Source organism: Staurois parvus, unplaced genomic scaffold (assembly GCF_062004578.1).
Source record: "Staurois parvus isolate SC_StPar_1 unplaced genomic scaffold, SC_StPar_1.0 ptg001490l, whole genome shotgun sequence".
Classification (NCBI taxonomy): domain Eukaryota; kingdom Metazoa; phylum Chordata; class Amphibia; order Anura; family Ranidae; genus Staurois; species Staurois parvus.
Window position 1 is genome coordinate 1,026,485 of NW_028319286.1, and position 60,948 is coordinate 1,087,432.

Here is a 60,948-nt window from a genome sequence, read left to right on the forward strand (position 1 = left end):
ACACCTTGTGACTTCGGGCCCGTTCACACGTTTGACAGGCGTTCGGTGTTTGGGAAGCGTTTTTAATGCTCCCCAAACATGGTTTTGAGGCAGTTGATAGGTGTTTGCCAAGTGTTAAAACCGCACCACAAACGCCTATAATGGAGTTAAATGGTATAAATGCTCCACAACCACCTGCCAGGCGTTTGCAGAGAGGCACCATAGACTTGAATGGGAGGCTTCAACTCCTCCTGACTGGACACGAGGCGTCAGTTTTGCCGCGACGCTAATGCTTCAGTGTGAACAGCACTGTGTGCTGCCATGTGCAGAAATTTCATAGGCGTTTGAGAAGCGTTAAAAACGCTTCCCAAACGCCGGTCTGACGCCTGCTGACAAAGATAGTGTGAACTGAGCCTTACTAAAATGTTACAGGGCGCATACAAACCACAACACATGCACCCACTCCATATGATGTACGCTGCCATTCATTGCGAATGGCAGGACAACACAATGGGGGTTATTTGTAAAATCAGGTGCAGCTCTGCATAGAAACCAATCAGCTTCCAGGTTTTGTCGAAGCTCAATTGAACAAGCTGAAGAAGCTGATTGGCTACCATGTACAGTTGCACCAGATTCTGAGCTTTCCAGTTTTAGTAAATGCACAGTACAGCCCAATGCACAACACATACTGTGCAATGCGGTGCGCTAAGTTTTAAAAAAAAAAAAAAGGGTCGAGGACAGTTTATTATTGTTGTGATGCACAGAAAGCCCATTGAGCAATGCACATCATGTGCAAAAATGTGTGCCATTGCATGTGCAATAACTCCCTGCAACAAAATGCATAACAGCTGATCTCCAGGTTATTTTGACCAGATAAACTATGTCCCGCACTAATAGATGTGCTTGCTGGGTGCGCTATATCAACTGTATGTAGCCTCAGCCAGTGGCATTCCTAGGCAGGTGTGGGGGGGTCTGCGCTGCACCGGGTGACACCTACCGCACGGGGTGACACCGAACCCACTCCACCAAAAGGTAAGTTGTAAAGCAAGCCGACGTACTCCGCAGGACGGATCGGATCTGCGGATTGAGCATAATGGATCGGAGTCCGATCCATTATGCTCCCCAATCCGCAGATCTGATCCATCCTGTGGGGATCGTCGGCTTGCTTTACAACTTACCTTTTCGTGGTGCGGGTCTGGTGTCACCCCATATAGGTTGCATGCCGACGATCCCCGCAGGATGGATGGGATCTGCGGATTGGGGAGGATAATGGATCGGACTCCAATCCATTATGCTCAATCCGCAGTTCCGATCCATCCTGCGGGGATTGTCGGCATGCAACCTATATGGGGTGACACCAGACCTAAACCATGAAAAGGTAAGTTGTAAAGCAAGCTGACGGTCCCCGCAGGATGGTTTGGATCTGTGGATTGAACATAATAGATCGGAGTCTGATCCATTATGCTGCCCTATCCGCAGATCCGATTCATTCTGCGGGGATCGTCAGAGAGGGTGTCACCAAGTATTATCGCACCGGGTGACACCAACCCTAGGGACGCCTCTGGCCTCAGTTACATACAGCAATGTGTCCTGGCAGTGCAACAGGGACTTCTCTCTTAGAACAAAACAGAGTCAGGCTGAGCACCGTTCAGCCATTCATAGGAAGCTTTGTGTTCTATGAATGAATAAAAAGCTTCCTCTGATTGGCTGGGGTGGAAAGGTGGGCAGATGGCCACTCAGAGGAAGCTCTGTATTCCCACTGCAAGAAATCAGCGCTGTATACTGGGAGCATTAAAGTCATATTAAACCCAAGGATATATTATATTACAGCTTACCAAAATGTGGCGCATTAGTTTCTTTTTTTTAGTCTTTTCCCCTCTGTTTTCACCTGGTGATCTGGCCAGTAACACACCTTCAGTATTAGTGAGATACCATTCTGGATGAAGGAGCACAGGGGGCAGAGCAGACAGCAGCATTGTCAGTCTGGAGGGAGGGAAGTGTTAGGTGAACTAGCACTTTTAAGTACACTGAGGCCAAACTCCAGCTCACAGTTCATAAAAAGTTACCGCAAACTGTTTTTATCTTCTGGGATAAAGGTTTTACATTAAAAAGGTGATCATTGTGCATGTCAGTGGTAAACGGTTTGACTCATCCCTGTAAACAGATACATCCAGACAGCTTGTTCTTTTGAAAAAAAGAAGAGGTGCTGGCTGGATCACCAGATTAAAATAGAAGAAATAAAGCCTAAAAAAGAAAGCCAATGCAGCCATCACATCTAAGAAATGATTGGCTGCAATTTAATGAATGTTTGCTTCTGGGTTTATTCTTTATTACAGAGTGCCCAGCAATCGTACCTATTAGTGCATCACAAATTTTGTTTTGGGCCAGCTCTGCCCAAATGAACTGTTTAAAAGTGACAAATATATGATTTATTTATTACAAGTACTTATATAGTGACGTCAATTTACGCAGCGCTTTTACATATATATTGTACATTCACATCAGTGAGATCAGCTTTAAAATGTGAAGGTGGGTGGGGGGGAGATTTGTGTTCAAATATGTTTGACACAGATCAGCCTCACTGGAAAAGAAACTGAAGAAATGTTTCCTCCTGCATGCAGCAGACTGAAGACATATCAGCCCAGGCACCAACTGAAAGTAAAACAATCACAGTGAATACCTTACTCCTGCGCTGGGGATGGACTCAGCAGAGGCCAGAATGACAATGTGAATGTTCTGGAAAATGCACTGCTTGCTGCCCTCAACGGACCGGGGTAGTCCAAAGTCACTAAATGCAAATGAAAAAAAAGAAGAGGGCCTAGTGCAGGGGTGGGCAAACTTTTTGACTTGAGGGCCGCAATGGGTTCATATATTGGACCCGGGGGCCGGACCAAGAGTAGATGAATGATGTGTATGTGTCATCCATAGTAAGTATAGTAATATTCCCCCATAGTAAGCATAGTAATTCATCCCCCCTATAGTAATTCATCCCCCATAGTAATTCATCCCCCATATAGTAATTCATCCCCCATATAGTAATTAATTCCCCATATAGTAATTCATCCCCCATAGTAATTCATCCCCCATATAGTAATTCATCCATCATATAGTAATTCATCCCCCATAGTAATTCATCCCCCCTATAGTAATTCATCCCCCATAGTAATTCATCCCCCATATAGTAATTCATCCCCCATAGTAATTCATCCCCCCTATAGTAATTCATCTCCCCTATAGTAATTCATCCCCCCTATAGTAATTCATCCCCCCTATAGTAATTCATCCCCCATATAGTAATTCATCCCCCATAGTAATTCATCCCCCATATAGTAATTCATCCCCCCTATAGTAATTCATCCCCCCTATAGTAATTCATCCCCCATATAGTAATTCATCCCCCATATTAAGTCCCCAAGTCCCCCCTGTGTCAATTCACTTACCTTTGCTCCGCGCGTTCCTCTCGCCGTGTTCCCGCTTCGTTCCGGTGTAGCATGAAAATGTGTCTCCTATGAGGATCTGTCCCCCTCGACGTATCTGCGCATGTGCCAGTTTCAGGCATTAGCAGCCGATCGGCGATCTCCGGCACATGCGCAGATACGTCGAGGGGGACAGATCCTCACAGGAGACAGATTTTCATGCTGCACCGGTCTTCAGGGTGGACTGTGAGAGGAGCGTAGCGGGAGCCTAGCTCCGCGGGCCGGATTAAAAGGTCCGCCGGGCCGTATACGGCCCGCGGGCCGTAGTTTGCCCATTGCTGGCCTAGTGCATTATCGTTTAAAAATCTTTATTGAAAGAACAAAAAAGTAGGTATACTCACAATGAACTTATAAAACAGGCATATCACAATGAACAAAGGTGACCAATCCATATAGCATCTAAGTCCAACAATGGAACCCTGGATGACCAACTGGCTGACGCGTTTCGAGGACTCAGAATCTTCCTCAGAGCCATACCTACTTTTTTATTCTTTCAATAAATATTTTTAAACGATAATGCACTAGGCCGGTGCGCCCTCTTTTTGTTTTTTCATTTGTATTTACCAACTGAAAGTAAAGCTTAGGAGTGATTTTGCTACATATTGTTACATGTCAGTAATATATTCATGCAAACATGTAAACGTATTGAAAGGGTGACTTTAAATCACTATTTTCTTAAGAGCGACGGATCTATTAAACTGAGGAAGTTATCGAAGATGCCTGCGCTGTGCCCCATACTGAGAGAGGCAGCGTGTACGCTACGGCGGTCTTTAAGCTCACAGCGAGAAGCGTTTATGAACCAGACCATAAAAATATCATCATTTATTCTTCAGCACACCTGAACTGGAAAAGAGAAAGGACAAAGCCTTTGAAATTCAGCTCCGGGACACCGGCCCCTCTGATTTCTACAGCCCAACAATTTCTGCTTTAATGCCCTTCTGGGCACACGTCAGTCACAGCAATTTGTCCATTGGTTCCAACAAAGATGGGTTCATCGATTGAGTCCTTGTGCTCAGCATGTGTGACGTACGGAGATGGGAGTAAAAGAAACGGAACCTGCGATCCATAGGGATTTTCAATTCACGTTATATTAAATAAAATGCTGTGTCGATCTTGAAGGATGGAAAGGTAAATTGCTATGGAAAGATGGCGAACCTACATTACACCGGGAAACGTGAGCAGAAGATAGGTTGCCTGTGCTGTAGTGCATGAAGCTAAGATGTCAGGCCCATCTCTGGAATGGTCTTGTTATGCTGCAGATGAAAAGTCCAAAAGGATTTGTGAACAATTAAAAGGGGGGGGGGTCATTTAAAGCCAAACTCCATGCAGATATAAAATAATTCAGCTCCGTTTTTTAATGCAAACAGTATAGGATTTAGGTATAGGTATAGTACCTGGATTTGACCTGATATCAGCTTGTGTAGCAGCACTCAGTCTGGGTAAGGGAGAAGCAGAACTAAGAACCAATCAGTTGTTCTACAATGAAAATACTAACAGGAGGAAAATGCAGAATAACAGAGATAAGCTCATCAGTTTGCAATTTCTCCTTTCACTGTTCAGTCACAGGCTGGGGTGGTGGGGGGACAAGACCTGTGTGCAGGGGTGTATTTACCACAAGGCATTTGCCTAGGGCACCATTTTTATTTTAGGGGGGCAGCACTGTCCCATGGACAAAGGGACATATGTGGCATGGGGACCAGGTGGGATCCGAGAGAGGCTGTGGATTGTTTGATGGTGTTTGCAGAGCCCGACTGGCGTTCCTAGGGATGGCCAGAGCTGTGAAGGCGAGTGTCTCTCTCTGTCGCTGGGGGGTGGGTGTTAATGAAATGGCAGAATGGCAGGGGTGTTATTGGTCACTCTCAGGCTCTATCCGCAGGAGGGGGGGTCTGGTGTTGGTCGGAGTTATGCTCTCTCCGCCAAGGAGGGGGGGATGTCTGAATTTTGTGTTGCCCATATGTGTGCGCCCCCTAGTCAAAAATGCAAAATCACATATATACACAGTGATTTTGCGCACCAGTGCCGCTCTGTAGCAGTATTTCTGCTATGGGGCGGATGGGAAGTAGTTAAACCAAAATTGTACAACCTGGTATCATACAAGAAACTATTTCGTGCTTGTCCCTTCAAATAATTTTGGATGAAAGCTGTGTACCAACGATCTGATTATCGCACGATTACTTAGAAAGCGGCATTCTTTGTATGATTTTCTGATTGTGTGTACTAGGCTTTAGAAGCTGGGGAAAGGTCGTGCAGCCGATGACCTCTGACTCTGGTGCTCAAGCTAAAGTGGCAGACAAAAAGTAAAAGCAAGCTTGTTTCTACGGCTGGCCATTCACGTGTAGATTTTTGGACGAGAATATTCATGAAAAAAGTTGTACCAAAATTCTTTGAACAATGGATGAATGTCGTTCAAAAATTGTCTCTTGCTTTTAACATTCGACTTTAAAATGAATTTAATTTCTGAACGATAACCACATATACTGGCCGAAAATTTGTTTGAGAAACGTTTTTCATCCTGCCGGCACTATTGTTTGAAAAGAGGTATACTACGGAGTCCCCCTTTAATCGATTTAGGTAGCGGAGTGCAGTATTAGTCAAACATGCTCCTGTCGTAGAATAATAATACATAATTACACAGTGCTAAAACGAAACCTCATCATTTTAATTATGTAGCACAACGCTAACCTCTGCTGGTCAAATTTCATTACTACACCGCACTATGCAACATTATGTTTTATATGGTTTTAAGTTTCACACCAGGAAACCTTTGGTCTGTATTCAGAGACCGAATGAGGAAGTGTTCGTCTTGTGCACTGCAGCCAATCAGATACTTCCTTTCACTCTTCCAAAACAGGAGCCTTAGGCCCCATGTGCACGGAACACTTCTGAACGTGGAAACGGACTGCTGGAAAACGTAGGTTAAAAAACATCTGTTTAGCCACATTTGCATAATGTGTTTGTGCGTTTGCTTTTAGAAGCATTTTTTAAGATAAGCACAGGAGAACCTTCCAAATGCCCAGAATGCACTGAAAAGTGGTAAATTATTAACTATTTCAGACTGTTTCAGAGAAACAGAGAATAGAAGCAGAGACAGCAGTATGTGTAGAGATTAGCTTAGGTGTGAGTTGCTCATTAACATTTCTTTTGTTTCCAAGGGTGGGATAGGTCTTTGGTGGAGGGAGTCATTAAGGACACCTGGCAAGGTCTTCATGAGGAATATGAGGTGTGAATGGTCATTATCATATCTTTTGTTTCCAAGGGTGGGAGAGGTCTGAGGTGTGAATGGTCATTAACATATCTTTTGTTTCCAAGGGTGGGAGAGGTCTGAGGTGTGAATTGATCATTAACATATCTTTTGTTTCCAAAGGTGGGAGAGGTCTGGGGTGTGAATGGTCATTAACATATCTATTGTTTCCAAGGGTGGGAGAGGTCTGAGGTGCGAGTTGGTCATTAACATATCTTTTGTTTCCAAGGGTGGGAGAGGTCTGAGGTGTGAATGGTCATTAACATATCTATTGTTTCCAAGGGTGGGAGAGGTCTGAGGTGTGAATGGTCATTAACATATCTTTTGTTTCCAAGGGTGGGAGAAGTCTCAGGTGTGAATTGGTCATTAACATATCTTTTGTTTCCAAGGGTGGGAGAGGTCTGAGGTGTGAATTGGTCATTCCAATGTGTGTCAAGGTCCATAGGAACATCCTGTGTTCAGTGTTTTGTCCATTTGTACCTTGAAAACACGTACATTTTTCATAATGAAAAAAGGCTCTGGACAGCCTTGATAACTGGAAGAGTAAAAAAAATTTCAAATGTAAACGCTTATAAATGCGATTTGCAGCATTTTGCGTTTGAAACGCTGATAAAATCGACTGCTTTTTTGATTGAAAAGATACTTTTATTGCAGAAGCATCAAAAACAACATGATACGTGTAATCGGGGTACATCTCACCCTGTACTGCGACGCAGCGCACCACATTGCAATACAGTTCCAAGCATACAATAAATACATTCAGAAATAAATACATTCGCTCAGCGGTATGATGCCTGACGTGATGTGCCGAGGATGAATCCCCAGACCACCACGTCATGCATAACGCTGCTTACCCCAAAAACTGTAACATTCTACTACACATTACGTTACCTAACAATACTAGTGCATGCACAAAAACGAAAAAACCGGATATTGCAATCAATCAATAGGCATCAGGTATGTGTGGTAAGGGGGAGGGGGGGGGGGGAAAACCACAGGCCCGAAGCTTTACTGAAAAGACAAAGACACGCAAGGGGGAGTAGGGGGAAGGGGGAAATCTTCAGACGTCCTCTTCCTCCTTAAAGTCCATCAAGGAATAGTCTCTGAGCAGACTGAGGATCAGTCTGCGGCAGTCCTCAATGGACATCCTCTCCCGCTGGTGGATGAGGCGCTTTCTGGCGCACCATAAAGCGTCCTTAAAACAGCACAGCACCCGCCAGGCGCCGTCAATGTCCTCCAGAGAAAAGGTTCCACAGAACAGTCCATTCAACACCCCAAAGTGAGTGATGGCTGTCTGTGGCACAAAGTCCTTGAGTTCAGGTTCCAGGGCCCCCAACAGGGCCTGAGCAAATGAGCACTCCCAGAAAACGTGGTAAGACGTTTCCTCATGGATGATGCAGAAGGGGCAGTGTCTGTATCTGCTCAGGTTCCTGGCATGATAAAATCGACTGCTGAACGCAAGTTTGATGCGTTTAAAAAAAAATGACTGTAAACTCAGCTGCCTGTAAACGACGGTGTACACAGACACAAAGGAAAACATTATGGAGAGTTCAGGGGCTGCTAACAAAAGGGCTGAACAGCTCCTAAATGTCAGTTTATCAGCTGCAGTGTACATGAGCCCTTAAAGGAAACATCTGGACAAAATGATGAAAATTATATGTTTGGGCCTGTGCCAAATTATATTAAGTGTGTATTATATGCAAATAATCAGAGGAACAGAAAAAAACAAAAAAAAACAAAACTGTTCCATGCAATAGAAGAACTTTCCTCTCCTGAGTAGCGAGCCCGATGATCTTTGTCTTCCAGAGCTGCAGCCTGTGAAAAGGCTTCAACATTCCACACTTCTAGTAGAGTCCAATGCCAGATTCCCCTGACACATGCTGTGGTATCTTCCTCTGGCCCTTAGGTCACTACAGGATTCAGCAGTGATGTAGGGTCAGTGGGAGAAACCACAACAAACGGCAGGGGACGCAGGCATTGGACACTTTTGGATGTGTCATATGTTAATGAGTATGCTGGATCCTGCAGCGCTGAAGAATAGTTTAAACTTGTTGCCTGTTGGAGATGTAATTATCTAAAGTCTTTTATCGCCAAAAAAAACCCAAAACATTGTTTTAATTTTTCATTTAGAACGACAATCATGTTTATCAAAAGGTCAAGTGGACTCTGACGGGAGTCACTTTGGGTGGGGGGGCCCATGGAACCCAGCACACTTTGGAGAGGTGGGGAGACCCCTGTCTCAGCTCCCCATATCCCTATTATGTGTAAGTCACCCTGTGTCTCTTAGGGGCACAGGGTGACTAATGTACGCGGAGAATGCGGTTGAGATTACTTCAGATGTGACAGTAATATTTATCAGCTATATGAAGTCTATTTCCTGGTTTCGTTCAAGAGTGGTGTCTGCGGATCTGTATTCGGACAGGGAAGTGGGAGTCAAACGGAAATACCCTAGTGCACTCGGGGTGTGGTTCCGTTACAGCCTCATGTAACAAAAATAAGTCCGAAGTAAAAAGCAGACAAGCAGAACCAGACATCGAAGGCCTTAAATCAGGCGAGGGCTAACACCCGTAGTCCATGAAAGTGCACCTTGTTTATACGGCAGTTACCTGTGTTGTGTGCATGCATCCTATTCATGTCTATGGGGACCCAGCGGACACGGCCATTCACACTAATTTGACAGCCATGAGGGTGAGCGGCCCTGAACGCAGAAAGTCTGCATTTGGGGCTGCTCAGATGCACTGGTACAGCTTTCAAATTGGGACAAGCGACTGTCTGTGAAGTTGCTGGGACCCCATAGACAAGAATGGGTTGCCTGCGAGCACCAGGCAGCTGAAGCTGCATAAACAAGGTGCTCATTCACAAACTGAGTGAGGCCCAACTTGAACAGGAGGAAAGGACATATTACTGAATCCAGTGTGATGTTATGTCCATTTGGGACTAGCAATCCTATTGCTAGCAAACAGCAAGATCACGAAAACGCTACGAAAATGCATATTAACCCCCTAATGTTTATATAATAAACTTTAGCATTGATACATATGATCTGGTTATATTCACAGTTATACTATATATAGAAGGGGAGATATGGAGACACTCTACGCGTTTTGTGCTACCAGATGCTTCTTCCTTAGGAGAATAGCAGAGGCATAGTATGTAATCAATGCCTGAAGCAAACAAACCTCCAGGGGGTGCCAATAGCAAGTGCAGGGGCACATCAAGCAGAGGCCACACAAATCAGGAGCACTATTCCTCCCACTGATACCAATGATGGGGCACTATTCCTCCCACTGATACCAATGATGGGGCACTATTCCTCCCACTGATACCAATGATGGGACACTATTCCTCCCACGGATACCAATGATGGGACACTATTCCTCCCACGGATACCAATGATGGGACACTATTCCTCCCACCGACACCAACGATGGGGCACTATTCCTCCCACCGACACCAACGATGGGGCACTATTCCTCCCACCGACACCAACGATGGGGCACTATTCCTCCCACCGACACCAATGATGGGGCACTATTCCTCCCACTGACACCAATGATGGGGCACTATTCCTCCCACCGACACCAACGATGGGGCACTATTCCTCCCACTGATACCAATGATGGGGCACTATTCCTCCCACTGACACCAATTATGGGGTACTATTCCTCCCACTGACACCAATGATGGGGCACTATTCCTTCCACTGATACCAATGATGGGGCACTATTCCTTCCACTGATACCAATGATGGAGCACTATTCCTCCCACTGACACCAATGATGGGGCACTATTCCTCCCACTGACACCAATGATGGGGCACTATTCCTCCCACTGACACCAATGATGGGACACTATTCCTCCCACTGATACCAATGATGGGACACTATTCCTCCCACTGATACCAATGATGGGACACTATTCCTCCCACTGATACCAATGATGGGGCACTATTCCTCCCACTGATACCAATGATGGGACACTATTACTCCCACTGATACCAATGATGGGACACTATTCCTTCCACTGATACCAATGATGGGGCACTATTCCTCCACTGATACCAATGATGGGACACTATTCCTCCACTGATACCAATGATGGGGCACTATTCCTCCCACTGATACCAATGATGGGGCACTATTCCTCCCACTGATACCAATGATGGGGCACTATTCCTCCACTGATACCAATGATGGGGCACTATTCCTCCCACTGATACCAATGATGGGGCACTATTCCTCCCACTGACACCAATGATGGGACACTATTCCTCCCACTGATACGGCACTATTCCTCCCACTGATACCAATGATGGGGCACTATTCCTCCCACTGATACCTATGATGGGGCACTATTCCTCCCACTGATACCAATGATGGGGCACTATTCCTCCCACTGATACCAATGATGGAGCAATATTCCCCCCACTGATACCAATGATGGGGCACTATTCCTCCCACTGACACCAATGATGGGACACTATTCCTCCCACTGATACGGCACTATTCCTCCCACTGATACCAATGATGGGGCACTATTCCTCCCACTGATACCTATGATGGGGCACTATTCCTCCCACTGATACCTATGATGGGGCACTATTCCTCCCACTGATACCAATGATGGGGCACTATTCCTCCCACTGATACCAATGATGGAGCAATATTCCCCCCACTGATACCAATGATGGGGCACTATTTCTCCCACTGACACGAATGATGGAGCACTATTCCTCCCACTGACACGAATGATGGGGCACTATTTCTCCCACTGATACCAATGATGGGGCACTATTCCTCCCACTGACACCAATGATGGGGCACTATTCCTCCCACTGATACCAATGATGGGGCACTATTCCTCCCACTGATAACAATGTTGGGGCACTATTCCTCCCACTGACACCAATGATGGGGCACTATTCCTCCCACTGACACGAATGATGGGGCACTATTTCTCCCACTGACACGAATGATGGAGCACTATTCCTCCCACTGACACGAATGATGGGGCACTATTTCTCCCACTGATACCAATGATGGGGCACTATTCCTCCCACTGACACCAATGATGGGGCACTATTCCTCCCACTGATACCAATGATGGGGCACTATTCCTCCCACTGATAACAATGTTGGGGCACTATTCCTCCCACTGACACCAATGATGGGGCACTATTCCTCCCACTGACACCAATGATGGGGCACTATTCCTCCCACTGATATCAATTTACATTGCTTCTCCTGGTACATCCCCCATTCCAGAAGAGCTTTTATAAAGTGGGCGTAAAGCAGTTTGAAGCCACTGCTGCTGGGTGCCTGTTGATGTCTGCATCCATGGCTGTGTGAACCTAACAGCTTTCTCATCTGTCATAGGAGAAATATGGAGTCCGTCACTGGTGACTAGTTCTTGAAGGGGCTGTCATCTTAATTCTTCGTTTTACTACTTCAAGAGTCGCTGACCTGGAAGAAACATGCAGTCAGAAACATAGGAACCTCTCATATTCATGCTTGTTCCAGGTCAGTGACTCGCTAATTAGTAAGGCAGAGATAAATGACAGCTCTGGAGATTGCATCTTACAAAACATGTTAGGAATGCCAGATCAGCCGATTCTGACAGGTTCCCTTTAAGGACCATATTTGAACACCGGTGATAGGAGCTAAACATTGGGGTTGCTGTTGGGCTACCAGCCCTCGCCTTACTACGGTTTGCAGCACTGCCATAATATAACACAGCCAACGTCTCTGGCTAAACGCAGTTTGTGTGATTTCACTAGCTTTCTTATAACCTTTGAGACGTGAAAGAGCAGAACGTCTTCAATGACGTCACACTTACCCCCCCAGGGATGAATCGTTCCTGCAGACCTTGCAGAAGAAAATCGTTCTTAACACCATCCCTTCCTAATGCATACAGTGCCCAAAGGGCCAAATGCCTACATGTTTAACAGTGCACCTGCCGCTTACATAACTGGAGGAGGACACATGTTTCTGTTTATGAGATCGCCGGTTATTCATTCTCAGCTAACATGTTATGAAAACAAAAAATGACAGCTCCAGCGCACTGCAGATTTGAAAAGGAATGCAAGCACCGGACTGGCTGTGGAGTAGTAGTGAGAACTAGGTCAGGTCAAACAATCAAGTACCCATAAAAAGAAATATTTTATTTTTTCCCTGCATTTTATTTGTATATTATTTTTTATTTGTAGAAGTTTCCAAAATGAGTACAATGCAGTTCTCTCAGTACGTTGGTCAGGGAATAGAGCCAGCAATAGAGTTTGGCACCCGCTGCTCCCCTTCTTGGACTGCAAGGGTTAACTTCTGCTTAGGTGTAGAGGAATGAGCAGTAATATCTTACTCCTCACTCTGGAAGGCTTCCAACAAGCTGTACGACTAGTCCCTCGAAACCTCCACTCTTCAGCACTCCTGCTGTGGGTCGTACTCGGACGTCATCATGTACAACCCGGCATGTGGAAAGGAAAAGGAGAGCACCAGCTGCTCAGTGAACAGGGAGTAGGGAATAGGGTATTACCACTTAGTGCAGCTGGGCATCAAGTAGTGGGGTCTACTGCAGTGATTGACAGCTTCCAAGAATTGGCCAGGTATGGTTTATACACAATGGGGTTGATTTACTAAAGGTATATAGTCTGTGCACTGCAAGTGTAGTTACTCTAGGTCTGAGGGGAAGGTCTGAAACGAGGGGGGGGGGGAGGTCTGAAACGAGGGGGGGGGGAGGTCTGAAACGAGGGGGGGAAGGTCTGAAACGAGGGGGGGAAGGTCTGAAAACGAGGGGGGGAAGGTCTGAAAACGAGGGGGGGAAGGTCTGAAAACGAGGGGGGGAAGGTCTGAAAACGAGGGGGGGGAGCTCTGAAACAAGGGGGGGGGAGCTCTGAAACAAGGGGGAGCTCTGAAACAAGGGGGAGCTCTGAAACAAGGGGGAGCTCTGAAACAAGGGGGAGCTCTGAAACAAGAGGGAGCTCTGAAACAAGGGGGAGCTCTTCTGATTTCTATCATCCAATCATGTGCAAGCAAAAATACTGTTTTATTTTCCTTGCATATGATTGGGTGTTCTTTGCAAAATAGAGATTTAACTCATTTACTAAGCTCTGGAATAACCACTTGCAGTGCACAGAATATTTGCTTTTAGTAAACCTAGCCCATAGTGTAATAATTTGGGGAGCCCGGGATCACCAGCCAGCAGAGTTGGTAAAAGCAAAGAGTATTCATTTTCCAAAAGATAAATAAAACACCTTACTTCGGTATGGAAAATAAAAAACTTTCGGCTCACTCCCAGCCAAACCCTTAACAGGGTCTGACGTCCCCACATGTAGCAGGTACCCAGTGAAAGCACAGTCTGACAGGGTGTCAATAGCCCACACAACTCCTCTTACAAGCATGTCTTGTTCTACCTCACGGACACCTGCTGACTGCTTCTTGGCCTCTTCAACCCTCTCTCACGGGGGTTAACCCATCCTCTAATAAGGGTTGGAGGCTCTTTCCCACCCAAAATCTCTCTGAGCCCCCAAATTCAGCTTATGCACCCGCAAAAGTGTAACACTGGGAGCAGCAGCTGGGTCCGTGCTGCCACTGCATCCAAATTGACATCTATGGGACTGTCTGCAATGGAAATGCAAGGATCACCTGTGCATCCACACAGGTAACACAGCCCTTACATGGGGCACGGATTCATATGCTCTGTGTGCACGAAGCCTAATAATCCTGGGGAGACTGCAAGTGAGTTTTCCTCTTTTCCTGGAACCCCTCGCCCTGCATGGGTGAGAATTACTGAGAACTCATCAGTCTTACAGTCAGCACAACCCAAACAGCAGTGATATATACCCATCTCTGCTGTCTGGTATAAAAGTTACACTGGACCAACTATGTAACTATGTGTAACATACTGTCTAGAAGTCTTTTTTTAATTTTTCTTCAGGTTTCATTCACACTTGTAGGACTCCAAAATCATGTGACTTTGGAGTGCAACTTTGCATAGGGACAACAAGTCACATCCAATTCACACCTATCCAAAGCTGGACCCACAGTTGCATGTAAAACAAACATTCAGGTATGACTTTCATGCAACTTTTGAGGGGTAACATTGGTCTGATTTTGTGGGCCAAAGACTTCAAAATCGCACATGAACTACTTTGAAGTCGCTGCAACTTTAGGTCACAAATATATGAATGGTTATAACTGGAAAACATTGGGTACAATCTGCCATGCACTATCAAAGTCGCATGACAAGGCGCACGAGTTTGAAAGGAGTCTAACACCCCTAGCAACAACTTCAATGTAGTTCGTACACTACTTTAGTCCGATTTTCATGCAACTTGAGGGCCTTAGGCTTCAATGTTAACCTTCAAAAGATGCATTAAAGTCGTACCTGAACAGGGGCGGACTGACCATTTGGAAACTCGGGCACTGCCCGAGGGCCTGGGGTCAGTAGCGGGCCCCATGAGATGGCCCTGGTACCTTTTTCATAGGCTTTTTTTGAGCTTGGGCAAGGACACAGGGGCCCCATGATCCCCTATTGCCCGGGGGGCCCATGAGTTGTCAGTCCGCCCCTGGACCAGTGCTTTCAATCACTTGACGAATGTCATGCAAAATCATTCAATTTTGGAGTGAATTTTATTTCCAAAACAAAAACCTCATGCTCCTTTTAATTATCTTGCTGCTACGGTTGAAAATGATAAAATCATAAAACAGATCCTCTAAACATCCCCAAAGAAAAGTAAACCTTTCACCCTTGAAAGTACAAATATATAGAAAACCTTTTCTTCAAATCACTTAGTCCCCTTCCTTAAGTACAAAATAACCTAAATAAATTCAGAATAGTCCCCCTCCTAAAAGTGGCAGTGAATTGCTTTTCAGTGGATGTTTGATAGGCAGTTAAGACGTGTTGTCACCTCCTCACTGACCATTTCAACCCTTAAAAACCATCACTGCAGCTATGTACATGGTTGCAGGGCTATTGCAGCATTTAGCTGATGGGGGGTAAAAAATGTGGCTCAAACCCCCTGCGCCCCCCCCCCCCCCCCCCGCAAGCAAAAACTGAGCAGGATATACGCCAGTAGCAAAATTTGACTCCAATGTTTTTTGTTTTAACTTCCTTTCGATTTTCTAGTTAGTGGGGTCAAATCATTTTCAACCGTGTAGAAAACCTTTTCTTCAAATCACTTAGTCCCCTTCCTGAAGTACAAAATAATCTAAATAAATTCAGAATAGTCCACCACAAGTCCACACTATTATTAGGTCTTCAAGCGTTGAAAGATGTCCCATTCATCACTTCAAATCCAAGAAACTTGTGAGTATATATACTAATCCACAATCCAAATACGTGCCACCACTCTGGTAGGGTTAAATACTATTACCCTCTTTCAGCTCAGATAGGCATATCAAATACTCCGGGGTTAAACAGCATTCCCCTTGCGGATAACTCAATCCATTGTTCCCCGATCCTCATAGAGCAAAGAGCAAGATTCAGTGGGGTGTACAAGTAATAAAACAAATTTATTGCTGCTTACATTCAAAGAAACAAATGTCCATCCTGTTCCAGCATAGACATAGCTAAAACCAACAACAAAGATGGCTGCGCTGCTCCTTCCGGTTTTGCGTCTGACGTCACGACCCTGACGCGTTTCGTCACTTCCGACTGTCTCGAGGATTAGTATATATACTCACAAGTTTCTTGGATTTGAAGTGATGAATGGGACATTTTTCAACGCTTGAAGACCTAATAATAGTGTGGACTTGTGGTGGACTATTCTGAATTTATTTAGGTTATTTTGTACTTCAGGAAGGGGACTAAGCGATTTGAAGAAAAGGTTTTCTACACGGTTGAAAATGATTTGACCCCACTAACTAGAAAATCGAAAGGAAGTTAAAACAAAAAACATTGGAGTCAAATTTTGCTACTGGCGTATATCCTGCTCAGTTTTTGGTTGCAGGGGGGGGGGGGGGCGCAGGGGGTTTGAGCCACATTTTTTACCCCCAGCAGCTAAATGCTGCAAGAGCCCTGCAACCATGTACATAGCTGCAGTGATGGTTTTTAAGGGTTGAAATGGTCAGTGAGGAGGTGACAACACGTCTTAACTGCCTATCAAACATCCACTGAAAAGCAATTCACTGCCACTTTTAGGAGGGGGAAGCAAGTGTAAAATGAGCCCTAATGATCGATAGAATGATAGGTAAATGAAGGGGTAAACTGTGGGCAAAGGAATAGACCGCTAGTTACATTGCTGGGATGTTCTTGGCTTGCTGGATAGAGTGAGAAAATCAAAAACTGGTGCCTTTTGATACGCTGTAACAGTATCACTAAGTAAAAAAAAAAAAAAACAGTGCTGCAACATTGTTATTGTTTATTATAGGATTTCCCCTCTATTTACTGTTGGTGACAACCAGAAATGTGGGATTTTTTTCATTTTTATTGATCTATGTGTGAAAAAAATGCACATAAGTGTAATGCAAAGGGGCCTATGGAAGAGGTGGTTTTTTTTGCCATCTGTGTCCCCTTGGGAAGATTTCCCTTCTCTTCCTGCCCTGTAGTTGTCAGTCCGCCCCTGCACAGCAGACATGCAGGACTTTCAGTGTACTTTACAGAAATGTTGTACTGAATAAAAAAAAATGGGCCCACGACTAAACGCACAAACTGCACATCAGGGGCAGACTAACGACTCATGGGGCCCCCAGGCAACAGGGGATCACGGGGCCCGTGTCCTCACCCACACTCAAAAAAGCCTATTAAAGGTACCAGAGGTATCTCATGGGGCCCCCTACTGACCCCGGCCCTCGGGCAGTGCCCGAGTTTCCAAACGGTCAGTTCGCCCCTGCTGAAAGGTGTGAACAGGGGCGGACTGACCATTTGGAAACTCGGGCACTGCCCGGGGGGCCCAGGGTCAGTAGGGGGCCCCATGAGATGCCCCTGGTACCTTTTTCATAGGCTTTTTTGAGTTTGGACAAGGACACAGGGGCCCCATGATCCCCTATTGCCCGGGGGCCCCATGAGTTGTCAGTCCGCGGCTGGGTGTGACCTAATAGAAGTCAGTGGGACCATGGCTTGAAAGAGCACAGTCTTCACTGACTTCACTGACCCTGGGCCCTCGGGCAATGCCCAAAAGGTCAGTCCACCCTTGGTGACTATACACCCCCCCTGCAGCCAAAATGCAGAGGCGCAGGGTGACCACGGCCTTAGCGAAGGCCAGCCTGTGGTCCCTCTCAGAGCCTACACACAAGGCCTCGTGTGTATAAAGACCTCAGCTACGTTTTCATGAATTGTATGGTTGTCACAGGAACATGGACATCTCCTTGAAATCCAAAGAACAAGAAAGGGGCGGGGCAGTGACACAGGGCCTACAAAACCACACCGCCATCCATGTAGCGGCCTCACTGGAGTGTTTGCCATTAAAGTGCATCCTGACATGTAGATAATTCTCCCCCTGGAGTTCACAGAACGTTTCTCTCACTTTAGAGATTTCCTCTCACTTCCAGGTCTGTCCCAAATCAGGAAGTGAAGAAAAATTTCCTCCAAGGCAATACCCTGACTGAGATTTCACCGTACTTGGCAACAGTCATGGAAAACAAATGGTTTCAGACCCATTATGTAACCAAGAAGACATCTGCAGTCTCTTCCATGACGGCTCCCCCCGCCAAGCTCTCCTCTCTCCCGCCATCTGTCACTCTCTCTGCCCTCACTGCGCACCACGTGACCTCCTCCAATCGCCGCCGGCGCGCTTTTAGCGCACGTGACGGGCTCAAGCTCATCCAGCCGGGCCGGTCCCACTACGACACAGGGGGAGGGGGAGTCAAACGCCTCGTTTCACCCAGTTACCCCCAGCGTAGCTTTGCTTTTCCCGTGCCCCGTTACTACGCCCGTTCCCGTCTACCATTACGGCGGGTGTTCTTGAATATGAACTCACTCTTTGGTGTCCCATGTGACTCTCGACCACCCCTACAGAGGGGCTTGGTTCGTTCCGAAAGGCTGTGTTTACACTCGGCCCCTCTGCGGGACGTACCATAAGAATAGGGGAGGACAAATTGGAATTTTAAACCTTTTTTTTAGCTCCTGGTTGATTTACTAGCGGAGCAATAGAAATGTATGAGTGTTCCAATGTTTATAAAACGATAGAGGGTTGGGAATGAGGGTACGTTTGGTGTGTGGGCTGGGATTAAATTCTGTGAAAGTCCTCCTCCCCCCATTTGAGTTTTGCAGTAATGGTACATCCCATTCTATAACTCTCTCTCAGGCTGTCGGGCTGCTCAGTATAGAAAGAACCGGCTGGCCGCTGCTCCATGCTGGGTGGGCGTGTACCCCTCACACCCGGTGATCCCAAGTCGGCCTGCTCCCGCTCCGTCACCCGCCCAGCGATGAGGCCCGGCCATGGAAGCCGCTAAATCCTCCGAGCGGAAGCGGCGCCGGCGGCCCCTGGGAGAGCGCCTCCCCGCCCCCCTCACTGTGAACGGCAGCTGCCGGCCCGGGGAGGCGGAGGAGGCCGGGGTCAAGCAGGTGGAGAAAGACGAGGACGCCGCCCGGCCCCCCGGAGGAGGAGAGGTCTCCCGGCCCCGGTACAGCTTGCTAGCCGAGATCGGACGGGGCACGTACGGTGTGGTCTACGAGGCGGTGGCCCGGAAGAGCGGAGCCCGGGTGGCGGTCAAGAAAATCCGTTGTGACGCCCCGGAGAACGTGGAGCTGGCACTGTCCGAGTTCTGGGCCCTGACCAGCCTCCGCCGCCGGCACCCCAACATCGTCCGCTTCGAGGAGTGCGTCCTCCAGAGGAACGGCCTGGCCCAGAAGATGAGCCACGGCAACAAGAGCAGCCACCTCTACCTCCGCCTGGTGGAGGCCTCCCTCAAGGGTGAGGACCTGGACGGCGACCGCCTGCACCGGGGGGCGGGCTAGCTGGCATGGAGGGGATTCTCGGCTACTACCGGGAAGTTGGGGGCTGTGTGGGCCATGGAGGCTGGGGGCTGTGTGGGCCATGGAGGCTGGGGGCTGTGTGGGCCATGGAGGCTGGGGGCTGTGTGGGCCATGGAGGCTGGGGGCTGTGTGGGCCATGGAGGCTGGGGGCTGTGTGGGCCATGGAGGCTGGGGGCTGTGTGGGCCATGGAGGCTGGGGGGAGTGCGGGCCATGGAGGCTGGCGAGTGCGGGCCATGGCCCTCCCTGGGCAGGGGGAGGCTGGTGACAGAAGTGGACTGACCATTCGAGCACTCGGGCACTGCCCGAGGGCCTGGGGTCAGTAGGGGGCCCCATGGGATGCCACTGGTACCTTTTTCATAGGCTTTTTTGAGTTTGGACAAGGACACAGGGGCCCCATGATCCCCTTTTGCCCGGGGGCCCCATGAGTTGTCAGTCCGCCCCTGGCTGGCGAGTGCAGTTCAAGGCCGTACCTGGGCAGGGGGAGGCTGGTGAGTGCGGGCCACTGCCGTACCTGGGAAGGGGGACTGCTGGCCACGGCCGTCGCTGGGCAGGGGGAGTGCGGGCCACGGCCGTTGCTGGGCTGTGGCAGGCTGGGGAGTGCGGGCCATGGTTGTGCCTGGGCTGGGGAGTGCGGGCCATGGTTGTGCCTGGGCTGGGGAGTGCGGGCCATGGTTGTGCCTGGGCTGGGGAGTGCGGGCCATGGTTGTGCCTGGGCTGGGGAGTGCGGGCCATGGTTGTGCCTGGGCTGGGGAGTGCGGGCCATGGTTGTGCCTGGGCTGGGGAGTGCGGGCCATGGTTGTGCCTGGGCTGGGGAGTGCGGGCCATGGTTGTGCCTGGGCTGGGGAGTGCGGGCCATGGTTGTGCCTGGGCTGGGGAGTGCGGGCCATGGTTGTGCCTGGGCTGGGGAGTGCGGGCCATGGTTGTGCCTGGGCTGGGGAGTGCGGGCCATGGTTGTGCCTGGGCTGGGGAGTGCGGGCCTTAGTTATCTCTGGAGCTGTTGAGGGTCTATACAAGCTCTGATAGGGTGTTGCAGACTTATTACTCTGGATAGGGGTCGCTGGGGTCTGCAGTGTTTGGATACCCCAGGATAAGTATGGTTGAGGATTCAGTTTTGGTTGCCCTGGCATAGCTGTGGCTGGGGACTGCTGGCTTTTGTCACCCAGAATTAGAGGTGGCTGGGCTTTGCTTCTTTTGGTTGAGGTGGCTGCAGACTGGACTTTGGTTGCCCCTAGATAGGGGTGGCTAAGGACTGCATGCTTTGATGATCATGGGTTGGTTAGGTGCTGCAGGCCTTAGTTACGGTTGCGTAGTTGTTGCGGGAACAATTAGGTTTGGTGCTGTATTGTGTACAGGCACTATTAGGGGGTGCTGAGCGTTGCTGGCCTTCGTTACTCTGGGTACAGCAGGAGATTGTTACTCCGGGGACTGTGCTAAGGACTGGTCTCGTCTATGCAAGCTCTGATGGGGTGCTGCAGGTTCTGGTTACGTCTGGGTATGGGTGGCTGGGGACTGCAGGCTTTGGTTACCCAGAGATAGGGGTGGCTGTGGACTGCAGGTTTTGCATACTTTGCGATTTAGGTGGCTGTCGATTTTGGGTCCCCTTAGGATAGGGGTGGATCGGGGCTGCAGGCTTTGATTAGTTTGTGATAGAGGTGGCTGCGTACTGTGGCCTGTTACCCTGGGAATAGGGGTGGAGGCTGTAGGCTTGGGTTACTACTAGATTTGGTGCCTGGGGACTGTAGGCTTTGGTTACTCCTAGATCGGGGTTCTGCAGGTTGGGATTTGGTTACCCCAGGATAGGGGTGGCTGGTGTCTGCAGTCCTTGGTTACCCCAGTATTAGGTTGGATGGGGTTTGTGACTGCAGGCTTTGGCTACCTTTAGATGTGTGGCTGGAGACTCTGGGATTTGGTTACTCCTAGGTAGAGGTGTCTGATGTCTGCAGGCCTTAGTTACTCTGAGGTAATGGTGGTTGGGGTTTGCAGGCCTTGGTTACCCCTAGGTAGTGGTGGTTGGGGTCTGCAGGCCTTGGTTACCCCTAGGTAGTGGTGGTTGGGGTCTGCAGGCTTTGGTTACCCTTAGGTAGTGGTGGTTGGGCTTTGCAGGCCTTGGTTACCCCTAGGTAGTGGTGGTTGGGGTCTGCAGGCTTTGGTTACCCCTAGGTAGTGGTGGTTGGGGTCTGCAGGCCTTGGTTACCCCTAGGTAGTGGTGATTATGGTCTGCAGGCTTTGGTTACCCCTAGGTAGTGGTGGTTGGGGTCTGCAAGCTTTGGTTACCCTTAGGTAGTGGTGGTTGGGGTCTGCAGGCTTTGGTTACCCTTAGGTAGTGGTGGTTGGGGTCTGCAGGCTTTGGTTACCCCTAGGTAGTGGTGGTTGGGGTCTGCAGGCTTTGGTTACCCCTAGGTGGTGGTGGTTGGGGTCTGCAGGCTTTGGTTACCCCTAGGTGGTGGTGGTTGGGGTCTGCAGGCTTTGGTTACCCCTAGGTGGTGGTGGTTGGGGTCTGCAGGCTTTGGTTACCCCTAGGTAGTGGTGGTTGGGGTCTGCAGGCTTTGGTTACCCCTAGGTAGTGGTGGTTGGGGTCTGCAGGCTTTGGTTACCCCTAGGTAGTGGTGGTTGGGGTCTGCAGGCTTTGGTTACCCCTAGGTAGTGGTGGTTGGGGTCTGCAGGCCTTGGTTACCCCTAGGTAGTGGTGGTTGGGGTCTGCAGGCCTTGGTTACACCTAGGTAGTGGTGGTTGGGGTCTGCAGGCCTTGGTTACCCCTAGGTAGTGGTGGTTGGGGTCTGCAGGCCTTGGTTACCCCTAGGTGGTGGTTGGGGTCTGCAGGCCTTGGTTACCCCTAGGTGGTGGTTGGGGTCTGCAGGCCTTGGTTACCCCTAGGTGGTGGTTGGGGTCTGCAGGCCTTGGTTACCCCTAGGTGGTGGTGGTTGGGGTCTGCAGGCCTTGTTTACCCCTAGGTGGTGATTGGGGTCTGCAGGCCTTGGTTACCCCTAGGTGGTGGTTGGGGTCTGCAGGCCTTGGTTACCCCTAGGTGGTGGTTGGGGTCTGCAGGCCTTGGTTACCCCTAGGTAGTGGTGGTTGGGTTCTGCAGGCTTTGGTTACCCCTAGGTAGTGGTGGTTGGGGTCTGCAGGCCTTGGTTACCCCTAGGTAGTGGTGGTTGGGGCCTGCAGGCTTTGGTTACCCTGAGATAGTGTTGGGTTAAGTGTGCTTTGGTTGCCCCAGGATATTGGAATCTGAGCCTAGGCTTTGATGAGATCTGCAGTGTTTGGCCTGGTCAAGTCAGATATGCTCTTGCAGTACACAGGTAATGTTTGTGCTATCAGGAATAGTGTTTTCCAAAACTCCAGAACCAGACTACGCAGTGGATAAGCAGCTTAAATATTTGTTGAGGTTCTTGGATGGGCTACTTTATTTGAAAGGTACCAAGCTGAAGCATTGGTGTACTTGAAGTTACATTGGCTAAGTATTTCTGCATTTCCTGCTCTTGGGAGTATCCAAGGCTTGCAGTGGTTATTCCACAATACACGTCTGCTGATCTGGGATAACAAAGTCTGCAGTACTCGGCCTCATCTAATGGTTTTATAGCTCAATCTTCTAACCTTTGTTGTCCCTGGGGTAAGGTTTGCAGTGGTCAACATGCAACAGAATTGGTATATTCCACAGCTGGATCTCTTGGGTTTCCAAACCTTGGAGTGCTTGGTCTTCCCTAACAGCTTGTATCTTTCAATTTCTCAGCCTAGGCACTGCTTCTGGGTAAGTCTTTCCTGACAAAGCTGGTATATCCCACAATTCCTAAATCTGGTCCTTGCAAGGATTACAAGGCTTGCAGTTCTTGGCCTCCATGGACAGTTGGGATATCCTACAATTCCTGAGCCTAGACACTGCTGCTCGGGTAACAAGGCCTGCAGTCCTCAGCCTGTGCCGGCAGCACCTATATATTCCTGAAGTGGGGCTCTGCTCTCCCAGTGGCTAATCTGCTTCTAGTAGTCAGATGACATTCTTGGTGAGTTAATAAAAATGATAGACAAGCTGACTTGTAAGTGGCCTCAGTCACTTTTGTTGCAATTTACCTTTTCTCCTAAATAGTTCAATGGAAGATACAATTTGGATACTTTAGATAAGGCAAGCTCAGCAGACATCTCCAGAGTATGAACTTGGGCACTGCTACTGGGTTGCAAGGCCACAGTCATCTTTTGATGGAACTGGTGTATCCTGATGTCTGCAAGCCTAATATCTGCTTCTGGGGTAACAAGTCCTGCAGTTCCCGTCCTCCCCTGACATAGGTGAGATCCCACAATTCCTGAACCTGGGCACTGCTGGAGGACTAGCCTCCTGCTTCCTAATAGTACAGGACTTGGGGCTCTCGGTGAACTTGGTTTGTGTGCTGGTAGCATGCTACGCATTGTGCTCCCAGCACGCAAGTACATGTGTGGCCCCCCGTTAATAGACCCAGTTGCGTTCAGTTGGCTGGGAGTTGTTTAAGATGCATACTTATGCAGGCCATGCGTGGGTCCAATTCTGAATTAATTTTCTTTAGAAATACAGAAATTGTCAGATGACTCCGCCGTTTATTTCAACATTTGACCAACCAAGCCTTCAATTTCACCTCTTGCTACAGAAAAGAATTTTCGTGGCCATGAATTTTCTTTCCAGGTCACAGCTCATGCTCATTTCTTTGTCAGTTATATTTCTCAAACGATTCTTCCATCGTTTAGAAATTCGTACGTTTTTAAAAAAATTTCTGTCATGCCCGCTCACTAATATTTGATGGTCGCATGAAAATCAGCCGTTTCTGTAGCCAACTAAGAGTGCGAAATTCGAACAAAACTTCTTAGGAAAGATTTTCGAAAGATAATTCTTTTGGAATCCGACCCATTTATGGCCGGCTTTAGGCTGTCTAAGGCTGGCCATACATTATACAATTTTTTTAGTTTTCTGACAAATTTCTTCCCAATTTCCTTTAGATTTACCTTCCACTATGTAGTGCAAGGGCCCGCCTAAGTAGATGCAATTGAAAGTGCTGTTTAGATTTGACCTCCTATTATATGGTTTTTGGTCAATCTAAAGCAAAAATCTCAGGAAAATGTATAATGTATGGCCAGCCTTAGGTTTGAAAGTTGATGCTTGCACCAATGCCGTGGTTTTAGTTGCAACAAAGCTACGTCTCATGTTGTCTCTTTTGGGGAGGCCCCCCCTTAATTCCTGTTTAGTTTGAACAGTGGAGGTGAGGGAAGACATTTGGATTGTCACAAAAATGTTTTCACCCTAGGTTCACATCTGTGCGGGTGCTGCCGCTGCGGATCCGCATGAAAATCTGTGCAGCCGCACCACCCGCAGAGAATTGCGGACCCGCAGCGGGTGCCATTATTTCTAATGGCACGCCGCCCACACTGGGAAATGCAAGCGTAATGAAAACCGAGGTTCCCGTAGGGGATGCACTTTCCAAAGTGCAGGGACTTCTCTGGGTGACACGGGAATCCATTCAAATGAATAAGCTCTCGTGCCCGTGCGAAACGTGGCCCGCACGGCCGCATGTATGTGAACCGGGGGTCAATATAAAAAAATAAATTCATTGCATCCAAAAAAAGCTTGTGTGGTTAATAGCTCAGCTGGTAGTTAATGTGGAAGAGGCTCTTCAGGCGGGGCAAGGCCCTGCTTTGTTTGCTGGTTATGCTGTGATACGAGTGTTGCTGGGGGCTAATCACAGGCAGGTGTTCCCTAGGGCCCGTCATCTGTCAGCTGTGGGAGCTGAGCCAAGGGAGTACAAACTGGGGATAGGAACTGAAATCAAATACTGCACCTATGTATATATATTCCTTCTATTTAGCAACATTTGTTAGTCTTTTCTAGATTTATAGTGTTTGCAATCAGTGCTTTAGCTTGAGTCAGTGACATGTTGCCCCATGAGCAATAACTTTGATTTCAGGGGAGGGTTACGGCTTGTCTGCGGCTCTTGGTGGCATTTTCACCATTGCGATCTGATGTCAGGTATAGGAAGTGAGGGAACCTGCAGTGGGGTAGCAGATGGGCAATGGACAGATTTTAGAGAACTCAATTGGGCTAGTCTGAATGCCTGTTGATCTTTCTCACTTCTGTTCGAAGAAACAATGAGAAGCTAATAGCCTTTACCCCTTCGATTAACTCATCTGGAGTTGCTTTTAGGAGTCTTAACTTCTTCACAACGGCCGAACGCAAATGTGCGGCTTCCTGGCATCTGGGCCTAGACGCCGAGCGACCGCACATTTGCGTTCTATTAACAAAATAACATATGTGCTGAGAGCGCGCCCCCTGCACGCTCCCAGCAAACATGTCCGGTACTCACGGACAGGTCCCAATCTCCTTTGGATCGGGACCTTGCCCGATCATGTGACTGCGTGTCACGGCGGTCACATGACCATAAACCCCGCCCTGCCTCCTGGCTTCTGAAACCCTTAAAGGGCCTGGAGGCGCCGGCACCAAGGGGTTAAGCCACTCGTAGACTTGTTGAAAAATTAAAATGGGTAATAAAATTGTCAATTTCAGTTTTCAGGGGGGAAAAAAACCCCAGCATGTTGGATCAAGCACTTTTGCAGCATGAAAATCATGTTTTGCTGTTGGCACACTGATTCATAATACAAAGGATTTGACACTCGACGTGAATGTCGTTAATTTTTCAATTAGCCTATGGCCTACATCAGATACTTAAGGCTAGGTTCACACGTGTGCGGTATATCGCATGTGATTCGCACAGGAACCGCACCGCATTCCTGTGCAAATCACATGCGATTTGTGTGCTGTGATCGGAGCCATACATTATGGCTCAAACCGCGCTGCACCTGCACCAAAAACGGGCAGGACCCTTTTTTGGGTCCGCACTAGAATCGTATCGCACGGGTATTCACACCTATGCAATTCGATTCTGCACATCACACCTCTTTTTGCGGACCGATTTTATGGGGTGTTAACGTAACATACACACCCGCATCGGTTCGCATGAACTGGTGCGATTCTGATGCGGTGCAGAATTTGCACCGAAACCGATGCGAATTCCCCACCGCATCAGTGTGAACCTGGTCTAAAGGTAAATAAGGGTTACCATTGCGGACCATGAGAATAGGCTAGCTTGCTTTGTGTCCCTGATGTCAGTCCGTAATAAGAGCACAAACTGAATGGGCTGATTACCATGAAGTATCAACTGAGAACTCGTTAATTTGAACTGACTCCCGTGCCCCGTGACACGCAGGGAAGAAGTCCCGGCACTTCTTTTGAAAATGCAACCGAGGTTCCCAGTACGGTTGCATTTTCCAGTGTGGGCGGCGTACCATTAGAATTAATGGCACCCGCCCGCAGGTTCGCATTTCTCTGTGCGGATGGTGTGGCTACACGGATTTTCATGTGGATCTGCAGCTGCACAGATGTGAACCGGGGGTTAGATGTACTGCACTCAGGGTGGTCTGCAAGTAAAAAGGTAGATTTAGCGTGGTTGTAACCTTATGAGCAAAGCACATCCCTCTATAGTGTGATTCTTTCAATTTAGAGCACTTGATGATTTTTGCCTCATTCCTCTGTTATCTGCATGAATCAATTCTGACCAGATTTTCCTGACACCAATAGAAAAGGTAACAGGAGTGCTTTCCAGAAGGTTGACCGCCTCGGCACTGTTCCTATGTGCTGTTTCTGCTTTGTAAATCTAATCGCATGAATCACTTCTGACAGGTTTTCCTGACACCAAGAGGAAAAAGGTGACCGTGCTCCAGTTTGATAGCCTCAGCTCTATTCTGTGAACTTTTGGGAGGTCTCTTCCCTCTAATCAGTTCTCGGAGCTCTCCTTACTGAGCTGTGCTGAGTGTCATTTCAGCTTCCCTCCTTTTCTCAGAGCTTAGTCTAGCTTTATAAGTTCTGGACTTTGGATGTAGAGACGAGAAAACTGCAGATAAATGGGTATAACTTCACTGGGTTTCACCATTTTAAGACTTCAGCCTGTTGGATTGCTACAGTTATAACTAGTTTTGTCTGCTGGTATTTGTGTCTTTCACTTGGCTTATGTCTCTGGGGTATCTGGAAATTCGGTTTCCTTCGCTGATCATTGTGTGGATAGATCATCCGGGTCTTTTTGGATAAACATCTAAACTGTATCCGTGGTGTCTAACATCTTCAATGAGTTTGCTTACCTGGGCAAAATTAGTCCATCCTAATGTTAAAATTTGATTTGTCAGTTTGTGTGTAAAGCTTTGCTGTCCTGCAGGTAGACTCAAGGCTGGAGGAAGGGATGGATTATCTGGCTGTGTGGCGATTGACTTGACCTCATCTTGGAGGTGATGGGATATCTACATAAAGCATGTCCACTCTCTTCGGATTAAGCCCTGATGAGATGCAGCTCTTCAGTCTGATCTGTTGCCTGCTTGGTTTATTAGGAGGAAAGCCTTTATTTCTTGGGGCCCGAGTCCTAGTAATTTCTCCTTTTCTCTAGCGGCAGCTGTAGATGCGGCCGACCTGTAAACATCTCTGTCCCCAGAGGCAGTTTTGTTAGAGTAATCGTGCTACTTGTTGGAGCAGAAGGTAAATCGCCTCATCTGTCGCTTTCATGACAAACATTGACCTTCACTTGCTGCTGACTGGCTTCGCCATGTTAGGACATTTCACTTGGATCGTTCTGCTGTTGACTAAGCGCTAGGAAGAGGGAAAGTCCTGCCTATGATTGGCTTCTATTAGAGTATGGCACAGATCGTGGTGAGTTGGTAATCCCCAGGCTAATGTTGCGTATAGATGTCATGTTGAGTCCCTCGGGTTGCAGTAGAAGGAAGTCTTCAGAAACCCAGTCCTTAAAATGGCCTAATGGTGGTGTCTAGAAGGCTGGTTGCTTGGTCAATACAATCTGCTAGGAGTATCCGAATTGAATGGGAAGCAACAAGGCTTACCCTTTGTTACCCCCCTTACAGCGTATTTCAAGTTACACCTGGCATATGAAATTGAGGTCGTTGCCCTAGGCGCCCCCCCCCATCAGAGAGCCTTGCACTGACCAATGCCAGACCCCCTCAACCACCTGAAGAGAGCCTGACAGCGACCAACAATACCCCTGCCCCCCCCCCCCCAACCGAGAGCCTCCCACGAACACCCCCCCGGCAACAGACGCTTGCCTTCACAGCTCCGGACATCCCCAGGAATGAGAGTTGGGCTCTGCATATACCAAGCAGCCTCTTTCGGATCCCACCTGGTCCCCTGCCACATGTCCCTTCTTCCTGGGGGGGCTGCCCCCTTGGAAAGTGCCACCCTAGGCAAATGCCTTGTGGTAAATTCGCCCCTGCCCCACCCCCAGCTTGAGTTGTGGGATTCGTTTCCTCGCCAGGCTCTGTTTAGTTTTCTCCTGACTGAAGTATCATTGCCCGTCCAGCAGATGAACTTGGTTCTCAATACTGCACAAGCGCGGTGACATCACTCGTAGTCCATAAAGCGCTCCAAAGCTGCTGGAAGTATGGTACGCAGGAGCCTTGCATTGCGTCTGTAACAATTATCATGTTTTCAATGCTTTGCAGGCTTAAGCTCATTTTTGTTCTCTGGGCTAATTTCAATTTTTGGTTTTGAAAAAGCTGCAAATGCAGGAAAATGCCAGGTCTGCCTAAAATTCAGTGACCAAACACTGCAACCGAAGTAGTGGCAGCTCTAGTTTAGGTACAGAATTCCTTCTCTCAAAGTGGTTATGAAGCTTCAACATTTGCTTTCAGGTAACACATGTTTAGGCACCCCCTTATTTTTGAACCTTTATTTGATCCAGCGCTGTGCCCATTTGCAGCTCTTCTCTACCCTCTTCTGGTCTCTCAGCCTTGGCCATTGGCTCCCACTGCTGGCAAAGCCAATGACAAGGGAAGCTGGGTGTGGGGATGAGACTTGTCTGTCAATAGATGCAGACAATGCGACTCGGGAGTGAGCCCACTAAAGTGCCCTCTTGGAAACCGGCTTTCTTCGAGGAAGCCAGGAGTGCCAGTGGTGGAAAGTTCCAGGCTGCTCCGTGCAATTCCATTCCACAGAGCAGGTAAGTACAAATGTGTTTTTTAATTGCAATTACTAACATGGTTCAGCAGGAGACAACTGGCAAACTGCTTTTTTTTCAGTGCTAAATGTTGGTTATTTATGATCTAGGTATGTGGTGAATGTATAATGAAGCAAAACCTACTGTGAGGATAAACATTGGAGCTGCCATTGGGGGCTCAAAGTCTTTCTGATCCTAGCTACAGTATGGTTTGCCTTTGTAAAACTATATTAGAGCCACTTTGGGCTTGGTGGGGGGGGGGGGGAGGGTTAACATCTGCCATGTTTCTCAGTGGCCATTGTGTGTTTAACCTGCCTGTGTGGTCATCTGAGTGGGGAAGAAGAAATCTGAGAAGGGACAATGGTAGCCACCTGACTTTCCTACCCCTCAATGCCAAAACAATGTTTGGCTGGGTATGCACTAGTGTAGAAATTATTCCATCCTGTTCAAATTTTCTCATTGCAAAAGAAAACAAATATAAATTTGACAAGTGCAGCACTAAATGATTTATAATTAAAATGATAAAAAGTTCATATAAAATAGCATAAGTTGAATTCCAGCTGAAAAACTAACAATCCACAAGTGACAATCTGTGCAGATATCGGTACACTAGCAGCAATAATACTTCAGTGTTGATGCTCCAGATCTGTGGGGTAAGAATACGCACTCACCAGATGCGTAATGTAAATACGCATTAAATCAGACAGCGGAGGTCACCTTTAGAAATCTGATATAGCCAAGCCAAGGGTAATCCTCCCTCTGGATAATGGTGGTGCCTCAGGAGCTCTGGGGTAGTAAAGGATCCAGTCAGCCAGAGGTCCCCTTTAGGGATGGGTGGGTGTAGAAGCCTGTCAGACAGGGACTCCCTCCTCTGGATACTGCAGTAGATCAGATGGGCTCTACAAAATTAATTGCTCTGCATGGGGAGACATAAGTGCCCATAGTGTAGTAGGTGATAAAACCAAATTTTATTAACCTTCCTTGTGGTATTCCCGAGTGTAGCTTGGGGTAAAGTTTCAGTACTACAAGCGGTAACCCCGAGCTTACCATGTGGCGCTGCTCTGTGATCTGTTCTTCTTACCTTGTCCTGCGCTCCCGTGATGTCCCTCCTGCAGTGTCCCCTGTAATGTCCTCTGTCGGATGCCGGCATCTGTCATCTGGGTTCCGTCCCCTGCAACGTCGGGACATACGGGGACGGAACGGCGGGAAATTTGAATGACAAAATGACATTCACTAAATACACTAAAATCACATAGTATAACATTCCTGTATCAAACCATTTCACATACATTTTGTCCCGAGTGCTTTGTCCGGCGCCCTGCCTGCATTGTTACTGTTCTTTCTGCCTGGAAACTGAGAAACGTCCATGGCCTCCAAAAAGCGTCCCTTTAGGTCAAAAGCGGTTTTAGACCAGCTAGAGAACAGCGATAGTAAATCAGAACCACTTGCAGAATTGAGTGATAATGATTCGTGGGGGAAATTCCTCATCAGACACTGAAAACGATTTTGCGACTTTGCTCAGTGATGTGCGAACATTACTTTTTTGTTTTATTATATTGAATTAAATTTATTATTTTTTATAATTTATTAAATTATAATTTGATTTCGTGTTTCAAATTTTAACATACCCAGGATGTTTACTAGACTCTTGTTCGGACAGATTTCAGTGAGTTATTCCTAAAAATTACAGGCCTACAATAAAAAAAATACATATTTCCATGCAAAAAAAATGTACCGCTTTGAGCACAGAAATATGGACATAATCAGACCACTAGGGAGGTTAATAGAATTAGCAAATTCATAAAATGACAATGATGGGAAAAAACACAGGAAAAATGGACTAACGGTCCATAAGTAAGATGGCCGCCGGGCCTTCACGTGGCTCCGGCGGCGTGACGTCATGGCGTACTGGCTCCTCCTAAGGACTTATCTGATTGTTATTGAGGTTTTATATTGGTTACCTTCCAGTGCTACAGCTGCTACCTATAGAGCGCTCACTTTTCTTTGTTGAAATATAAATTTGATCCACCAATAGAGAATGACCATTCTTACTACAAAAGTTGAACGAATTCTTGTCTAGTCAGCTTAACGATGTGATCAGCCAGCAATGAAGGCTTAAGCAGTTTTAGATATTTAACTTGAATTCTAACTTACCGTTTTTTGTTTGCAGGAGAACGTCTTTTTGGCTCTCCGGAAGAAGCCTGTTACCTTTGGTTCGTCATGGAGTTCTGCGAAGGTGGCGATCTCAATCAGTACATCTTATCCAGGAGGCCGGACCCTGCAACCAACAAAAGCTTTATGTTGCAGCTGACAAGTGCCATTGCCTTTCTGCACAAGAACCAGATCGTACATCGGGACCTCAAACCTGATAATATTCTGATTACCGAGCGATCGGGCGCTCCTGTGCTCAAAGTAGCAGACTTTGGCCTCAGCAAGGTATGCGCTGGGCTCGCTTCCCGGGGGAAGGAAACTACAGGGGAGGGAGCGAACGAGAACAAGACTGTGAACGTGAACAAATACTGGCTGTCGTCGGCCTGCGGCTCTGACTTTTACATGGCTCCGGAGGTGTGGGAAGGTCACTACACGGCTAAAGCTGACATATTTGCCCTGGGCATCATCATCTGGGCTATGATTGAGCGCATCACCTTTGTGGACGCAGAGACCAAGAAGGAGTTGCTGGGGACTTACATAAAGCAAGGCAGTGAGATTGTGCCTGTAGGGGAGGCGCTGCTAGAGAACCCAAAGATGGAACTTCACATCCCACAGAAACGCAGGACTTCCATGTCGGAGGGCATCCGGCAGCTGCTTAAGGACATGCTGGCCGCTAATCCTCAGGATCGGCCGGATGCGTTTGAGCTGGAGACACGGATGGACCAAGTTACATGTGCTGCTTGAGGCATTGCTCTGGTAAGAGGCTTGAGCAGAGTCTGGGTAGCACAGGTGTAGGATGGATGTTAGGATCTCATTAAGCCATCTTTCCTCCTGTCACTATCTGCTCACTAAAGTATGTGAACCCTAAGCACGGTTATCTCTAAAACAATTGATATTTTAAGTTTCACTTTTTGATTGTTTAATCTTCAATTTGTCCACCCAGAACATGCATATTAGGTGCTCCGACACCTTGGGGGAGACTTAAACTGCGGAGTGCGAAATCTGGAGCAGCTGTGCATGGTAGCCAATCGGCTTCTAACTTCAGCTTGTTTAACCCCTTCCTGCCGGCACCTCCCGGCCCTTTAAGAGTTTCTGAAGGCGGGGTTTAGGGATCACTTGATTGGGAAAGGTCCCGATCGAAAGAAGAAATCGGGACCTTTTCATCAGTACTGGACGTGTGCTGGGAGCGCGCTCTCGGCACATATGTATTTTGTATATTGAACGCAAATGTGCGGTCGCTCGGCGTCTAGGCCCAGACGGGAGGCCGCACATTTGTGTGCAGCTGGTGCCAAGGGGTTAACTAAGCTTTGACAAGCAGCAGCAGAGTGGACACTGACCTGTCATCCGCATGATCAGCAGAGATCCCTCGCTGAGCAGGCAGGTCCACCCCATGTGAATCCATGCAATCCGGTTGCAGTGCATTTTAATAAGTACTGCATGCACTTAGTGCGGTGGGATTTTTAGCCTATTCAAAATGAAATTGGAACTCACAGCGCATTCCTGTGATTAATGTGCGGGCATGATGTGAATTGGCCTTTAACCCCTTGATGCCGATCGCACGTAAATATGCGGCCTCTCTGCGTCTGGGCCTTGCCGTTGAGTGGCCGCATATTTGCACGCAATTAGAAAATGCATATGTGCAGAGAGCAATCTCCCAGCACATGTCAGACTCCCGGAAAGGTCCCGATCTCCTCTTTCGATCGGGACCTTTTCTGATCATGTGACGGCGAATCACGGCGTTCACGTGAACCTAAAAGCTCGTCCCGGCTTCTGAAACTCTTAAAGGGCCAGGAGGCGCCGGCACCAAGAGGTGAAGCTTTTGATAAAACCTGGAAGCTGATTGGTTTCTATGCAGTGCTGCGCCTAATCTTTACACTCCAGTTTTATTAAAGCAACCCCCTTGTGTATCCATAGAAACATGGCTGACTAGATCATCTGCTTTTAAAGCCCAGCTGTTGGATGTCAACCTATTCTTGCTTTTGGGTCCCTGTGCACTGCAAGGTATACAATGTTAAATTTAGGGGATGAGCAAAGGTGTAATGGTCCCTGCTGTCCTTTGTACATAATGCAGGGATGTTGGCCCTACTTGCTATTTGAGGGCATTGTGCAACTGTCCTTGAGCACTGTACGAGAGGCTTCAGGGGACTGGTTCCTCAGATGGAGGGAGCTTGCTTGAGTGGAATAATTAAAAAATTACTCGTGGTGCACCAAAATGAAAATTCTGGTGCCAAAACCAAAAATTCAAAATGTACTTAACCGAAACTGAAATGTGCAGTTTTTTAACCACTTGCCTACCGGGCACTTAAACCCCCTTATTTACCAGGCCAATTTTCAGCTTTCAGCGCTGCCGCACTTTGACAATTGCGCGGTCATGCAACATTGTACCCATATGAAATTTTGATAATTTTTTTCTCACAAATAGAGCTTTCTTTTGGTGGTATTTAATCGCCACTGGGCGCTTTACTTTTTGCGCTATAAATAAAAAAAGTGCAAAAAATTTGAAAAAAAAAGTTTCTTTGTTTCTATTATAAAATTTTTCAAACAGGTAATTTTTCTCCTTCACTGATGTGCGTTGATGAGGCGGCACTGATAGGCGGCACTGATGGGCACTGATAGGCGGCACTGATGGGCACTGATAGGCGGCACTGATGGGCACTGATAGGCGGCACTGATGGGCACTGATAGGCGGCACTGATGGGCACTGATAGGCGGCACTGATGGGCACTGATAGGCGGCACTGATGGGCACTGATAGGCGGCACTGATGGGCACTGATAGGCGGCACTGATGGGCACTGATAGGCGGCACTGATGGGCACTGATAGGCGGCACTGATGGGCACTGATAGGCGGCACTGATGGGCACTGATAGGCGGCACTGATGGGCACTGATAGGCGGCACTGATGGGCACTGATAGGCGGCACTGATGGGCACTGATAGGCGGCACTGATGGGCACTGATAGGCGGCACTGATGGGCACTGATAGGCGGCACTGATGGGCACTGATAGGCGGCACTGATGGGCACTGATAGGCGGCACTGATGGGCACTGATAGGCGGCACTAATATGCAGCACTGATAGGCAATACTAATATGCAGCACTGATAGGCAATACTAATATGCAGCACTGATAGGCAATACTAATATGCAGCACTGATAGGCAATACTAATATGCAGCACTGATAGGCAATACTAATATGCAGCACTGATAGGCAATACTAATATGCAGCACTGATAGGCAATACTAATATGCAGCACTGATAGGCAATACTAATATGCAGCACTGATAGGCAATACTAATATGCAGCACTGATAGGCAATACTAATATGCAGCACTGATAGGCAATACTAATATGCAGCACTGATAGGCAATACTAATATGCAGCACTGATAGGCAATACTAATATGCAGCACTGATAGGCAATACTAATATGCAGCACTGATAGGCAATACTAATATGCAGCACTGATAGGCAATACTAATATGCAGCACTGATAGGCAATACTAATATGCAGCACTGATAGGCAATACTAATATGCAGCACTGATAAGCGGCACTGATAGGTGACACGGATGATGGGTACTGATAGGTGACACGGATGATGGGCACTGACAGGCGGCACTGACAGGCGGCACTGACAGGCGGCACTGACCATCAGTGCCCTGATGATCGGTGCCGATCCCCGCTCTAACAACTGCCGGTTCTCGGCAGTACTTTCCTCACGATCTGACAGCTGAGAACCGGCACTTGCATTTCCCTCTGATCAGCGTGTCATTGGACACCGCTGATCACGTGGTAAAAGGCCTCTGTGATCGGCCTTTTACCACATCACGTGATCAGCTGTGTCCATAGGACACAGCGATCATGGAGATCGCCGGGTGCGCGCCCCCTGGGAGAGCGCGTTCTGGGGGGACTTCATATGACGTCCACTCAGAACTGGCCGGCCGCAGTTTAGCAGTCATTCGGCTATCTGCGGTCGGCAACTAGTTAAAAATGAGTATTTTTGGGAAAAAACGATTTGATTAAAACTATTTTTTTGAAAAATGAGGTTACGACGAATAGATACTCAACATGTCATTTTTTAAAATTGCGCACGCTCACGGAATGGCGTTAAACTGCAGTACTTTAACTTTACACTGCTAATCTGTAGAAATTTTTAAAGCATCACCCAAAAGGCCAGAGGTCTAGTGGGAGAATTATTGCTCTTGCTCTGACGTTCGTGGTGATACCTCACGTGTGTGGTTTGAACACCATTTACATATGTGGGCATAGCTTACGTATGTGTTAACTACTACGTGCGGGGAAGGGGGCACTTTAAACTTAATTTTTTTTGCACTGTCCCTTTAAAAAAAAATTTTTTAATCCCTTTTATTAAAATGCATGCATCCCTTGTGATAGAAATAATTAGTGACAGGTCCTCTTTATGGAAAGATATGGGGTCAATAAGACACCACATCTCTGCTGCAATGTAAAGCATTAGATCAGAAAAAGCATTGATCTTGTGCTTTAAAAAAAAAAATGGCCGCAATGGGAAGTGACATCGCTCCGGTCCTCCAAGGGCATAGAGATGAGAGGTGGACATCTTTCCTTCACTCTCATCTATGCCCAGCGCCAGGATCGATGGTTACTCAGGTAAGGTGAACTACCAAGCGGCGGCTGACGCTTGTGGAATGGCATGAAACTGTGGTACTTAAAATTCTCCATGGGTGTTGCTTTTAAAAATTTCTACAGGTTAGTGTAAAGTTAGGTCTAGTGCGAGAATTATTGCTCTTGCTCTGACGTTTGTGGCAATACCTCACGTGTGGTTTGAACACCATTTACATATGTGGGCATGGCCTACGTATGCATTCACCACTACGTGCGGGGACAGGGGTACTTTAAACATTTAATTTTTTTTTTTTTCACTTTTCCTTTAATCACTTTTATTCCTATCACAAGAAATGCATGCATCCCTTGTGATAGAAATAATTAGTGACAGGTCCTCTTTATGGAGAGATATGGGGTTAATAGGACCCCACATCTCTTCTGCAATCTAAAGCCTTGGATGAAAAAAAAAGTAATCTAGTGCTTTAAAAAAAAAAAAAATTGGCTGGAACCGGAAGTGACATCGCTCCGGTCCTCGAAAGGCATAGAGATGAGTGGCGGCCATCTTTCCTTCACTCATCTCTATGCCCAGCGCCGGGATCGTTCGATGATTTCTCAGGTATGGCTGAGAACTACCGAGTGGCTGCTGCGGCAATGCGTGGGGTTTTTACGGCACCTGTATCGGTGCTTTTTTATTCATTTCGGCCACCGAAATTACGTTGCATCCCTAAAAAAAATACTGTTCATCCACTAGCGTGCCCAAGCATTTAATCCTCGGTGTGTATGGGGCCCCCCTGAAAGAGTTTTTGTAATCTCTGGCGTTAGACTTCAGTAAGCAAGCGGTAGCAGCTCTTACCTATACTGCCAGCCTTCATGCTGAGCCTCTGGCTTCAGTCTAAGTACAGGGCAAGCAGTGGTATCTTATGAAATTATAAGCTAGAGAAGGTGTGGAATGTGAATCTGTTCTTTGATGTCTCCCTATTGGCTTTTGTACTAGTATCACTTGAGGCATTGTCTAGCACCTGAAGAAATACTGGGGATTTCAGACCTGTCGCCCTTCCCTGTGCTATGTCAGAAGAGCCCACTACCCCTTTTTTTGGATCTGTCAAGGCAACCTGTCTGGTCTAGCCTGATCAGTGTGCTAAAGCTTTTTTTAATGCGAACAGCTTGGTGTGAATCTTTAACCTGTTCGGCTAGAATCTGAGACGTTTTGTTGCTCCTGTACTTAGGCAGCTGCTCAGGATTCTGGGTATTGGCAAAAAGGCTTCCTCCAGTAAGAAGCAGACGCAATGCTGGAAAAAATTTGCTGCTCACTCATTTTGGTATCATATTAATGGAATGTCCGTTTCTTGCTAAAACCTTTTTTTAGGATGTTATGGGTAAGATTCCACTTTAAGAGCAGTATGGGCTACTCATGTCCCGCAATACAGGTACCATCTAATTTTTTCGGTGATTAAGTTAGTGTTGGCTGAGCACCTTTTTGACAAAGTTAAAGCGGAGCTCCACTCAACAGGGCGCTTTAAGACCTTCGCCCTCCCTTAGAGAGAAAACAGGTGGCGCACACACCTAATGCATTATCCAAGGTTTATTGTAGGAGTGAAAGAATGACCAACCTCTGATGCTGATGTATGATGAATGGAAAGTAAGAGCCTTGCTGTTGATGCCTGATCATCATACATCAGCATCAGAGGTTGGTCATCAGCTCTGAGGAAAGGGACTCGTCCCGGAAACGCGTCAGCCATTTGACGGCACTGACAGTAAACACCTTGCCTGCCGTTGTGGCCATTGTCATTTTTCTATGCTTTTTAGATACATGCTTCATCTGTGAGTGTTATTATTATTCTTTCACTCCTACAATAAACCTTGGATAATGCACTAAGTGTGTGCGCCACCTGTTTTCTCTCTATTCAGTGGCTGATTTCCGCGTCTGAGGAGGGCTGCACCCCTGGAGCATTTCCTTTGGTTGTCGCTGTCCTGGTACCCTTGGCTTCCCTTTTGGCTGTGCATATCCTGAGGTGCTGGAGAGTACATACGATATCCGCTTTGCCCTCCCTTGCCTACTTTGTCGTGTAATTGTGGTGTAGGGGAGTGAGTACCTAGTTTTTTTTGTTTTTTAATTCTTTAGGTAAGTTTTTAACAAAGAAAATGTAACCGAACAGAAGGTTCACCATAATGCAAACAAAAAAATGCAGTATACAAATGTCTGTACACAAATTAGCCAAAGGCACGGTGCATAGATACTAGAAATCTAGAGCAAACAATCAGGTTGCAGAAAGGAGATTGTCTGCTCCATGGCAATACAACTACTGTAGTCAAATGTTACACCAGTCATTGAAGAGATATTGTGACAATAGACAAAGTACATAGTCACTGACCGTAACCACAAGGGCAATGAGAGATAAAATAAACAAAACGATTGTGCCCAGCCGGATACGGGAGAAGGGTCGGGAACTGAGGTGGGTACCTAGTTTTGACGGGTATCTGCTCCCACTTTTCCTCCCCCCAGTCTTCTGGAACACATGATAGGGATGACTTGCGCATCCGCAGGGGCACCTGGCTTTGAAACCAAAATCCGCACAACCGGCTGCCCAGGTAGGTTGCTGGCGACAGGAACCTGGAGGATAGTGAAGAACTAGCCTGGGTGAGGTTGACGCTGCATTGTGGGCTAGGTAAGTGTCCAATAAGTCACCAGCTATAGGATTTGATTGAGGTGCCCATTCTTAGCTTGTATAATTGACTCCGGAAAGTTGGCTTATCAAATATCTGGTAATGTCCACGTTTTGAACTGCTTTGAAAGCCTAACTAGCCTGGGTGAGGTTGACGCTGCATTGTGGGCTAGGTAAGTGTCCATTAAGTCGCCAGCTATAGGATTTGATTGAGGTGCCCATTAGCTTGTATAATTATTGAATCTGGAAAGTTGGCTTATCCAATATCTGGTTATGTCCACGTTTTGAACTGCTTTGAAAGCCTAACTAGTCTGGGTGAGGTTGACGCTGCATTGTGGGCTAGGCAAGTGTCCATTAAGTCACCAGCTATAGGATTTGACTGAGGTGCCCATTCTTGGCTTGTATAATTGACTCCGGAAAGTTGGCTTATCAAATATCTGGTAATGTCCACGTTTTGAACTGAACTTTGAAAGCCTAACTAGTCTGGGTGAGGTTGACACTGCATTGTGGGCTAGGTAAGTGTCCTTTAAGTCAGCAGCTATAGGATTTGACTTTGAGGTGCCCATTCTTACCTTGTCTAATTATTGAATCCGGAAAGTTGGGTTATCAAATATCTGGTGTTGTCCAAGTTTGAAGGCCTAACTTTAAACTAGCTGCATGCCTCTTAAGACTTGGGGTGCTGCTTAGGTGGTCCAAATCTTTAGTGTTTGCTTTAAAGTAGGGATGGTTCAGAAGCCTTTTCAGATGTTCCTTCCTCTTCCTGCTCAAGAAAGGTTTCCCTTTTTTGTCATGGTGACTGTCATGGGTACACAGGGGAGATAGAAAACTTCCAATGGCTTTCCATTTTCTAGTGACAACTTGGGGAGTTGAGTATTCCATTAGAGAATTCTACAGAAAGTGAAGGGAAATCTTCCTGATGGCTTTTTAGGTGGTCACGCATATCTTAGAGGCAAGCTGGACTGTCGCCTGTGTTAGACTTGGGGCAGTCTGATCGTGGACTGACCTGAAGCCATGTTTTTCTGAAATCTCCCTGATTCTTAAGAGTTTTTAACCTACAACTTGGTTTTGGTCTTCCAGGCTGTCACACCATCGTTGTGCACCTTTTCCTAGTCAGGTCATCACATGTCCCCAGCTTCTCTAGCTTGAGGGGCCATGCTGTCGTAGCTGGTGACTTGTATGTAGTACTCTAGGATTTTTTGATAACTCCTTAGTGTTACCGAATACATTGCTACTTGAAGCTGTGCTAGCTTTAACCCTTAGCATTTAGGGTTGGTCTTCCTCAACTTGTTTGGGGTTCATGCACACAGCCTTAAGATTTTATGTAGGATTTTGCCGGCAGTAAGATCCTACATAACATTTGTACACAATGCATGAGGTGTTTGTGCTTTTGTTTACATGCATACAGTTAAAATGTGAACTATTGGTTGGGATCCAGCGTCCTTGATTGGTTGCTGCCTTGCATCTTTTTTTTGTTTTTTTGCATGCAGGCAGCCATTCGTGGCTGGCATGTCAACACAATAGTGTGGAATGCAGCAGATTACTCAAGGTCAGCCCTGGGTAAGCCAGTGCAGCTTGTTTGCACTGCACACATCGAAATGTTAGGGATGCACCGAAGTTTCGGTGGCCGAAATGTGATCTAATCTTTACATTGCAGAGGAGAGATGTGGGGTCTTATTGACCCCATATCTCTCCATAAAGAGGACCTGTCAATTATTTCTTTCACAAGGGATACATGCATTTCTTGTGATAAGAATAAGTGATTACATTTTTTTTAAATGGACAGTGCAAAAAAAGTTTAAAGTGCTCGCACGTAGTGGTGAACGCATACGTAGGCCATGCCCACATATGTAAATGGTGTTCAAACCACACACGTGCGGTATTGCCACGAACGTCAGAACAAGAGCAATAATTCTTGAACTAGATCTCTAACTTTACTCTACTACCCTGTAGAAATTTTTAAAGCACCCACGGAGATTAAGTACCAAAGTTCCACGCCATTCCACAAGCGTGTGCAATTTTAAAGCCCTGTACCATGTGACCTCTGTGATCATTCACAGACATTACAGGATTTATATAGCGCCAACAGTTTGCGCAGCGCTTTACAAAATGAATGACATGTTGGGTATCTACTTGCCGTAACATCCTTTCTTATTTCCCAAAAAATTGGGATATATATTGTGTTTTGGGGTTTTTATCTGTTTTTTTTTTTTTTAAATCATTTTTAAACTGCACGTTTTTGTTTTTGGCCAAGTGCATTTTGAATTTTTGTTAAGGCACCAGAATTTTTATTTCGGTGCACCACTACTAAATGTTGGCAAAAACCTTTAGATGTGGGCAGTTTAAAATGCCATTCATGTGCAATACGCGTTTACTGATCTTTACATGGACCTATAGAATAATCACTGATGCGGCATGGGCCCGTAGAAAGTACATTTCAGGGCATTAGAAAGCCGTGTTTTTTCTTTTCTTCCTGCAGCTATGTGCAATGAGCCCTTGGCACATTCAGTAGTGTTGCTGCTTGGCATGTTCCAAGTATTGTAAAGCCCTGTCTGGAGAAGTAGGGTGATCATGGCACTAAAGCATACGTTTAGGTGGACTATCATCCCCTGTATCTTCCTTTCACCAGCGAGAAGACGCAGTGCTTCCAGACTGCTCAGTTATGAATTCATCTGACCATTCATGCTTTAATAATGCGGCTTATATAACTTGCCCTGAGCCTAGGGGGCTGTGGGGTGGATCGTACAGCTGCTTCCTGAGAGCTGCCACCTCTGCACATTCCTCTACACCAGCCCCCCCTCTACTTTGTCCCCAGCACTTACTGTCCTAAATCCTCACGTGGCCGTGCCAGCTTGCCTATGCCATGTTGCCCCCTCCACTCGTGCTGAGAAACCTTTTATCATGTCACATGTGCTAGCTCAGAAATGGGTCAGCCAGTCATTAAGGCCAGTGCTGATGCTGCTTTGACGGTGTGATGCGGATGTGTTTTCAGTGTAGTGCTCAATGGCCGCTACCTGGCAGGATTAATATGGGAGGGCAATTTTGGAGATTTGCGTGCAGTTGTACTAGAGCGTTGCTGCACTTTCTGTGGCAGTATGCTGGAAGATAGTGCCTTTACGGATTTAGGTTTCTTCCTTGCCATGCTATCATCAAAACCAATCTTTCTCAACCGGGGTGCCTTGAGGTTTCTTCAGGGGTGCCTTGAGGTTTCTTCAGGGGTGCCTTGAGGTTTCTTCAGGGGTGCCTTGAGGTTTCTTCAGGGGTGCCTTGAGGTTTCTTCAGGGGTGCCTTGAGGTTTCTTCAGGGGTGCCTTGAGGTTTCTTCAGGGGTGCCTTGAGGTTTCTTCAGGGGTGCCTTGAGGTTTCTTCAGGGGTGCCTTGAGGTTTCTTCAGGGGTGCCTTGAGGTTTCTTCAGGGGTGCCTTGAGGTTTCTTCAGGGGTGCCTTGAGGTTTCTTCAGGGGTGCCTTGAGGTTTCTTCAGGGGTGCCTTGAGGTTTCTTCAGGGGTGCCTTGAGGTTTCTTCAGGGGTGCCTTGAGGTTTCTTCAGGGGTGCCTTGAGGTTTCTTCAGGGGTGCCTTGAGGTTTCTTCAGGGGTGCCTTGAGGTTTCTTCAGGGGTGCCTTGAGGTTTCTTCAGGGGTGCCTTGAGGTTTCTTCAGGGGTGCCTTGGCAAATTGTATAAAATTTGCCCAAAACTTGTGTACAAGCCAACAGAAGGACAAGCCTGCCTTTTAGTTAGTCAAAGGTTTTCATTGTGCACCATTACAGCCTTCTACCCACCAGCGTCCTGACAACAATGACATCAGTTGTCAGCTGCCTGCACAGCATCCAAGTTTGACCCTCCCCTGCCCCTCTGTCAGTACTGGTGTCACTGATGGATAAAAACTGAGGGAGAAGAGAAACACTGGATTACTAGTCTGTACCGGTGTGCAAAAGTGTATTTGTTTTGGAAGAATAAATCCCCTCTAATGTTGGGTGTCCTACATGTGTGGATGTTGCTGCGTTTATATGAAACTTTTTTGTAAGTTTTACACATTTTAGAATGGGGTGCCTCAAGATTGTCTAATTTCAAAGGGTGCCTCGGGACTGTCCGTAATTTCAAAGGGTGCCTCGAGACTGTCCATAATTTTAAAGGGTGTCTCAAATGAAAGGTTGAGAAACACTGATCTAAACCTTGTACACCTTAACACTAGGTGCACATCTGTGCAGGTGGTGCCGCTGCGGATCCCACCAAAAATTGCTGACCCGCGGGCGGGTGCCATTAGTTCTAGTTTTTTGCACCTTTAGGATGCATGGGCTGCCTTAAATGCAGCCTGCATAAATGGTTGCCCTCCATTGCACCTGCATATTGCATCTAGATGTACTTTAACCACCTCCCGTCCGGCCGTTGTATATAAACGGCCAGACGGTGGCAGTGCAGGGGCGGGTGGCCATTTATAAATGTGACTGATGTGAATGTATTATATATGTAAAGTGTTGCGTAACTTGACGGCGCTATAGAAGTACCTGTAATAAAGCTGAAAATCGGCCTGGACAGGAAGGGGGTTAAAGTGTCCGGACTTAAAGTGGTTAAAATAGAATGCTTGCACAGACTCATGGCTCGCCCATTGTGGCGGTGAGTACAAGCAGTTATACGAACATGTAAATCCCCTCTAACAAGCTTTAACTATGCAAGCTCTTGCAGGATGATTGTACAAGTTCTAGGTTATGATTTCCCTATCTTGATATCGCTAATCAATTTTACGGCCTACCTTGTATTTAATGGGACGTTTTATATCCTGAAAGTAGAGCGGTGGTGGGTGAAAATATTTGTTTAGTCCTCCTTTTTAGTCAAATGAGTAATGCCTTATGTAGGCATTTCATCCAGCCAGTTGGGGCGAAGGTAAGTCTCCTTACAGGCCCTCCAAAATAAAATCTGCGGAAGCTGGAGCATGCTGCTTGGCGAATTGGCCATCTGGTTTCCAGACACCCCCACAAACTTTAGCTCCAATGGTTGTAAAGTATAAAGGTAAAACCAGTTTGTTTACGATAGAAGTGAGATGTATTCGAACATCTGTCAGTTTTTTGCTGTTTCCCTATTGGGGAGGTTCACTTTGCCCTGTTTACTGTTCTTGAAAATAAAGCCCAAATTTTTGGTTGTCCCCAGAAAAGTAAGGAAATGTTCCAGTTGGGGCGCTGTTTCTGTGGACATGGGGCGCTGTTTCTGTGGACATGGGGCGCTGTTTCTGTGGACATGGGGCGCTGTTTCTGTGGACATGGGGCGCTGTTTCTGTGGACATGGGGCGCTGTTTCTGTGGACATGGGGCGCTGTTTCTGTGGACATGGGGCGCTGTTTCTGTGGACATGGGGCGCTGTTTCTGTGGACATGGGGCGCTGTTTCTGTGGACATGGGGCGCTGTTTCTGTGGACATGGGGCGCTGTTTCTGTGGACATGGGGCGCTGTTTCTGTGGACATGGGGCGCTGTTTCTGTGGACATGGGGCGCTGTTTCTGTGGACATGGGGCGCTGTTTCTGTGGACATGGGGCGCTGTTTCTGTGGACATGGGGCGCTGTTTCTGTGGACATGGGGCGCTGTTTCTGTGGACATGGGGCGCTGTTTCTGTGGACATGGGGCGCTGTTTCTGTGGACATGGGGCGCTGTTTCTGTGGACATGGGGCGCTGTTTCTGTGGACATGGGGCGCTGTTTCTGTGGACATGGGGCGCTGTTTCTGTGGACATGGGGCGCTGTTTCTGTGGACATGGGGCGCTGTTTCTGTGGACATGGGGCGCTGTTTCTGTGGACATGGGGCGCTGTCTCTGTGGACATGGGGCGCTGTCTCTGTGGACATGGGGCGCTGTCTCTGTGGACATGGGGCGCTGTCTCTGTGGACATGGGGCGCTGTCTCTGTGGACATGGGGCGCCCTTAACCACTTGCCCTCCACAGGATTTACCCCCCTTCCTGACCAGGCCATTTTTTTGCATTACGGCGGTGCGTTACTTTGACAGTTGCACGGTCATGCAAGGATGCACCCAAATGAAATTTACGTCGTCGGGTTTTTTTTTTTTTTTCCCCCCATGAATTGAGCTTTCTTTCGGTGGTATTTGATTGCCTGTGCAGTATTTGCGCTATAACTGACTGAGTTTTTGTTTACTTTTTGCTTTTAAACATGTCCAGTAAAAAAAATTTTAAATCAAATGTAGGCCAAAATGTATTCTGCTCCATATCTTTGCTACAAATAAATCGCAATACGTGTAAATTAATTGGTTTGCGTGAAAGTTAAAGTGTCTACAAATGGCGGTATAGATACTGGAATTTTTTTTTCAATACTAGTAATGATGGTGATGAGCAACTTATAGCTGGACTGCAGCGGGCATTCTGACACTGGGGGGGGAACTGTCTTGATGTCACTGACATCCCCAATGACACCAATACAGTGATAAAAAAAAAAAGGTTCAAAGGGTTGTGTGCTGGGAGTTTTACTAGGGGGCTGTGCTGCACTGTAAGCACACTGCTTTGGATGGCTGTGCACCCGTGCTGCCCTGTAGCAGTATTTTTGCTATATCGCGGATGTGAAGCGTTTAATTTGCAGGGATTTCCTCACTTCCTGTTTGGCTATGGGACAGGAAGTGAAGAGCAATCTCACCAAAGGGACAGATGGCAAAAAACCTTAAAAGGGTTATAAACCCTCCCTTAACCATTTCAATACCATGCAATTTTCCCCCTTCCTGCCCAGGCCATTTTTCAGGTTTCAGAGCTCTCACACTTTGAATGACAATTGCGCGGTCATACAACATTGTACCCAAACTAAAATTTTATCATTTTCTTCACACAACTAGAGCTTTCTTTTGGTGGTATTTAATCACCGCTGGGGTTTTTATTTTTTGCTAAATTAACAAAAAAAGACCAAAAATTTTGAAAAAAAAAACAAGTTTTTCTTTGTTTCTGTTATAAAAGTTTACAAATAAATAATTCATAAATTTAGGCCGAGATGTATTCTGCTACATGTCTTTGGTGAAAATAACCCAAATTAGGATGTATTATTTAGTTTGTAGGAAAGTTATAGAGTTCACAAACTATGGTATAGATCTGAAAATTGATCAATCCTGAAGTACTGACAGCCAATCTAATTTCTTGAGGTCCAAGAATGTCAGAATAGTACAGATATCCCCAAATGACCCCTTTTTGCAGAGTAGACAGTCCGACGTACTTCATAAGAGGAATGGCGAGTTTTTTGAAGTTGTTTTTTTTGTCATAATTTTTCGAAAAATTTAAAAAATTTTCACTATTTATTTTTTTTACATACTGTCACCAGTGCAGTACAGCGTCATATAACTGGCATGGCGGTGAACAGGGACACTGGTGACCGTATGAAAAAAAAAAATATATATTATTTTATTTTTAATTTTTTATTACTTTATTTTTTTTAAGATTTTTTTTTTCATATTTTACTATGACCAAAGTAGTACAATGTTACCATAGTAACATTGTACTACTTTGGGGAAGTGATCAGTATTTTTTTTTTTTTTACACAATTTGCTTATAGCAAAGAATTACTTTGCTATAAGCAAGCATTTACCTGAATGAAATCGATTCATTCAGGTTTTTTTTTTTTGTGCTTAGCTGTGATTTGGTCACAGCTAATCACATGACATGTGCATGTGATTAGCTGTGACCATTCACAGCTAGGCACTAGTATACAATGGATGGCATGAATGAAGCCATCCATTGTATACAACTGTCATGTGACCTGCTGTGATTGGGCACAGCAGGTCACATGGTACCAGCAACGGGGGCCGGTACTCGGATCTGTCATCGGCCGTGTCCGAGGTACACGGCCGGTGAGAGATCGCGCCGCTCTGCATTAGCGCAAACTGCGCATGTGCGGGAGCACGCCAAATGGCGTGCACCCGGAATGCAGAAGCAGTTTTGAAGCCGCCAAACGGCCATTGGCCGGGTGGCTAATGGTTAATCTATATCTAAAATGAGGAAACACTTGCTTAGTTCTACTTTAACTAGGAAGACAAGAGATTGGAAATGTAGTGTAACAAAATTGTTGGGTTGTAACCTCCGGTTTCCCATTGGGGACACTTTGGCTGCCCATATATTATGCAAATTCCTTTAGCCGCAGGGTGAAGGAAAGAATTGCACTATTCCTTATGGGGGAATCCCTCCTGCAGCATTGCACTGATCTGCTGGGGGGAGGGTTTCCTCCACAAGAAGAATACAATGATCACTGCTGGTGGCTATAGCCGTTGACAGTGATTGAACAAGGCAGGCTTGTATTGAAGTCAGTTGACTTCTGTCCAACCAGTCTGCCCATAGATGGATCAAAATGTCTTGTTCCTAATGAATTGGCTGAATTTTGATAATCTATTACTGGCTTTATCTTCACTTGCCGTCCTGAGGCAATAATGTGAATTTCTAGAGGAATTTCCCCTTAAACGATCACTAATTTCTTTCACTTCATCTCCTAATCCAGTGATGGCTCTCAATTTGCATTCCCTATCATTTTCTGGGGGAATAGTGGTCAAGAGAATCTCCCCTGCAGACTGCAATAAAATTTGTTTACAACCCTTCTATACTGCTATGCAGTTTTTGGATTTATGTACTTTTTAGCCATGTCAGTGTGCCTGTGCCATGAAGAAGCAACGCGCTCTTACAGAAATCCAATGGCTTGGCTGCCAGGCGATGACTTCTGCCAGTATTTGACTCCTAATGTAAGGCCAGAAGTGTATTTTTGTCTTATATTTTGAAAAGGTCATTGTTTACAGAGCCTATAGCTCAAGCTACAGTCAGGTCCATAAATATTGGGACATCGACACAATTCTAACATTTTTGGCTCTATACACCACAATGAATTTGCGTTGCGTTCCTTCTTTTTAAGAATGTTCCAAACAGCTGTTTTGGCCACACCTAATGTTTTTGCTATCTCTCTGATGGGTTTGTTTTGTTTTTTCAGCCTGATGATGGCTTCACTGATAGTGACAGCTCTTTGGATCTCATCTTGAGAGTTGACAGCAACAGATTCCAAATGCAAATAGCACACTTGAAATGAACTCTGGACCTTTTATCTGCTCATTGTAATTGGGATAATGAGGGAATAACACACACCTGGCCATGGAACAGCTGAGAAGCCAATTGTCCCATTACTTTTGGTCCCTTAACAAGTGGGAGGCACATATGCAAACTGTTGTAATTCCTACACCGTTCACCTGATCTGGATGTAAATACCCTCAAATTAAAGCTGACAGTCTGCAATTAAATCACATCTTGTTCGTTTCATTTCAAATCCATTGTGGTGGTGCATAGAGCCGAAAATGTTAGAATTGTGTCGATGTCCCAATATTTATGGACCTGACTGTATGAGCCTTCCCCTTGATGGTTGTCTGACACTTCAGAACTGAGTATTTGTGCTGAGAATCCTTTTTTTGCATGTTTTTGACCATCTAGGTATAACTTGGTATCTAAAGTTGTATTACAGCTCCCCAGTGCTTAGGTTGGACTGCTGCGTTAGCCTTTCAGGTTCTTACCTAGTGGTCCTACCAGTAACATGTCCATCCTATGGTAGTGCCTGAGCTTTCAGCCAGAACACGTGGGCTATAGAACACCTCCCTTATCTCCATGGCAAAGGTGGGTGGTATTCTGTAGTTCAGAGCAGATAACTGACATAAGGCAGCAGTGAGTTTTTCTTGCACTTGCTGGGGATACAACAAAACTAATTCATTGGGATGGTTAACGCAAGCAAAAGGCAGCAAATGTAAGATTTTAAATTGAGGGTTTTTTTTTTAAGAAAACGTTTCATTAACTTTATACCCCCACATGCGATTATCTCTTCAGATCCCAGGAACACCTGAGGCACCGCATGGGTTTAAGATTTCAGATTGTTCCCAGCTGTACCTGTAAGGCAGCCAGTGCTGCTGCTGTCCACATGGGATGGTTGTTGTTTCCTTCATACATAAGCAGGTTCACTATAGGGATGAACTGTTCCCAGACATTAGAGATGACATGGATTTCATAAAGTTATTTCCTGCGGATTCTTCCCAAATCCTCCCCGTTCCTTCAAACTTCTTTGATATACAGTTAATGCACAATACCCCGTGGGCTTGTGGATATTGGTTCTTGAAACATTATGTTCTGTAAAGTAGCATGCCGGATTGTTTACCTGTCATTGTCCACTTAGCTGGCAAACCAATTGTAGCTGAAGGCACACGGCCCCGTTTTTCTCCTACCTTTAGCCCGGGTTCACACTGATGCGGTCCGGAATTCGCGTTTTCTGTGCGACCACCGCATCAGAATCGCACCCCGTTCATGCGAACCGCTGCGGGTGTGTTAACGCCCCAAAATCGGTCCGCAAAACGCGGTGAGATGTGCAGAATTGGATCACATAGGTGAATACCCGTGCGATCTGATTCTAGTGCGGACCAAATAAAGGGTCCTGCACCTTTCTGGTGCGGTACGGTTAGAGCCATACAAAATGTACAACTCCAATCGCACCGCACACAAATCGCATGTGATTTCCACAGGAATGCGGTGAGGTTCCTGTGCGAGTCACATGTGATGCACCGCATATGTGAACCCGGGCTTAGTGGGCATTTGGATGAAATAACTTCTCTGCAATGCTTGCACTCCCCTGAGCATCCTCTTAACCACTTGCCCTCCAGAGAAATGACCCCCCCCCCCTTCCTGACAAGGCCATATTTTGCATTACGATGCTGTTACTTTGACAATTGCACGGTCATGCAATGCTGCACCCAAATTAAATTTACGTCTTTTTTTTTTTTTTTTTTTCACTCCCACGAATTTAGATTTTTTTTGTGATACGGCGCTGCGTACTTTAACTGACAATTGTGGTCATGCAACTCTGTACATGAAATGTCATTTGTTCCCTCAGAGCATTCTTTCGGTTGTATTTGATCATCTCTGCTTTTGGGTTTTGCACTAGAAGCAATCAATTTTGAAGAAAACTTTTGCTATGAAACTTATCCAATAAAAAATACAAAGTCTTCAGAAGTTAGGCCAAAATGTTTTCTGCTACATGTCTTCAACAAAACCACAACCTTAATGTGTGAATTGGTTTACGTGAAAGTTATAGCGTTTGCAAATGGTGTATATATACTGGAATCTTTTTATAGTAGTAATGGCGGCGATCAGCGACTTAGTGGGACACTGGTGGGCATTCTGAAACTGGGTGGAAACTAAAGGCCACTAACCTCTCCAGTGACACCAATACAGTGATCAGTGCTAATAAAAAGCAGACATTGTACTTACACTGGGCAGGAAGGGGTTAACATATGGGGCGATCAAAGGGTTAACTGTGTTGTGCTTACACTGTGTGCTGTTTTACTAGGGAGACATGCTGCTTTCTCTCTGCTGTGCAGAGAGCAGCATATCCATGCTGACAGGAGAGATCGGTGTTGACACAGATCTCTTCCCCCTCCGCTTTAGTGGCAATCAGTGCCAGCTGAGAATCGCCGGCTGGGACCTGGTGATTGACATCCACTGCAACCAATGGCAGTGCAGGTAGGACGCCACGCGCATGCTCCCTATCTGGACCTGTGAAATCGCGTGTCTGATTTTTGCACAGTGTGACCACTCTGTAGCAGTATATCTGCTATAGAGCGGTAGGAAAGTGTTTAATGCTGCTAGTATTTATTTTATTTCAGGTACTTCTATAGCGCCGTCGATTTACGCAGCACTTTACATATATATTGTACATTCACATCAGTCCCTAACCCTCAAGGGACGTACAATCTAAGGTCCCTAACCCTCAAGGGGCGTACAATCTAAGGTCCTTAGCTTACATTCATACATACACATACTAGGGCCAATTTAGACAGGATCTAATTCACCTATAAGCATGTCTTTGGAGTGTGAGAGGAAACCCACGCAGGCACAGGGAAAACATGCAAACTCCAGGCAGGAGGTGCCGTGGTTGGGATTCGAACCAACGACCCTAGTGCTGCCAGGCAGAAGTGCTAACCATTTAGCCACTGTGCTGCCCTAGTATAGAAATTCCTATTCTGCCAGACGTCAATTGCATTTCAATTCAGTTGGCTCAAAAGATGGAAACTGGAATTCTGATGGTCAGTGCTTTATCACCTCTTGGAGTCCCCTGCCAATATGGTCTGCCCTTTCAGGTGCACCCTTCCAGGGCTATCGGTCCTTGCCATCCTCACTGCTCACCTTCCCTGCAGCCTCCATCTCCGGGGCCGCTCGCTCATCTTGTGGAGATGGCACCTGGAGCCGAGGTGTTCACTCCCCACACCTGCTATCACCGGACCACTGTTTGCATTTTAGGAGGTCTTTTCCCTCCAGGGCTATCGGTCCTTGCCATCCTCACTGCTCACCTTCCCCGCAGCCTCCATCTCCGGGGCCACCCGCTCACTTTGTGGAGATGGCACCTGGAGCCGAGGTTTTCAGTCCCCACCACCTGCTACCACCAGACCAATGTTCGCATCTTAGGAGGTCTTCTCATTCCAGGGCTATCGATCCTTGCCATCCTCACTGCTCACCTTCCCCGCAGCCTCAATCTCTGGGGCCGCCCGCTCACTTTGTGGAGATGGCACCTGGAGCCGAGGTGTTCACTCCCCACACCTACCACCAGACCAGAATTCTCCATGACGAGGACTCTATTGGCCCAGGGCCCTCGGGCAGTGCCTGATTGGTCAGTCTGCTGCCTGGCCAGTCTCAACTGGGCAGGCAGAAGGGAAGGCAGAGCCCCCGGGACAGACATTCTTGATCACAGGCAAATTAGGCGGCCGCGACCCCTTAGGCAACTGTCTAATTTGCCCAATTAAAGTCGCCTGACTACCTATGGTTGCTAGATTGGAACATTGCACTTGGATGGGTTTTATGACCTTGCACTGTATGGCAGTGTGAAGCAACCTGCCTTTTGTCCCTCGAAGCAACTATAAGTTTAAATTGCAGGTAGAAGTGTGGAAAAAATAAAGTACTTTAAATGTTTGCATGTAGTGGTGGTTTTCTTGTGACTTGTGATGTGTTTGAACTTGTTAGAGAAATTGATTAGTCAAGTTTCTAGCACAATTTCCAGCAGTCATAGCCCTCCCTACGTATCCTTTTTATGTAACTGCCAGGGGAGGCAGTCTGGGAAATTTTAAGTCATTTGAATGACTGCTCCGAATCTACTGATGTCACATCCAAACTGGCAGCAGTTTTGGGGCTTCAACAGGCAAATGTTTAAAATATATGCATATAGAATCCTGTGGGAAGATTTTTTTTGTGACTTGTGATGGGGGGTCTCTTTAAACAGTACTGCTGTGGCCTTATTTTAGTTGGTTTCCAGCTGGGAATGCTGTAGGTTACTTAGTGTTACCGAACCCATGACCCTGCATTCACAATATCCAGTCTTCCACAATACGTGGAACATGGAAATGCAATTTTAGTAAATACCTTATTAGCAATATATAGCAGTCTTGTGACTTCTATCAGTGTTCGGCCGAGCACTGGGTAAAGCTTGTAGGTGTTCTCCTCTGACTGTCCTATGAGGCTGCATGACCCCTGACCCTCTGGTCTGCGCTGATTGACCCTGTGCTGATCACATGCAACCTCCTCCCCCCAAAAACACCTCTAGCAATACACACCAGAGCATGTGCAGACTTGCTACTGTCACTCTGACAGATGGATTGGGGACAGGAAAAGAGGGGATCAGAGAAGACGGGATCAAACGGCCATTTTACACAATGAGGATTGACCCTTTAGATTCAGTGAATAACAAGCAAGACTGATTTTGTGGGCTTAGTAACACTTTAAATGGATCTTTATGTAGGTGGCTATTGCAGATTGTTACCCTGCCTTAAAATTTTAGTTTAATTGTTTTTTTCTTTATTTTACAGGTTTAAAGTGGAATCAAGGCTTTGTGCTATCTTTCCAGGACCTGGACCCACTGCTGCACCTCCCTCTGCCTGCACGCTTGTGGATTCTGTGACTAGATCTATAAAATGTTCTAGAATAAAAATTGGAGCCTGATTTCAACATCCTCAACGATCACTGGTGCTAGCTACCCAACATTACCTTCCGTGGGAAATGCCCTGAACCCCCCCGTGGGCACGCACTGTTAATAGCTGCTGGTGAATCTTTAAAAGTTGGGTTGTAGGGTTTTCCAAGATGGGTGGAAGCCCCCTTCTGCTGCTGGTAGCATGAATCTGATAGGGCTGCTTTTATGGGTTATTGTAGAGCTTTTGACCTTTTTTTCTTTGGGGTGGCGTTGTTTGCAGCCAGTTTAAGGTGAGCTGTTCTGTGCCTGCGCATGGTCCCATATTAAAACATATCTGTCTTACAAGGATCCACTTCTATGTTTGGGGCTTGTAATATGGAGTGATCTTTTAAATGGGTCTCATTGGCCTGTCAGTGTCTATTTCCCACAATCCCTCTGCTTCTTACACGGTCACCTGCAAGTGGGTATGTTGAGAGGTAATTTGGGCTCACGTCTAGCATTGCTCTATCTCATGCACTTAATGTCTCAGGGATGTTGGATTCTAGAGGGTAGTCAGACCCTGTTCGTATGCAGTCACACTCCTTACCTGTGCCTCCTCACTTTATCCTCACAGCACCTTTTTATGTCTGCATGTACAGAGATGGCTAAACTTTTTGTTCTACCGAAGTGCCTACTTTAGAAGTCAATAACCTACACATGCAGTAGGTGAAACGAACTAGTCGAAGCGGTATTTGGAGCGGGAGCTTGCACTCGCTATCACTAACACTTGTGTTTGGAACACTGTGCCTTATTTTATTCTCGCTTCCAGCCTCTTCCAATCCCTTTCTCACAACCCTTCTGGGGTCCCTCTTTGCTCCTTTCCAGTTGGATGGGCTGCAGACTGCTCACTTTTCGATACCAATGATGGGATTGTAATCAAATGGGGGTAGTTGAGTCTATGCACAAATGTCATGGGCTAAGGTAAAGTGTTGTGCTTTTCAAAGTGAACTGTGTGTATATATATATACTATATTTATATATATATGGTATACACCTCTTGTAGAATGCTCTGAAGCCCAGAATATGCAAATGGTCAATTGAATTTCCTGAAGTTGTACTTGTTCCTTCCTACACCTCACTGTTCAGTGATAGTATTGGACCGACGATAATAGAAGGGGGCTGTGCCAAGTGTGGCTTTTAAGTAGCTTTATTATGGAGATCCCCATGAATGAACATTTCACGTCTTGGGGAACCCCTGCTAATTACAATCTACAGTACACTAGAATGAACAGAAAGTTAAAACAGAAGAATTAGTAAAATAAGGAATGTGGCATAGTCTGAATAATTGACACCTACTCTCATTTTAATTGATCATGAAATGTACAAAGGCCTGGCAAAGTGAAAATTGTAGTTTTCCCTTATAAGTGGTCACTTAAGTCCCCCTTGGTGAAATGCTCCTTTAATTTGGTGGCCAGTGGGAGGGGGGCCCTTTAGACTGGTGGCCAGTGGGAGGGGGGCTGTGTACATATGGCTTAAAAATCCAATATTGGTATTCCATTTCTGAAAGGAAAATAATTGTGTTCAAGGAATCCCAAGTAACCTCTGGCAGAAATGTAGGATTCCACTGGAACCAGGTTGAGAGGCTGAAATACCAGCTTCCAGTTTTTAGGACTCCACTACCAACATAAAGCTTTAGCTTCTGTCTTTTCAGTTTAAGACCTTTGAAGTGATTATACGTTCATTAAATGCTCCTATGTCGGAAGCATGTTTTTGGCATCTTTAGGGCTTTAGACAGTTTGCTCATTCCCCAACAATGTATACTTGCCAATCTGCACTCCTTTGCCACCTTCCCATACTATTGGAGCCCTGGCGCAATTGTAATGGAACTACAACTGCATGTGTTCTGCCAGGTCCAAATACGGACGCAAGGTGGGAGGCGGTGATATCACCTTTGGGTAGGTAGAGGAGCTTACCCATGAGGGCTCATGGCAGCGGAGTTGGGGGAAGGAATGCAGCTTGGTATATTTAGCTATTGATACACTGCCCTAAATGGGGAAAGAGACTCTTCAGGGCCCATCGTACTCTGAAAGCTTCCAAAAGCCAAGGGGGAGCAGAGCCAATGAGTGATCAATCTGACCTACAGTCATGCAAAGCAATTGCCAGTTTGGGACTTGTTGGCATTATGTAGCACATTACAAAGATGTGATGCATTGACATTCCTTGGTAAACAGCCTTGATAATCCTTTAAATTAGTAAGCACTTGTAAGGAACTAGTTTTACAGAATGCTATACAGCAAGCACTTATTTAATCTTGAAATTTTTGTTCAAAGGGAGCCCACCCGATCCTGGGAACTAGCTTCAGCTTCTGGCCAAGCTGGTGCGAAGTTTTAAACTGTTGGTTGGGCTTGCACAGATGTCCATACTAATTTGTGTTAAGGGTGCATCTGGAGTTGAAATGTGTAAGCCCAACAATTTCATAATCTTTGGGACCTGGACGGATTCTAAAGTGACCCCGTCTCTAGAAGGGAATAAAAACCAAACCAGATATTTTGCTTGCCTTTAGGTGGGTGGCAAAAGAACCTCACTCTCAAAGAGCTTTAGGTACTACTCTAATCCAACACTTTGGTAAGTGGTGTCCTCTGCTGGATGGTCTTCTGATGTCGCTACAGTCTTGGTGAGGAACCAGAGCACCCAGCAAGGCACACGCCATCAACATACCCAGAAGTGCTGGAATAGCACTGGAATAGCATTGGTGCCTGAAGCTCTTCAAGAGCAAAGCTTTTAACTTTCCCTTGCTGGAAAGGAGTGTAAAGTGACTTTTTTACATGCTGGCTTCTAAATTTGCTAAATACTATAAATGACTTATTACAGCTGGCCTACACCTTAATTAAACCTGTCTATTTTGAGCATTATAACTGGTCTAAAACATGCTCATGTTAGCTGCATTAGGTCTACTATTGCCGTAACAGGGGGCCTCAAATCTCTGGGCAGATAATCAGACTAGAGTGACAGGTTCTTGAAGTTATTGTGGAGAACCTTCACAGCATTTCTTGTGCTTGGTTGAGGATCTCTACAGGCAAGGACAGAACTTCAAGGGGCTCTTTGGGCCATACTGAATCTTTATAGCACAGCTTTGGGGTTTACTGTGCAGAATTGTGGGACATCTGCACTTCACTGAAAAATATGGACTGAAATTTGCCAGGTTATACTGCTGTCTAGAGAACTAGACACTGCCAAACTGGACCAGCTCAGGATAACCTCTACCATAATGCCTGTTTAATGTTGTCCTGGAGAGGATGCCTTTATCTCTGCTGTAAAGCCATTTTTTATCATCACAATGTCTTCAACCAAGAACTTAAATAGCTGCTAGTCTCCATGTGCAGCTGTCCTCTTTGGCTTCTGGGTTGCTGTTTGGACTCTGCTGGATTGGATCTTGCAGCGATAGCTTGGCACTGGGTTCATGTAGGGTGCTTTCCAGACTAATTTAAGTTTACTGTAGTGCTTTCAGGTCCAGAGCCATTGATGATACCTCAGCCCTTGCCCAAGCTTTGAAGACTTCCTTTGAGCAAGCAGGTTGGGCTGCACACTAGGAGCTGTTTTACTTTGGTTGATAGGCATGTTAAGTTCACCTGATTTCCACCATGGAAGGTGAAGCCCTTTTGTATGGAGTGCAGATGTCAATGGTTGTGTCCATGCTGTTTGCCCTTTCCTGCCTTATTGCAGCAGCAAAACTTCTCCCCACTACTGCTCCTGTTGCAATGAGCCATGGGAATCCTGGTCTTTAGTCCATTCCTGCTGCCTGCAGTAGCTTTGGTCACCTCCAGCCATCTTCCCTTCATTTGCTGTAATTGATCCCTTGTCATAGAATTTGTAGGACGAGTGGCTGTAGCTTTTTAACTTTAGCCGGGAAGCCTTCAGCAACAACTAATCTCCCACATGGGTCCAATGTCAATGCACATGCATATGGTGCATTGGTTAAAGTTCTGAACTGTGGAACCTGCATCTGGTCTGCATGGCCTTTGATGTTTAAGGATCTACTAATCGAGGAGGGATACTGGTAGCAAAAGCACATGCTTTCATCAGATCTACAATGGATGTCACACTGGGGAGCAATCCCAGGCAACTTCGTTGCAGATGCTTGGCTGTTTGGTGTCCTGATCCAGTCAATTGACTGTCCTGCTTGGAGGGTCATCTGTATTCACACAATACCATGTCAGTGGCATGCAATAACCAGAGCTTTCACCATGGCAGTAGATTGCAACCTGTCCTAGGTGGAAAGTTAAATCTCAACTTTGTCATGTCAGGATATGTACCTCCAGGTCTATTAAACTGGACAGGCTATTCTCCAGGTACATGGAAACGGGGTGCTTTGGTGGCTCCATGGGATCTGCACACTGATTTATCCCTCTCCTTCCCTAAAAGGATCCTTTCAAGACTGAGGCATGGTACTTCCTCCTTGCCTAAGCTAGTTTTCTGCCTTTCACCTCAATCGGGATATTCTTCCATCCATCTGTTTGACTCCAGTTCACAAAAATTACATTTCCCTTGTAGAATGTGACTTTGGTTTTGTCCCTTTAGCTGCTTTTATAAACTGATTCCCTTTGTCTTCCTAGGTCCCCTTGAGGCCCCATTCACACTTCACATAGCAGGAACGGGTATGTTTTTTTGGCGGTTTACATGTTTTTCTGTCTTGCGTAGGGCAGCCCATTTGCATCTGTCAAGCAAAAGAAGCTCCTGCATCTTTTCGATGACAAGCTTCACAATTTTTTTCACGCATTTTGCTGCATGACAGTCACACGATTTGCCATGATTTTAGTGCAATTTGGAATCACAGGCAGAATCATGCTAATGGGGCCACAAGATGCAGACGTTGCACTTAAAGTGGAAATTGAAGTTCTGCTGTATCACTTCAGGCTGGCCTCTTTTTTGCCGGTATAGCTATCTAAAACATTACAAATACGTTCCTATAATGTTTAAAATCCAGTAGTAATCTCACTCTTCTCTGCACATGCTCAGTTCTTTTTTGACTGCCAAAAATCAGAGCTGCTAGAGGCCCATCTTTTGACAGATTTACAGCTGCTCAGGACTTGAGCAAAATGGCAGCTTCTGGCAAGAAGAGGCACCATGCTGGAGGCAATTTTCACACTTAATTTTGGCAGCATAATGTGGAAGGTGTTCCTAGCTACATATCGAGTTGTCATGGATAAATTTCTCCTTTAAAGCATCTAAGCCAGACCTTCATCCAAGCTTATGCTCCTAAGGATCAGGTTCATCCATTTCCTGGGAAGGCATACTTTCCTAGATCTGAATGTGTCTTGGGTATTTGGGAACAAGCAATGGTTTCCAAAATTTGCAAGGCTCCCACCTGGTCTCCTGTTTATTCTACCAGGTGGTTGTTGCAGCTTCATCTGATGCCAGCCTCGGGCCCTGGGTCCATCAGGTGGTTCTGAGCTGTAGGCAGTCACCAGTTTTCTTGGGAGCCTGTTTGCACTTGCCCACCCTTCCACTGGGGCTGTTTGTGGACATTCCAAAGGTGAGCCTTCTGTGTCCCTCAATGGTTGAGCAAGCAGATAAGATCTTTCTACCTACAAGAATCTTGAGGTACATGGAATCCCACCCCTGTTTGACCATGCTCTTAGTTCTACTTTACTACAAGACTAAGGTGTTGATCGAAGGGGGTTATCCTATGCCTGGTTTTAAGTTTGCCAGTGTCCAATTCTGTTAGGCAGCAGTAAAATCTGAACGTGAAAGTGTTCTCAATGGACGCCAAGAGGTGGCGGTGAGTACAAATCCTATTTTCAGTACAAGTTTGGTTTACATTAAGCTTATGGATGAAGCGCTCTATGGACACTAAGTGCTCGCAAAGACATGGCCAGCCACTTCCAGAAATGAGATTTAGCTGATCAATGAAGAGAATTCTGCAGCTAGATGGCAGTAACAATTTGCAAGTAAACCTGTACTCACGTAAGGTAAGCAAGATGGAGTAATGAGGGCTAGAATTTCTTTTCTGGAGAAAATGTTACATTGGGCTTCCTCCATTGCTGAAGGGGTAATATAGGCATTTGGTTAAAGGGAGAAGTAGGCAGTTTAAAATTTGATCCTTTATAAAATTGCATTACCAAATGTCGAAGAAAACTGCTGCATTTTCTCCGAGAAGTTAATTTTAGTCCTATGTAATGTGTGGTTTTTTTTTTGTAAATCTTCCAGTATTTGTACCCTGGAATGACTTGGCTCTGCAGTGTTCCCTGCTGCCCTTTGTGATTCCAGGGTTATAGACCATTTGGGAAAAGCTTTGCTCCAGTATTTGTACCCTGGAATGACTTGGCTCTGCGGTTTTTTCTGCTGCCCTTTGTTATTCAAGGGTAATAGACCATTTGGGAAAAGCTGTGTTCCAGTATTTGTACCCTGGAATGACTTGGCTCTGCAGTGTTCCCTGCTACCCTTTGTGATTCCAGGGTAATAGACTATTTGGGAAAAGCTTTGTTCCAAGATTTGTACCCTGGAATGACTTGGCTCTGTGGTGTTCCCTGCTGCCCTTTGTGATTCCAGGGTAATAGACCATTTGGGAAAAGCTTTGTTCCAGTATTTGTACCCTGGAATGACTTGGCTCTGTGGTGTTCCCTGCTGCCCTTTGTGATTCCAGGGTAATAGACCATTTGGGAAAAGCTTTGTTCCAGTATTTGTACCCTGGAATGACTTGGCTCTGAGGTTTTCCCTGCTGCCCTTTGTGATTTCAGGGTAATAGACCATTTGGGAAAAGCTTTGTTCCAGTATTTGTACCCTGGAATGATTTGGCTCTGAGGTTTTCCCTGCTACCCCTTGTGATTCCAGGGTAATAGACCATTTGGGAAAAGCTTTGTTCCAGTATTTGTACCCTGGAATGACTTGGCTCTGCGGAGTTCTCTGCTGCCCTTTGTGATTCCAGGGTAATAAACAATTTGGGAAAATAAGTTCAAATAAGTCACCTCAAGAAGACTTTGAGGGCACTTAGTCTGGCTACTTTGGGATTGTCTACTGAAAGCCAGCCTATTAGGCGTGGGTGGCCTACACACTAACCCCTTTCCTTTCTGCAGGACTCAAGTGAAGGGCCTTTGTACACCTAGCCCTAGTTAGCTTGATGTGAACATTCCTTATTGCTGCTGTCTTGTGCTATTACATATTCCACAATCTTCACCAGGTTCCTCTATTAGTACACCCCCCTGGTGGGCAGACCACCCCGCCACACCCCGCCCTGTCCCTTGTTTTGCACATTTGCTGGTGACAGGACCTTTAGTTTTTTGTTTACAATATGTATTTATGTTCCTTTTACACTGTATCTCCCCCCTGATGTCTGAATGGTATTTTTTGTTTTATGCAAGTTGTATGTTTTGTGAATTTAAATAAAATGATATACAAAATGGTTTCTGAACATTTTTTTGGGAGACCTGCAAACTGACTTTAGCTTCTGTAGCTATTTGGCTATCTATTTGCAGTCTAAAACTGTTGTGTAGCTGAAATGTCTAGTCATAAAATAAAAGGGTAATTTATTCTAGGTTTTGACTGGCTGCCATGGATTATTACAGGTATTTGTATAGCGTCAGTTTACGCAGCACGTTACATATTGTACATTCACATCAGTCCCTAACCCTCAAGGGGTGTACAATATAAAGTCCCTAACTTATATTCATACATACAGACCAAGGCCAATGTAGACCAGATCCAATTAACCTACCTGCATGTCTGGAGTGTGGGAGGAAACCAGAGTACCCAGAGGAAACCCGCACAGGGAGAACATGCAAACTCCAGGCAGGTGGTGCAGTTGGCATTCGAATTAACGATCCTAGTACTGCCAGGCGGAAGTGCTAACCACTTGGCCACCATGCTGCCATAGATGCCTGTAAGGCAATGGTTAGCTATGGTGCTTTTTCCACTTTCCGCATCAGCTCCCTTGTAAGAAAAAAAGCCTTAACCCCTTTGTTAGGACAGTGTTCAAAACTAGTTATATCAGATCTACCTGCACAGTATAGACGGGGTTAATTGTGGCAAATGCACCTT

General features: G+C 46.4%; 1 protein-coding gene across 1 annotated transcript; it reads left to right on the plus strand.

Annotated features, from left to right (window-relative positions):
• Window positions 1-18,945: 18,945 nt before the first annotated feature.
• On the plus strand, window positions 18,946-60,314 carry STK35 (serine/threonine kinase 35). Its single transcript, XM_089662567.1, has 3 exons — window positions 18,946-19,543; window positions 31,778-32,514; window positions 52,835-60,314. Exons 1-2 carry the CDS (start codon window positions 19,069-19,071, stop codon window positions 32,500-32,502), a joined length of 1,200 nt encoding a protein of 399 aa, XP_089518693.1. The 5' UTR covers window positions 18,946-19,068; the 3' UTR covers window positions 32,503-32,514; window positions 52,835-60,314.
• The last annotated feature ends 634 nt before the right edge of the window (window positions 60,315-60,948 follow it).

Coding starts and splice junctions, on each gene's coding strand:
- STK35 (XM_089662567.1), top strand. CDS start 19,069: ATGGAAGCCGCTAAATCCTCCGAGCGGAAGCGGCGCCGGCGGCCCCTG. Junction 19,544..31,777: donor GGTGGAGGCCTCCCTCAAGG/GTGAGGACCTGG, acceptor TTTTGTTTGCAG/GAGAACGTCTTTTTGGCTCT.